This window comes from Notolepis coatsorum (genome assembly GCF_963971535.1).
Source record: "Notolepis coatsorum genome assembly, chromosome: 5".
Taxonomy (NCBI): Eukaryota; Metazoa; Chordata; class Actinopteri; order Aulopiformes; family Paralepididae; genus Notolepis; species Notolepis coatsorum.
In genome coordinates this window covers 43,350,164-43,422,252 of record NC_140169.1, presented here as the reverse complement: position 1 = coordinate 43,422,252, position 72,089 = coordinate 43,350,164, and the positions used below count along the sequence as shown (strand labels likewise).

The following is a 72,089-nucleotide window of genomic DNA, read 5'->3' as shown; positions in this document are numbered from 1 at the left end:
ATGGACATGACTTTTCAAGGCTGTCTAGATCTATAATTATTGTCATCTGACTCCACCCACCCATATGAACAAACATTTGATTGGATGTCTATAAGCCAACCACTGTTCTAACATCATCTAAAGTGGACTGCATTAGAGCCTTCTTTCAGCAAGCATGGACGATCGTGATCCTAGGAGAAAGCGTAAAGAACATTTTAATCAATTAATCATGTGTTAACATGTTACTGTGCGGGTTAAGAGGTTAAGCTGTTACTGTGCAGGTTAAGAGGTTATTCAACTTGAACGTAAACACACAGGTGATTTTTTCATCAGCAATGTTAGTGATTATTATTTTTAGTTTTTTTTGTTTCATGTACTGTGGTGAGAGAGACGAGTAGAGTAGATTTAGATCTGGAGTAGCTGAATCAATTTGCATCAGAATGGAGAGCCATACACACAGAGATTCTATGAAACAGTGTATCATACACCAGACAAAGTTAGTCCTCAAGACTATACATCCTGGGAAACATAACTTGAAGCAGCCAAAGTGAGAAAGTATGCCCCTATTTTAGATGTTGCGCAAGAACTTGGAGAAAAAGAAGTCCCAAGAATCTACTATCACGGAAAATGCTGAAGCCTATTCACCATGAAGAGAGACTTAGAGACTCTGAAAAGGAAAGTCAAAGACAGCATTACTGATGAAGCTGGTGATACATCAAAAAGGCCAAGGAGGAGATCTTCATCAGAAGCAAGAGTGTATGATAAAATCTGCATTTTTTGTGATAGGATGAAGAAGGTTCTAAAGGGCTCCCAGGTGCGTGAAAAGCTGTACAAGCTTTACACCTCAGAGCTGACCAAACACTACGAGAATGTGCAACCCAAAATGGAGATGAAAAGATTCTAGCAGTAACAAGCAGAGACATAGTAGCTGCAGAGGCGCACTATCATCGTGCATGCTATAAGGATTACACCAGAATGAAGAAAAAGGCACCTGAGTACAAAGAGAATGATGAAGAAACAGATAGTGATGAACTGTATAAAAGGATTGAAAGGGAAGCCTATAAAGACCTTTTCAATTATATCAGAACTGATATCATACCCAACAAGATGATTGTACAAGTCACTTCTTTGGTCACGAAACTTGAATCTTTCATGCTATCTGGTGGAGTTACACTCAGGCAAGATTCTACAAGGAATCACATTCGTAGGAAACTTGAATCTGAGCTGGGCAATTCAGTAGATATATTTGCAGATGACAAAGGAAAATTGTCGATGGTTCCTAAAAGTGTATCCTTAAGGGACATTGTCTTGGAAAATCAAACTCTACAGAGGGAGCTCAAAGTTTGGAGGGCCAAGTCAACCAATCTCAAGATCATAGATCAAACTTCATCATATATCAGATCAATCATTAGACAGGAGATGACTGTGACTCCCTGGCCCTTCCACCCATCTGATGTGAAAGATAGATATGCTCATATGTCCATACCAGAACAACTAGAACGGCTTCTTGTTGGACTGCTCACTGGAAATCCTGACACCAAAACTCAAACACAGAGTCAATGCTCTGGTTCAGTCATTTAGTCAGGACATAATATATGCTGTGACATGTGGTCAACACAAACCACCAAAGCACCTTCTTCTTCCTTATGCAGTAAAAACATTGACGGGTAACACTGAGCTCATCCAAACACTGAACAGGCTTGGGCATGGAGTCTCTTACTCCCAACTTGAAGAGAATGACACTGCTCTGTGTCTCCAAAAGCTAGCAACAGCCTCAAACCAGAGAGTTGTACTTCCAGCATCCATCAAGCCTCATGTCTTTACCAATCTTGCATGGGACAATATCGATAGACTTGAGGAAACTCACTGGAAAGGGCACATCACATAGAGTCAATGGCATAGTTGTACAGGCCAATGTCTATGGACCACAACTGCCAAGAGCTGAGCTTCCACACATTGAGAAACTGAAGCAGAGATCGGTCACCATTGAGGACCAAGAACTGGGAGTATATGTAGCAGGTGCGCGTGTGGGCCCACAGCCTCTCCCAACCAGGGAACACTGTGTCCAGGAAACCAAGGAAGCTGCTCTTCTTGCCTGCAAGAAGAACCTGGTGTGGGCACTTGCAAGGAAAACAGATAAAGAGAATCAGACAATCCCAAGCTGGACTGGTTTTAATATCAGCACCAGGGACCAAGAACCAATCTCACAAGATATAGTTGGGTATCTGCCAACCATCAATTCACCAGCCACACAGTTGACCACAGTGTTTGAAATCCTGAATCAATCAGAGATAATCAGGAAGGAACTGCATCTAGAAACAATTGTGGTAGTCATGGATCAAGCACTCTAGGCGAAAGCCACTGAAATAGCCTGGAAGCACAAAGAGTGCTTCTCCAACATTCTTCTCAGAATGGGGACATTCCATACCATATGTAATGCCTTAGCCATCCTAGGAAAGCGATTTCGGGATGCTGGTCTAAAAGACATATGCATAGAGGCTGGAATTGTCGCAGAGGGTTCGGTCAATGGAGTCCTTGATGGTAAACACTATAACCTGTCAGGGTCCACAAGTACATCTATGAAGCACTGATGAGACTTGCATGGGCAGAGTTCACACCGTGGGTTGAGGACAGCATTCGAGAGAAGAGTGGGATGATAAAATCACTCTTGGACAATGTGAAAGACATGGCCAGTGACTTGAACCAACAGACGGCGAACAATCTGCTGCAAAGTCCTCTCTTAGCTGAGCTGATAACCCTGTGGACAGACTTTCTGGAACACCTCCGTCACAACAATGGAGAGCTTTCTGCATTCTGGATGTCATACATTGACATGGTAGAGGACGTAAGACTTGGCCTTCTGCGTGCCTCTCGGGAGAGGGACTGGGAGTTGCACCTCCATGCTATAAGAAGCATGATCCGATGTTGCTTTGCCTATAAGATAAATTATGCCAGGTACCTGTCCCCTTACTTTGCTCAGATGACAAACCTCCCAGAGAAGCATCCTTCTGTGTATGAGGCCTTCAAGGCAGGCCAATTCTCAGTGCAGCTGTCAAGTAACAACCCCTTTGGACAGATCCCTGTGGACCAGGCTACTGAAGTCACAGTTAACAAAGACACACAGACTCCTGGAGGCACAACACGGTTCAACCTGAATGCCGGAGCTGTCAAGCGCCACTACATAACAGCTGAGCACCGCAGTGAATTCCTGGGACAGTTAAGGGAGATGGTGCAAGGTAACAAATCAGAGGTTTGTCATGCGGAGCTACAGCGGCCAAGAATCCAGAAAGATGAGGAAGCAGTTTCAGCAGTGGTTAGCCTCATACAGGAATGGGTCAACCCATTTGCAGAGAAGCGGGACCTCATTAGAATCTCTACAGCAAAGACAGCCCCCAAGGAGATTGCCTCCGACCTGATGAATGCATATGAGATTGGTGAGCAATGCTATGCAATCTTCAAGGATGAGAGACTGGAGAAAGACCCACCAGCAAATAAATTCCATGACCCAATGAAAACGAACAGGCTGAAAACATTCAGTGATATGTGCAAGAAGAAATAAGTTAAATCAAGTGGGAGGGCAATCATCTTAAAAGCAGACAGGTCTTTGTTTGGACGCATCATAGTGATGGCACAAGGGCACAGTCTACAGAGGATATCCTTTCTCATCCCCTTGGGCCATTGCCCTGGGCCCTGTCCACGCCAGACGGATTGCTGAGAAAGACCAATAAAGCGACTTTGGCCACGACTTTGCAGCAAAATGTAGCAGTAGCAGAGCAACTCGCAGGGAACTCTGCTACAGTGGTTGATGGAATGAACTTGGTCCAAAGAGTGAAAGGTGATCAAGTTACTTTCAGAGATGTTGCCACAACAGTTCTGGGTATGGCTCTGAGGGAAGGCAGTCAGAGTAGCAGAATAGATGTTGTGTTTGACACATACAAGGAGAACTCTATCAAGAACAGTGAAAGATCTCTACGGGGTGAAGATACTGGTCATGAGTTGCAAGGTATCACAGGCAGTGGAGGAGCTTCCTGACCAAAGTCAGTAACAAAACTAGTCTCATTAGCTTTATAGTCGATGAATGGAGGAAGGCAGAGTACAGAGCAAAGCTACAAGACAAGATTCTGTATGCAACTGTGAATGACAAATGTTACAGAATCACATCTCAGGACAGTGAGGAGGTGTCAGCTCTTCAATGCCAACAAGAAGAAGCAGATGGCCGCCTACTTCTCCATACTGCCCATGCCACAAGAGAGGGATACCCATCTGTAGTTATCTGCTCAGAAGACACAGATGTCTTTATCATGTCTTTAGCATTCTGTGACAAGATTGAGGCCCCATTGTTCCAGCTGTGTGGCAGTAAATCCTGTGCACGGCTTGTGGACATCAGGAAGGTTGCTGCCACTGTTGGCGTAGAGGTGTGTAGGGCTCTCATCGGGTTGCATGCAGGATGTGACACTGTAAGTGCTTTTGCAGGCAAAGGGAAGACAATTAAGTGCCCTAAAAATTCTGACCAGCAACAGGCAAAATCAGGACATATTCTCAGAGTTCGGTCAGGAATGGGATCTCTCCCCAGAGCTGATGGACAAACTAGAAGCATTTACATGTCTCCTGTATGCCCCAAAAGCATCAACCACCAACGTCAATGAGCTCAGATATCACCTTTTCTGTGCCAAAAAAGGTGAACTTGAAAGTCATCAACTCCCACCATGCAAGGACTGCTTAACAAAACATGCACAGAGAGCCAACTACCAGGCTGGTATATGGAGAAGATGTTTGGAGAAGGACCCACAAGTGCCACGCCCTGTTGGCAGAGGCTGGAAAATGGAGAGAGAAGAGGAAGCTGAACAGTTGGTGGTGGACTGGATGGAAGGCCAGCCAGCACCCGATGCCGTCCTGGATCTACTGGCCTGTAACTGTCCAAAGAAATGTTCACTCCCAAAATGTATGTGTTGCAAATGGCCTCAGGTGCACTGACATGTGTAGACTGGCAGACTGTGAGAACCAGGCATCCACCTCAGATAGTGTGGAAAGTTCTGATGAAGATGTGGAAGACATGGAAGACTTGGACAATTATTATGATTACTAGGTTATTAACAGTAAACCAATTGAGCCACCAACAGCGCCACGGATAGAGACTAAGAACTGTCTGTACTTTCCAAAATAAACTAATATTTTTCTGAAAACCAATAAGCATTATATCATTGTATAGGTCTAACTGGGCTGAAAACATTGATAGGTCACATGGCATAACACTATGTGGCCCTATATGAATGTTGAATATGCATATTGATCAATAGTCATTGTTTTTTATTACGATTTCAATGTTTTGGGGAGATTTATGTTTTTGTAACATGGCAGTATTGAAATAAATAGTGTTTTGGAGTAAAATTACCAGCAAACAGTCAACATGTAAACGGTAACCATGGCCAAAACATTTACATCATCTGAGTATACCTTTTTAAACGGTATCATAAATGTTGTATTTTTAGTGTATTTTCATCACATCCAGAGTTAGATTTGTAGTCAAGGAGTAGGAGAACACATTCAGTTGCATTATTATCCATGGGTTATTGGTTATAATGGTCATATTGCCTTTTAAATTAAGATTATGTACCAGGCGAGGGTAAAAATATGATGTTTTCCTTCATTGTATCTCCATTTACTCTGGAATGGTAATAGATGTGGGTTTACTTACACTGGATTCATATGTCCTAGCTTTTTACCTATCAAAGGAGACCAGAAACATGCTTATAGGCCTTATGGTTCAGGAGCTATCATGATTAATTTGGGGCATGTAATTTCGGACAGGAGGCCTGAAAGATATGCTTGGTAGTGTTATAAAAGCTGTGATAGCACACATTTGGAGGCAACTGCTGCATTGCTATCACATATCTTCTAGCAGCAGGGGTGTATACCTTCCCAAAAATCACTATGAAAGTTAGTCCCCCAAGATGGTAACGACCAACCCTACTGGCTCACGGCCTATTAGGCAGTACACACATTGTCCTGCAATACATGTACAGTGAATGCACAGCCATTTCGCCCTATATTTCTATCACTGCTGCGGTCTACAGTGAAATGCAATTCATGCCATGAAACTGCCTAAAATATATTATATACAATATATAATTGTATCAACACAGATGCACTGCATTGGCACATTGTCCTGCAATAAATGTACAGTTGATGCAGCAGCTAATCACTCGTGTTTGACCTACATGAAAATACCGAATTGAAAAAGACAAATAGATGTTTATATATATTTTGTTTTATTTTGTGCACGTTGTGCAAATGGAGAGGCTGTGCTCTTTTGCACACAACCCGTGTGCACTTGTAACATTGCCTCTCCAGGCGGCTCCGTTTCAGGACACAGATGTGGCATTGCCTCTTCTTTTGGGGCGAGCGTGCGGGGCAAGCGTTCCCGGAGGGCGACAAGTGGCATCACCAGCTTATTGCCTAGCTCCTCCAGGAACAGCCTCCTCTTATATTTCTTTGTGCCATTCCAGGCAGGGTTTATAGATGGCCACAACACAAATCCATTGTATGCCGACACGTCCAACATATTGGCAAACATGGTAACGGGGTCAGCGTCGTGTGTGTGTCCCCCTCCTACAGCTGTAGGTCCCCACCAGCTGAGAGGAAAAAAGAGAAGCCAAATAAAATTAGATAAAGCCTTAATAAGTGTATGAACTCACACACACACACATTTAGACGGCACCCGTCGTACATGGAGAAATTACGCAATAGTCTAAATTTTCACATCATATCGATAAATAAATGCACAAAATAATTACACCAGGCATGCACTATAAAATAAGAATACATACCTTATCAAGGTTGTCCACCGCCCCCTTGCAGCGGTTGTAATCCAGTATGACCTGGGGCTTCCTGTGGGCCTCCTCCACGGACACCTGTTTAGAGAGGCCTTTTATTAGTTTTTGCTGTGTTATTATTATTTTTATATATCTATTTTTATTGTATTCTTTTGAACTCTGTAGAACTGAGATTCTCAGGAATGTAGGGTGCGTTACAAATTAAATGTATTATTATTATTATTACCTCCTCCTCCCGGTGCTTGGTGCTCAACATCAGCACGTTCTTCCCCCGCTTCGGGACATAGCTCACGACCGCGCCAGTGGACCCGGAGTGGGAGTCGAGGACAGGCCTATCCCTCAGGGAGAGCAGCTTAGCCGGCCGCTCTGGCTTGTTCCGCCTTACGGTCCCCACCTATAATATCAAATGTAATGATTGTGGAATATTACTGACTAATGAGTGGTATATGAACCAAGCATCCTTGACTCTGTATATGATTATTGTCTAAATAAAATCACTCTCACCCACCAGACTCGGTAGTACCGACGTGTTTCGGTAGGTACCTTTAAAAGTACAGAATTCGGTACCCATCCCTATATATGACTCCTTCTGGACCTACAGTAGATCCTGACCTGCCTCTCACCACCGCTTCGAATGAGGACAATTACGTCACTTTGAAGCATAAATAATTAATTACAAATCAGGGCGTTGGACCACACGATTAATTAACACAGAGGAAGTACATGGCATTGAATAATTGAGTTACTTACTGATAAGGCATATTCTTTTATTGACCTTGAAAGATGAGGAGAGGGTGTTAGCAATCACATATTTATTACAGAGTGAATATTCAATATTACAGAGTATTTACACAAACAGCTGAGAGTGGACAGTTCTACTTAGCTTGGTGAGGGCTGAGCAGAAATCTGTCCCCGGTCCGAATCACATCTCATTTTTATAGTCAGCTGGTTGGTGTTCTGAGCGAATGAGGTGGCTTTCTTCCAAATTAGCATGAAGAAAGGTTCAGGGCTTTAAACAATGTCTATATAAGGTAAACAGTTGAAATGACAAGGGTCTAGAATTACATCTGTCTCCTGGTAGTTTCAGACAGCTGGGGTCATGGTGACACATAGGCCTGTTTTAATACCATATCATAATAACACATTTTAATGGTACACACATTTGTAGATATCTTATGGTTCTTACAATAGATAAATGGATTGATTCATAGGTATTATACATTATTCTAGATCCTGACAATGCTCCCTGTCAGTGGTCAGCCAAAACCGTCACCTCATCAGTTCTTGGGCCTGTGGGGCTGTGTGGCTTTTTACCAACAGCTGCAGTGACCCTTCCGGTAACAAATAGATTGTGACACCTCAGTCAGGCCACAGACATGCTCAAATAAATACAGGCTGAGACCTGATAATAGGAAGATATGAATACATGTATTTAGGGACATAAATAAATTGATTTTACCCCACATTACTTACCTAGGACAGGAGAATTATGAGAGAGACACATAATATAATACAGTTTTAATTCTAATTGACAGACAGAAAACGAGTTTGGATTCATCAACCAAGCTGCCGGGCCCTATAGAGAGCGTCTAGGTTGCAGTATATATACACGTACAGATATATGGGTATATACTGTCCGGCGAAACGCATTTAAGACATAGGGTACTCTACTGAGGACGTATTTCTGAAATTAAGACGCCAAGGCGCAAAAACAAACAGAGTTACACATTTAAATGCTGCATCTAAGATTCGCCCCCAATCGCCTCATTTTCACGATTCGCCACAGTTGGGCTGTCAATCAAATGGAGTCATGCCTGGGCGTGTCCGGCCCCTGTATATAAGGACGCACAGTTTGAGCCTGGCTCATTTGCACAAATAACAGAGAGACAGACACATGTTCGGATGCATGGAGATTATTTTGCGCGTTTCACGATTCGACCCCAATCGCCTCATTTTCACGATTCGCAATCTACAGACCGGCTGGCTGTAGCGTTACCAGAGAGAGAGCTGTAGTATTGGCAAAGGCCAAGGATTGTGTAGGCTGAATCATAAATTATTCGCTGGCCCTGCTGCTGCTGAGTAATAAAAAATACACACGTATACATGTGGAGGCATAAACCATCACTGGAAACATAAAAAAATTCAGTGGCCAGCTGCACGGTTGTTGGAAAAGTGCTAAGTGTATTGTGTTATATTATGGATGACTGTGGGCACCCGGTTGGCAGTGGAATTTACACCAGACTTAGGGCCCAGTCAAGGGAGGAATTGCGATGGTGAAAGGTGGTTCCACACCACCCACTCCACCTGCCTCTCACCATTGTTGGGCTCCTGAACCTCGCCCGTGTCAGTGGCTGACAGCCTCGTCTGGTTCTTCTATGCCCTCTACATGCGCTCTGCCCTAGCTAAACAGGTGGTGACAATCCACCCCTCACCTCCTGTGCTTGACGCCAACAGCACCATGTCTGGGAAAATGTATGCCGCAATTCATATCTTACAAGAGATGCATTGATGTATGTGCAGGCTATTCTGCCTCCGTCTGATCAGTATGTAAAAATCACAAAGTTAGGGATATGGATGGGAATATATTTCACTGATTAAAAGAAAAACCAAAAAAAGAAGCAAAACTCATTGTCTCTAGTATTATTTGTTCACGCCAACTGTTTTGGAGATGAGGGTGGAAGGAAAGAAAAACAAAAAATGGTAAAGAGCAAGAATAGTTTGGTTTTCCATTATTGTTGATTATTACATGGCGTTTTCACAATCGCCGAAATGCTTGCTTGTGATTGGTCAATAGCGCGCGTCAGAGGTCCGTTATCACACGATAACGGACCTCTGCCAAGCAATAATGGCCGCTGTGCGCAGCTGTTCGCAATCAAGCCCACTACAACACTGTATCAGTGCTGCTCAGCATATGCGCAGCTGCACTCAGTCATCAGTGCAATCAGACCACAGACCTGCCGACTGCCGATAATAATAATCACTTTATTTGGGCTGACGAGCCACAGAACAACTGCGTTTGCATTTGATCTCGTCTTGTCGATGGTGTACAATGAATTAGGTATATTTGTTAGTAAGTTAGCCATGTAATAAGCGGGATAATGTATAGCTATACTCGATCATTGTCGCAAAATAATTGACCTTCACTGACGTTTAAAACACCTCAGCGCTGCGCCTCGGTATTTTAAACTGTGTCGGTCAATTATTTTGCGACAATGACCTCGTAGCTATACATTATCCCTTACTTAATCATCAATTGTAATGCATAATCTTAATTTCTCCATTCAATCCCCAAGTTCCCCCTTTCTGTAGTGTTCGCTGTCTTTCTCAACACCTTTTTTGTTTGTTCATGGTCCGAGTGGATGTAAGAATATTACAATATCACGATGCTGGAAGAAAGTTGGAGCAGTGTGAGGCTGAAGTTGCATTTTCTTTTTCTCAATTCCTGACTATTGTGGTGGTACAGTGTCTTCAACACCCATGGGGGTAATTTGGCAGTCTGTTTTTATTCATTCTGTGTTTATTGTGTCATACTGGGGAATAATATTAATATTATTATGTCCTATTTAAAATTCTGAGCAATTCAATAATTTTTTTTTATGGAGAGGACGTCTGACATTAATTGAAAACTGTATTAACAGATTGCAGAATAGGTTTCAAATAAACGCTAGATGATCAATATTATACGTGCACGCAAGCACATTCGGGCCGCGCACGAATAATCGCCGCGTTGATTTCCTCTCGGACTTTTACAGTAAAACCGAAAGAGTCCATTTCACAAAACAGCCTATATCTTCATCAAAATTAGTCTGATTATCCTAACACTGATAACATAGAGTCCTTACCTGACATCAGATGGTATCCAACTGGTATATTCCAATTCCTGATCACCATTCGAAAAATTGATAAGTGTATGGATCCAACGCGATACAGTAGAACTCCATGATCAGCGGGGCTCAGACGCTCCAGAATGAACTGTGGTAACCCCGGCTGGATCAGTGGACTGAAAAATGTGGAGTACCGGATTTTTTCCCCCATCCATTTTCATTTGAGTCCATTCCAAAATCCCTTATGTCATCTGAAAGACGATAGGGGACGCTTTCTTCCACATATAATCTCCGGCGGAGCTCGTGTATACTCGGGTAGGCTCGCGTGATGCAATATGATTTCAGATCGCTAAAAAAAAAAATCAGAGAAATCTCGTGAGTGGCTTTCAACCACATAAAAATAAACCCGAGATATCTCGTGTGTGGCAGTTAAAGTGTTAACACTTTCCGTGCCACTCACGAGATTTCTCTTTTTTTTATAGGTGGTTGCTAGCCACCTATAAAAAGATTTCTCTGATCTTTTTTTTTTTTTTTTTGCGATCTGAAAAATGATTGCATCACCCGAGCCTACCCGAGTATAGCCGAGGGGCGCCGGCGATCACTGTGGAAAAAAGCGCCCCCTGTCGTCTCCCAGATGACATAAGTGATTTTGGAATGGACTCAATGAAAATGAATGGGGAAAAAAATCCGGTACTCCACATTTTCCAGTTCACTGATCCAGCCGGGGTTACCACAGTTCATTCTGGAACCTCAGATCCCCGCTGATCATGGAGTTCTACAGTATCGCGTTGGATCCATACACGTATCGATTTTTTTCGAATGGTGATCAGGAATTGGAATATACCAGTTGGATACCATCTGATGTCAGGTAAGGACTCTATGTTATCAGTGTTAGGATAATCAGAGTAAGTTTGATGAAGTTATAAGCTGTTTTGTGAAATGTCTTCTTTCGGTTTCACTGTAAAAGTCTGTGAGGAAATCAACGGAACGATTATCCGCGCGCGGCTGTAATGTGCTTGCATGCATGTATAATATTGATCATCTAGCGTTTATTTGAAAACGATTCATAAAAAGGCAGACGAATATCAACGTTGTGGAATATTCCACTAAAATACGATTTTCATAGAATGCTCCAGAATGAGCTGTTTTTTATATCAAAACGGGGGCTTTTCTAAATGCTCTAAAACGGAAACGATGCGATAAAAAAATAATCTGCCTTCACAGCACTGACTGGAAAATAGTCTTTGATAATGCGATGGGCAGATTAGACACATAGCCATAATTTAAAACATAGATTAGGCGATATTAACGTTAACATTGGCGCCGATGGTGGCATTCAGCCGGTAAAACGGAAAACCAGGCGTGGCGCTCAAAGTGTTAAGGGGATGCAGTCCAGAGAAAGACTTTCGTGAGAGACCAACAAAGTGAGGTATGTAAAAACTTGGAATCAAATTGTGGTCGGATAGATCTAACGTTAATATCACGTTAACCATCTAATGGCTAGCAAGCTCATCTGTGACGTTGGTATGGCTTAATACAGTGCGAAATACAATCTTATAGTAACAAAACAATACACTTATAGTAACAAAACAATACACAAGTTGAACATAGTTTTGAACGTTTTATTAGAATAGTATTTAGGTCGGATAGATCTAATGTTAATATCACGTTAACCATCTAATGGCTAGCAAGCTCATCTGTGACGTCGGTATGGCTTAATACAGTGCGAACTACAATCTTATAGTAACAAAACAATACACAAGTTGAACATAGTTTTGAAAGTTTTATTAGAATAGTATTTACTGTTTCTGTATCCTTATTGGTTTATCAGCTAGGTGTCCAAAGATATGCATGAGCAAACATTTAATTTAAATGTAAGATTACGAAAAACGATGACCACAAAACGGCTGCCCAACAAACGTATTTTGACTCAACATAATGACTAGATATCACACACAAAGAATTGTGTAGTCTCTCAAACGCAGATCAATCAAGTTCACTTTAGACACACTCGGCCTGCCATCTAACTGTGTCGGAAACAATGCAGCAAGGCTAGACTGCCCCCTGGTGCTACATTGTAGAATGACAGGATGCCCTGGTCAAAGTCCAGGACCACTCCCACTTTCTCCAGCCCCTCCGTAGCCACAGGGACGGCCACTTTATCGTGCAGGGCCTCCACTTTCCCCCTCTCGCCGCCCAGGCACCAGGAGTGTGGGTTGAAGCCCAGATGACAGCTGTCCTTCTGGCCCTCCCAGTACCATCGGCCGCACCCCAGGGCACGGGAGGCCAGCACCTGGGGGAAGGCGCTGAATCGAGCCCCGTGCTCCGGGTAGGCCTGCTGGACCTCACTGTAGACCGCTCTCCTGTTGTCCTCAGACAGCACCAGCTTGGGGTGGGCCGTGTCTGCGTCCAAGGAGGGGATGGTCCCATCTGTAAAAAATAAAAGAAATAATAAAAAGAAATACATAAACAGAGATCCAATTACATTAGTTTGTGGGAAAACAGATGCCTAGTTTGTGGGAAAACAGATGCCTAGAGATTAGAGAATGCTTTTAGTTCCAACTAGAAATGACCAAACAGCAAGTATATAGTTATTTGGTATAACATTAATCCATAAAGGAATATCTCATCTTATATATAAATGATTCGCTGATATCGTTTTTTTTTCTCTTTCCCGGATCACTGTCTGTAAATAAAATTAAAATCGCAGATATCAGCCAATACTGATATGGTTACCGATATATCATGCATCCCTAATTCATACCAGTTGATGATCCCTACTTTAAACCATCTCATTCATCCCTAATTCACCTCAGTCCTCTGTGATTTATTCAGTTTGGCCCTTTAAAAAAAACAACACTGTCCTAATACATTTTTTTGTCCACTTTTTCTCCCCATTTTCTATTTTTCTCCCATCCCAATTTCGTGTTTCCAATTCTTCCCTCCCCTGTCTTGAACGTTGCTAGACTATGCTAGACTATGGGAGCTCTTTGAGCATGGCATATGCCTGGGTGGCGTTCATGGTCAATACTAGTCTATGTGTATGTATGTAAACTAATACTATGGAGACTACTATAGAGTTATGTTCACGCTCACGTTCCTATAACTATCTTGCGTGTGGCTTGCGCTATTGCGTGCTTTCAATATTGTGAGGCTTGCGGTCAAAAGAAATTATGCGCTCCTACTCTCACCCCCTCTCTCCGTGAACTGTCAACAACGTGAAAAGGTGAATGAAACTCCATAAGAACACTCCCATTAGCGCCACACCCCCGTGAGCACGCCCACCACCTAAAGTGACAGTACAACTAATAATACAACATAAATATAATACTGAATGAGAATACTGAGACCTCAATTACGGCGCCTACATGTACATTGAGTGAACAACTATATCCGCCATTTTTGTCCGTTTACTTTGCAAGGTGACATTTATTTTGCCGGACACTAGGAGACCAGCCTAGAAGAGTGAATATCCCTCACTTACTGACTCCGGCCTATCCACATTGTTGAAAATGCATGCAGTTTCGGTCTTTGGCCACCAGGGGCAAATCAATTGCTCAACCTGGTGCTCAAATGTGGATCAGATTTGGTCTGGCTTGCCTAGTCCTTGTTTTTATCAAATGTAAAAAAAAAAAAAAAAAAAACGTACCATCCACTATGCATGAAGCATGTTGGAAATAACGTTTAGTAAAATTCTTCACACTCTCACTGAAAAAAGGCAGATTACGATTTTGGGATTTTAAATTGACCAGGAAGTTACAGGGTGAAAAATGGCTAGGTACCAGAAATTTGTAGATCATCCTCCATACACTGCCTCTTCTGCCTCTTCTAGTAGTACCATGGACCGCGGAACCCGTAGAGCGTGTAGGGCCTACCAAAAAAAAATGGGTTGTACTGGGTAGTACATACGCACCACTGCTTTGCGGATCCGGAGGAACTGGAGGAGAGGGTGTGAAGGGTAATTTCACATCCTCCTCCTCCTCCTCCTCCTCCTCCTCCTCCTCCTCCTCCTCCTCCTCCTCCTCCTCCTCCTCCTCCCCCCCCCTCCACCTCCTCCTCCCCCTTCTCTCTTTGTGAAGTCATGATTTCTGTTTAAAGACAGGGCACCCATTCATCTGGCCTGATAAGTTTGTCAAGGTCAGCGCCGGCTAGAAGCCCTTTTTTGGAGCCTCCCAAGAATGCATCGAAGGAGGCGTCTCTATCTCACTGTGTTAAGCCATTACAATATTGCTTTGTCTTCACTTTCACTCTGACAGACCTGTGAATATACACTCTGACAGACTGAAAGTCCGTCCGTATGGGCGTACTGTATATATTTTCTTTTCCAATAAACCTGTATTGTATTCATTTAACGTGAGTCTCTTTCTGCTCCTGTTTTATTATTTCAGAATATCTAATTCGCAGTGTGACACTGTTTTAGGCTGCTGGATGTCCGTGGAGAACCTGGTGGTTTGCACTCTGATTTAAGGCCAATCTCTTGTCTCTGTATTTCATTTAACCATCCCTAGAGACGTCAAAAATCCACCACATTCTTGGTGTCTGAAGTGGTGATGCCAACCGATCCTGCCGGTGCAGACGGGCTCTTCATCGCTCTACAACACAGCCACGTCTGGGACAGTGAGGAATTGTCTGTCTGCATCGGCTGGTCGGGACGGCATTCCACGGGCATTACATGCAGCGTCGCGGCGAGTTAGGTAAGCAGGAGTGGGGGGGCCGTCTGAATATTGTAATCTATCTGTGTTATTGATTATGTATGTGACACTGCGAGAAGTCAACCCTGGTTAGGCTTTGGTCACTATATGTATGTGACACTGCGAGAAGTCAACCCTGGTTAGGCTTTGGTCACTATCTGTGTTATGTGACACTGCGAGAAGTCAACCCTGGTTAGGCTTTGGTCACTATTGATTATGTATGTGACACTGCGAGAAGTCAACCCTGGTTAGGCTTTGGTCACTATATGTATGTGACACTGCGAGAAGTCAACCCTGGTTAGGCTTTGGTCACTATATGTATGTGACACTGCGAGAAGTCAACCCTGGTTAGGCTTTGGTCACTATATGTATGTGACAATGCGAGAAGTCAAACCTGGTTAGGCTTTGGTCACTATCTGTGTTATGTGACACTGCGAGAAGTCAACCCTGGTTAGGCTTTGGTCACTATTGATTATGTATGTGACACTGCGAGAAGTCAACCCTGGTTAGGCTTTGGTCACTATATGTATGTGACACTGCGAGAAGTCAACCCTGGTTAGGCTTTGGTCACTATATGTATGTGACAATGCGATTATGTATGTGACAATGCGAGAAGTCAACCCTGGTTAGGCTTTGGTCACTATATGTATGTGACACTGCGAGAAGTCAACCCTGGTTAGGCTTTGGTCACTATATGTATGTGACACTGCGAGAAGTCAACCCTAGTTACTTTGGTCACTATCTGTGTTATTGATTATGTATGTGACAATGCGATAAGTTCAAGGCTTTGGTCACTATCTGTGTTTATCTCTATCATGCTTTTCCAATGTTATACCTGCTCTGCCACTGCACAGCAGTTAGGCATTTTTTTATTTATTTTTTGGCCTCTATTCCAAGCACTTTTGAATATAAGTGCTATTCAAATGTTCTAAATTCCATAGACACTGTCTTATACAGCTTATTGAGGCACTTGTCTTTCCGCCATCACAGCGTTTGTAATACCAGTGTCCTAAAGTTGGATTTGTCATTCCTTTTGATATTTGATTGCATGTTACAACTTGTAACCCCTGGTGGTCACTATTTCCACATGTTTCAACTTGGGCGACAGCTAACTGTAAACAGTTTTTTTCCCCTTTGTTTCCAGCCAGTACAACTATGAGGGATATCCAGACATGTAACACACTGACCATGTTTGAAATTGTTGTTGTTTTTTTTGTGTTTGATTTCTTTTCCTTTGGCCGGCGCAATCTCATTAACGCGACGCATGACATCCAAGATGCAGTATTAATCAATGCTGTCGAACTCAGATCTATGGAATGTGAGGGGGAGGATGGTGCGTTTCTCTCAGCGCAGGAGAAAGAAGATAACGAATATGCACCAGGGCCGTACTTCCCACTGCAGGGCCACGCTGTCCCTGGGCAACCACACCACCTAGGGGCCCCATCTCCACCGGCACACCAGCCACCATACCCATATGAACCCGCGGAGGACGACGACAACCTAATCAGGTTCAGTCCCAAGTCCAACAGGAACCGCCTGCTCAACATCTCGCATGATATGGCAACACCACAGCAGGGCCGGTGCTACGGAAGCGGGGCCCAGGGATCAGTGGAGGCCCTGGGAGGGCAACTGGGACAGGAACTCCAGCTAAGCTCCCTGTGCAATAGCCCCGCCCTGCCACGAAGATAAGAACGCATCGCTGCTGGGATCCACAGGAACCCCTACCACGCACCCCAGTCGGCAATACAAGCCCTTTTGCACCTGGTATGCTGCTGTATTCAACTATGGGGAGATGACTGCTACTGTACTCAACGGCATCCAGCCTCCTTACAACAGATATATCGTTCTGTGTGTGAAGGAGTGGGAAGACACCTGACTGCTACTGTACTCAACGGCATCCAGCCTCCTTGCAACAGATATATCGTTCTGTGTGTGAAGGAGTGGGGAAGACACCTGACTGCTACTGTAGTCCACTGTGACTGCTACTGAGAATGACAACAAGGGAAGCCAGTGTGCATATTAAAAAGTCAAATTTCTGATTTAGATATGGGTACATATTCAGAGTTTGAAAATACTACTTATATTAAGACTGCCATTTTATTTTATTTGTTCTTTGTTTCCTATTAACTGCTGTCGGCGCTTCGGGTCACTGAGAAGCGCTTTATAAGGCGCCAGCGACCAATCTGTCCCCGGCCTGGGACTCCTCCCCTTTTCAATTTGCACCTGAACTTTTTTCCCCCTCTTCTTTCTTTCTCAAGAGTTATTGTTCTACCTTATTATGTTTTAAAAAAAAAAATTTTTATTGTACCTAAGGATGCAACATTTTGCAATTACCTGCTTGGAATTATCGTCCTACTTAGCCAAGTATGACATTATGATGTATTAATGTTGATTGATTTGATGTTCTGCATGGTGTCTTGAGACTGTGGTTTAGTGATATTGATGGTTGAAATTACCAGGATGTGCCAAAAATGGCACAAAGTGGGGAATGTGAAGGGTAATTTCACATCCTCCTCCTCCTCCTCCTCCTCCTCCTCCCCCCCCCTCCACCTCCTCCTCCCCCTTCTCTCTTTGTGAAGTCATGATTTCTGTTTAAAGACAGGGCACCCATTCATCTGGCCTGATAAGTTTGTCAAGGTCAGCGCCGGCTAGAAGCCCTTTTTTGGAGCCTCCCAAGAATGCATCGAAGGAGGCGTCTCTATCTCACTGTGTTAAGCCATTACAATATTGCTTTGTCTTCACTTTCACTCTGACAGACCTGTGAATATACACTCTGACAGACTGAAAGTCCGTCCGTATGGGCGTACTGTATATATTTTCTTTTCCAATAAACCTGTATTGTATTCATTTAACGTGAGTCTCTTTCTGCTCCTGTTTTATTATTTCAGAATATCTAATTCGCAGTGTGACACTGTTTTAGGCTGCTGGATGTCCGTGGAGAACCTGGTGGTTTGCACTCTGATTTAAGGCCAATCTCTTGTCTCTGTATTTCATTTAACCATCCCTAGAGACGTCAAAAATCCACCACAAGGGGGGGGGGGGGGGGGGGGTTATTACCTGCATTGCTTTTTCCATTTTCTTGCTCTCTGCATTGATTTTATGTATTTAAATATTTTCTTTCGCCATTTTACTGCAGAGCATGACTATACACTAGCACCACCACTGTACTAAGAATATATTGACTCATGGTACTAAAGGTGCTCTGGATAAACATATCTTCCTCTCACCTCATCGAAGGTGAAGAATCCATGATTTACTGTGATGCCGATATTGTACATGAGTTGCATTTGGTCCCGTGGCATTAGAATGTCCCCGAACATCTGCTCCAGATCACCCAATGAAGCCAACATGGGGTCATACTAAAGGTGCTCTGGATAAACATATCTTCCTCTCAGCTCCATGAAGGAGATCATGTTCACATGTTGTAATGGACGGATAAACATTGTAATCATGAGTTGTAGGCGGGTCACTGGAATTCCAAGGTGCTGCAACATCAGCATCACTTCATCCATTGAAGCCATATTGATGTTAATAACATCACGGAGGGTTGATCTGTGGAATTGATCATAGATATTCAACTTTATAAAATGTGTATTCATATCTCTGATTGATTGAAAACTTTATTAACAGATTGCAGAATGGATATAGTACAGTACAGTTCCACACCAGTTCCACACCACCCGCTCCACCTGGCCACTATAATTCCAGGTGCAAGTGCTGCGGACGGTAGGATCACAGTAGTCAACCAGGTGCGTTGTCCTGTGGGAGACAATACATGATCAGTAGTGGTCAGGTCAGAGACGTGACTTAGAGAGATGCTACACAACAACCCGTGAAGCCTCCAGCCAGGGATATTCAGGAGGATCAATATCAAGTAGACTATGGAGACTAGAGTGTGGAGAGGCCACCTGAAACGCACATCACGCTATATTATCACATTTACCTTGGTAACGATGAATGAAACGATATTTAATTCAACAGAATCGCCTGAATTGAATCATAGAATTATAGGAACTTTAAGGGCAGAAGAGGGTAATTTAGGGGCTGGATCCAACCCACAGAAACAAACGCTAGGTTCAAACATGGCTTCAACACATTTTCATATTCCAAACAAATAAATTATACCTACCCATCACGTGATCCTGATATTAGCATCTGCTCATAGGGGTGGGGCGCTATTGTTTGGACCTGAAAGAGACAAGAATGTAACACCCAACAAAAAAGTGCTGTAATCTCCATAGCAACAACATTGTATCTATAGCAATGACATTCGGTATAATCCAATATTACAGACTGAATCCATTTAGTCATGAAATACCCAATCGGTGTGTGTGCAGCGTTCTGTTTATTCGTTGTCTATTCAGATCCCACTGGATCACTGTTCCATCCACTGATGCGCTGTACAGGGAGTTCCTGATCACAAAAAAACATAGAGCGCCAGCTATCCTGAGGGAAACTTCGGAAGGAACCAGCTACTAGATGGTTTGATTAGTCTTTCGCCCCTATACCCAGGTCGGACGACCGATTTGCACGTCGGGACCGCTATGGACCTCCACCAGAGTTTCCTCTGGCTTCGCCCTGCCCAGGCATAGTTCACCATCTTTCGGGTAACATCGCATGCGCTCATGCTCCACCTCCCCAACGGAGCGGGCGAGACGGGCCCCTTGTCAGTCACTGCGTGTGGGGAGGCGGGCCACTGGCGTTACTAGAGCACAGCACGGGAGCTCCTGTGAGCACATAGCTTAACTACATTTCTCAATAGTGTTGCTAACCAAGTAGCATTCTTTGTAGTGTAGCTATTTTTAGACCCAAGTAGTTACTCGCTACTGCCCGGATAAACTGGACTGCTAAATAAAGATTAAAGATCTAGCGTTGATGCTATTCAATGCTATCAACATTAGCTAAATAGCTAACAAACGAAATACAATGTATAGCATAGCTACAACACACAATAACGTTAATACAATTACATGCATCATTGTTTACAATGAACGGGTGGGGCTAGTCAAAGGACTGGACACAGGACCAACATACTGACTGAACTGTCCTGGAGCACAGGAAGAACATACTGACTGAACTGTCCTGGAGCACAGGAAGAACATACTGACTGAACTGTCCTGGGGCACAGGAAGAACATACTGACTGAACTGTCCTGGAGCACAGGAAGAACATACTGACTGAACTGTCGGGGAGCACAGGAAGAATATACTGACTGAACTGTCCTGGAGCACAGGACCAACATACTGACTGAACTGTCCTGGGGCACAGGACCAACATACTGACTGAACTGTCCTGGAGCACAGGAAGAACATACTGACTGAACTGTCCTGGGGCACAGGAAGAACATACTGACTGAACTGTCCTGGGGCACAGGAAGAACATACTGACTGAACTGTCCCGGGGCACAGGAAGAACATACTGACTGAACTGTCCTGGGGCACAGGAAGAACATACTGACTGAACTGTCCTGAGACACAGGAAGAACATACTGACTGAACTGTCCTGGAGCACAGGAAGAACATACTGACTGAACTGTCCTGGGGCACAGGACCAACATACTGACTGAACTGTCCTGGAGCACAGGAAGAACATACTGACTGAACTGTCCTGGAGCACAGGAAGAACATACTGACTGAACTGTCCTGGGGCACAGGAAGAACATACTGACTGAACTGTCCTGGGGCACAGGACCAACATACTGACTGAACTGTCCTGGAGCACAGGAAGAACATACTGACTGAACTGTCCTGGAGCACAGGAACAACATACTGACTGAACTGTCCTGGGACCAGTGCATGCGAGCGGATCGGAGCGTGAGCGGCGCGGGGAGCGACTTGGGGGCGGGGTCAACATGAGCGATTAGCGGAGCGGACCAAGCTTTAAAGAGCGAAGAGCAGATTTCTCGCCCGCGCCGATCCGCTCACGTGGCCTGCCTGGGACACAGGAACAACATACTTGAATTCTTAAAACAGGCGGCCTTACTCTTAATTAAAAGGGTTCTTATTTCCAGACAGTCAAAGATGAAGCAACTGAAAACAGACGCTGCATTAGAAAGTAATAAAACTGCTCTGACCCAGAGAGAGCAGATGGGTTGTAGTCCCATGCGGTAGTCCAGGCTCCATATGGGTTGAGCCACGTAGTCCAGGCTCCATATATCTATGTCTGATGAAGTCCTGTTGCCACAGCAGCGTCGTTCTACAAACACACACAAGAGGGAGCAGGTCAGGTGGACTCGCAGTTAGTTCACAGCATTTACATTTAGAAGTTATATAATTAAACAGGACTTTCTATTCTAATTTTAGGCCAATGGGGTTCAGTTTACACATTCATATCGATGCATCACAGCATGTTGTTTTGTTAAACCACTAGTCCTTAATGAGTTAACCTATGAAATATTGAGAATACATCTGGAAATGGTCCTGTTTTTGTAAATGTTTGCTACCGTTAGGATCAAACATGGCTGCATGTTGTTGCTCATTAATCGTTCAAGACAAGTTGGTCAAATCCATGCAGGGAAAACAGCACAGGCAGCAGGCAATCAATGTAAGGAAGCAGCTAACATTGAGCTTGCTAGCTGCCATATCCCTTTGACATCCCAACGGAAGTAGGAAGTAGGAAAAACGATGTTGGTTTCTGGCAGACAAAACGATTGTCCGACACATTTGTATCACATAATGTATGTAATGTATTCATGTCATGGCTTGATACTCGGCAGCTCAAATATGGTTTGGAGGTCTTATGTGAAAATATCACAACCGTCATGGGAGAAAAAATGCAGGCCTTTTTAGCAGTTTTAGTGATTTCTCAATACAAATTGATCTAAGTGATTCTCACAGTGATTGATCCCTCCCACTTCACCAGCCCAAAAGGCTTTAAGACATTTCAAACCTTACTTGTGCCGCCTTCTTCTGGCATGAGGGCAAAACATGAAGGTGAAAAACATGGTAGAACCAAGTTTGCTATGGGATATGGGCCGCCGCGTTGATACACTAAAAAAATAATAATATGAGTTATACACTAGAAAGATAATATGATCAGTTAGAAAGACAATAATATGAGTTATACCAGAAAGATAATAATAATATGATGAGTTATACACTAGAAAGAAAGAGTATATTAACACTTTGAGTGCCACGCCGGGTTTTCCTTTTTACCCCCTGAATGCCACCATCGGCGCCAATGTTAACCTTAATATCGCCTAATCTATGTTTTAAATTATGGCTATGTGTCTAATCTGCCCATCGCATTATCAAAGACTATTTTTCAGTCAGTGCTGTCAAGGCAGATTGGTTTTTTATCGCGTCATTTCCGTTTCAGAGCATTTAGAAAAGCACCCGTTTTGAAATAAAAAACAGCCCATTCTGGACCATTCTATGAAAATCGTCTTTTACTGGAATATTCCACAACGTTGATATTCGTCTGCCTTTTTATGAATCGTTTTCAAATAAACGCTAGATGATCAATATTATACGTGCACGCAAGCACATTCGGGCCGCGCACGGATAATCGCCGCGTTGATTTCCTCTCGGACTTTTACAGTGAAACCGAAAGAGCCCATTTCACAAAACAGCTTATAACTTCATCAAAATTAGTCTGATTATCCTAACACTGATAACATAGAGTCCTTACCTGACATCAGATGGTATCCAACTGGTATATTCCAATTCCTGATCACCATTCGAAAAAATCGATAAGTGTATGGATCCAACGCGATACAGTAGAACTCCATGATCAGCGGGGCTCAGACGCTCCAGAATGAACAGACTGTGGTAACCCCGGCTGGATCAGTGGACTGGAAAATGTGGAGTACCGGATTTTTTTCCCCATCCATTTTCATTGAGTCCATTCCAAAATCCCTTATGTCATCTGAAAGACGATAGGGGGCGCTTTTTTCCACATATGATCTTCGGCGGTGCTCGTGTATACTCGGGTAGGCTCGCGTGATGCAATATGATTTCAGATCGCTAAAAAAAATAAAAATTCAGAGAAATCTCGTGAGTGGCTTTCAACCACATACAAATAAACCCGAGATATCTCGTGTGTGGCAGTTCAAGTGTTAAGTGATTTACCTTGAAGCTCCAGCCACAAGCCCACTCCGCCTGTGATGATCACATACTCGCGCTGCCTCCCCTGGTAAAGAGAGCAGGAGAAGAAGAAAATGTTTTATTTTAATTTTAGACCCCTAAAAATGAAATAAACATGTTTAAAATTAATAATATTTACTCATTTTAAGTATGTTTGTGTTTCAAATGCACAATAACGTTAATATATCAAATATAAATCATTGTTTTGTGATTCACATGACGTCACTGTCTGATATGATATAGAGTACCTCTAAAGCTGGGCGAGACGTAGCGCACACACAGTGGGCGTGCACTGGTATCATCGCTGTATCATCGCAGCCAATTAAATAGGTCAAGCAAATACATTCCGCCTATCAGTGCATTCAAATATGATGTAATCAGAGCGCGCTCCAAGCAAGCAGGGTCCTTCCTGCTGTATTGTCACTCCCCCAGTCCGGAGAGTTTGCTAGCTTACTAGTAGCTACCATGGATCATGAAGGCAGGACATTACAACCTCGAATGCAGGTAAATCCCTCAAAACAATACCTTTTGAGAGATGAACACTGGAGTGAAAGAGTTTCGACCTCATCAGCCAGATATCTCCTCAATTCAGAAACAATCAACAAACCGTTTTAGAAATGGGCAATGGGGAAATACATTCAGTGGAACAGAGGTTGGAACAGGAAAAAACTAAAATTACGTAACCACTACACCTCCCTATTGCATCCGTGCAATTGCCGTATATTTAAATGAGGTAATATGGGCTGAACATGTCCCCTTTCTATGTAAATGAGCCTCTTCACAGGTGATCATGGCAGCAGTAATTGTGCAGACAGGCATGACTGTGAAAGAATATCTCGAAGGACAACATCAAATAAAAGATATTGAGCAGCTACCCAGAGATCCCATGCAATTGTACTTATTATTTAAATATTGATATATAACGTTGTGGGCTTTGGCATTATGCTCTTATAAACAGAATCTAATTTGTTCCGACAAATATAAAGCCACATGCGGAGATATATCGCTATAGTGGCGCGATGGCACCTTACATTTCGTCTACAGAAGCCAGATTCTATGGACGGATTTCGTTCATTGACATTTCGTGGAACACCAGACAATAGATCTAATCTGTTCCACTTCAGTTTGAAAGTTGTGTCTGCTTGTTATTTTTATCTGTTCCCCTTTTTAACAATTAAATGGGATATAAACTAAATTAAATATAGCAAAATAGAATATAGCACAATTATAAGTGACATGTAATTGGAATAGGACATTACACAACATAATGCAATGAAGATATGCGACCACAGGTTCTATTATCCTAACTAAACATGAAATACAACTTGCTCCCTCAAAATATTCGGTAATTAGAAAATATCTTCACTGGTACTATATAATACAATACGGAATATACAAAATAAATACATTTGGCATCTGGAGCACGACTCTGAGGTCCTGACGGATGAGGTCCAAACACATGCCCCACTGAACAAGAACACGACACCTGTAGCCAAACAAGACATTCGCCATCTCCTATCAGTCTTTTTATTTTTTTTTAACATTATTATTAATTTATTAATTAAACTTCTCAAATAGAAATTTAAGACACACAAATTGACCGTTTGTAAAATTGGTAAACTCATGTCAAAGGGAAAAAAAAAATCTTTACAAACATATTCCAGAAATTGTTACCAAAAATACAAAAACAATCTGGGGACCAGAAGACAAAGTACTATGAAAATGCTATCCCATAATAGCTACCAGTGACCTATGATTACTTCCTGTAGCACTGCTGTATGCCCCATCAATGTGGTCTCGTCAGAAAACGTAAATAAAGTACTGATCAACCACAGGAAAAAAGGTACATAATGTACGTTATGTTATAACCATAAGTCATATATTGATGTATTGTATTGGATAATGTTCAAATCAATTCATACAGGTCAGCCGACTGTGGTAGCAAGCTAGCTCCTGTCATTTGGTCAGACAAAAATATCGTGTGCTTTTGGTCACCCTACACATCGGTGAAGGTGTGGCTTGGGCCACGTGGCTCTGGAACAACGTGATCTGGTCCAGGAGGGGGAGGGGTATGCCTCTGATGACCAGAGGTAGGCCTGCATACTGTAAGGGCTGGATGACCACGCTCAAGGCTGGTCTCTTCGCCGAGAACCTGCCCAGTAGCTTTCCTTGCAACTCATTACAATCGGCCAGGTTCTCGCCCATAAACATGTGGCACATGACAACTTCTTCGTAACACGCCATGAAGTCCTCCACGCCATGAAGTCCTCCACAGCCTCGGGGTCAAAGGTCCCTTTGTCCAAGATGAGGCAGACACGGCGTATATGAGAAGAGGACGACAGAGCCTCGAAGAAGCGTTTGTTGGCTTCCAGGCAGGGCTGCTCTAACCTGAGCTCCTGTAGCTCTGTGCAGTGCCTCAGCGTCTCCAGCAGGGCGGGGGCGTAGGTCATGGTCTTCAGGGACCCCAGGTTGGCCAGGGACAATGCCCGCAGGTCCTGGCAGAGCCTGGTCAACCGCGCCAGCCCCATGCCGTTGCGGACCCCCGGCAGGCCGGCCAGGGTCAGGCGGCGTAATTTGCGGCAACACCTCCAGCGCCGCCAGGTGTGCGTCGTTGACCCGCTGCGTGCACATGCACTTGGACTCGGGCTTCAAGTCGGCGTGCGTGCACGGCTCCAGACGGGGCAGGGCGGAGATGAACCCGGGACCCATCAGCTCCAGCTCCTCCAGGTAGGGGCAGCCGGTCAACAGCCCCGCGGTGCCGCCCCTGCCGGGGGGGGGGGGGGGGACCTCATCTCCAGGAGCCCCACACGCGGACCCTTCTTCAGGCCCAACAGCGGGGAGGTGGTGTTCGCGGGGGCGACGTGCGCAATGGAACCCTCCAACAGGGCGCAAGCGGGCAGCGCCAGGGAGCGCAGGTCTCTTAGTTTGGACAGACTGACACACGGGTGCGTCTCCGTACTGTCATGGTGATAGTGCGTGTGCGTCAGGTTTAGGTGCCTCAGGTTGGGACAGCTGGTCACCAGCTGACTCATCGTGTCGGCGCTCAGCTTGTCTTCCTCGCTCACAGTGCTGCACTCTGGGTCGCTTATCCCGCTGAGGTTGAGGCTGATGAGTTTTGTGGCGTCTTTGACCACGCCCTCTATCAGTGATTGGAGGACCTGCGCCAGCATTGCAGGGCAACGGTTGAAGTAGAGGTGCTTGGGGGCGTTGCCCTGTAGGGCCTCCTTGATTGAATCCACCGGGGAGCGATGAACCTGCAAGGCCACAAGGTCACCGTTGCTCTGTCTAGATGTGACGGCAGGCAAGTCGTCGGGGTCTGGGCCGGGGGCCGACACCAGGAGGACTCGGAGACGCAGGACACGAATGCAACGTATGTAGCGAGAAAGCAGAATGTGGTTCATCTCTCCTGGGGCCACTCTAGCACTGAACTCCTGCAGCTTACTGTAATGAGGCCCGCTGCCACGCCGTAACTGGTCGTCAGGAGTGTCTGCTTCAGCGCCGAGAGGCGGCGCAGCGATTCGACCACCCTCACGCTCAGCTGGCCGGAGCTGAAGCCCGGCGCCACGTCGAACGCCAGCGACCTGACTCGGGAGAGTTTGGAGAGGAGGTGGAACAGGCGGTGCGACGTGAGAGGACAGCCGCTGAAGTCCAGGTGCCTCACCTCCCGGCAATGGACCAGCTGCTTTATGGTGGAGTCGGAGAGCCAATAGCAGCCGCTCAGGCTCAGGGACTTAACGTGACATCCTAGATCCTGCAGGGTCATCTTCATAGACAGCTTACTGGCCTGAGCACCCGTCATCTTCAGTATCGACAACCAAGGTCCCCACCCCGTGAGGACCCCAAATCCGGCGCCCCAGCGAACCAGAGCATCATGCCTCTTTAACACTCCGACTCACCATGACCTCGAATCAGGGGCCCCCACCAGTCCGAGACCGCGTCTTGTTTGCTTTTCTCATATTTTTATATTCAGAGTTAATGATATTGTTTACACTGTTAATTTTTTCTCATACGTATTTTTAAATAAACAATAATAAATAGTAACAACAATGACAACAACAACATCATTGTTATACAACAGACAGGCCTCTTACGCGTCTGTTGTACAACTTCTTCCACTAGGGAAATCCACCTCCAAAAAACACAACCGGGGATAGACATCCCAAGACCCCCGGCCCCCACCCCTCCCCCAACCAAACAGCAAAACCACCAATCGACACGTCCAGCGACAGCATGCGGATATATTCACATACCGCCACTAGCCGTATCAATCAACAGCCCCCCTGCTCAATCGAGAAAACAGCGGAGACCAAAGGTCCCGGAACATCCACCCCCGGCCGCGCTCCTCCAAGGTCAATCTCTCCAATGGAAGAAGCTGGGATATCTGATCTTGAAACATCTCAAAAGTGGGCGAAGAGTCATTTTTCCAAAACAGGAGAATACATTTCTTGGCAAAGTATGTTATAACAATCAGCAGTCTATATTTTTGTGGATCCATCTGGATCTCTGGTAATTCATTTAGTAAGTAGGCACATGGAGACAAGTCAAATTCCGTTTCTAATACAGATTTTGTAAATGAATGAATACAATTCCAGAATCGTTTTAGTTTATCACAGTGCCAAAACATGTGTAGAAATGTTCCTTCGTTAGTTTTACATCTAGGACAGTTTATTGAATTATCTCTAGACATTTTATGCATTTTTATTGGAGTTAGATACAATTTATGGATACATTTAAAATTAGCTTCTTTGATTTTGTTACTTGTAAATGGAAAGTGTATTCTATCACAAATATTTAGCCATGTATTTTCTTCAAATTTCATGGTTAGGTCTGTCTCCCAGATCCTCAACAAAGGCAAAAAAGATGAGTGACATTCTTTGGAGAAGATGTCATAAAATTCACTAATTTTACCTTTAATTGTGGTCGATGACATTAGTATTTCTTCTATTTCATGTAATTCTAGTCTTAGTTTATTTTCTCTTCTCAGTATGTGTATAATGTTTCTCATTTGTAAATATTTAAAGAAATCAGTATTTGGGATGGCATATTCTGTTCTTAAATCCATAAATGATTTTAACTGCATATTTGTATGAAACAGGTCTTTGAATTGACTTATCCCCAACTGAGCCCATTTGAGTATATTAATTGATCTTAGATGTTTATCTAGATCAAGTCAAGTCAAGAGTTTTAATTGTCACGGCATACAGGTATACAATGAAATGCGGCTGGTCTTGCCCGCGACGATGTGCAATACAGTGGTACAACATATAATAGAATCCAATAAAAATACAGTGGTACAACATATAATAGAATCCAATAAAAAACAACAGTGCAATAAACAGGTACATGGTGTGCCATCTCGGTATCTGTACATAGTATTTACAGAGCATATAGGACATGCTAGGTAGCTTTAGTAGTGCAATACACTGTTCCTGATGTTATACTAATTTAAGTGGCCTTTCCTCTGGCCATAAGTGTGCGTGTGTGCGGCATGAGTGTTAAAGTGGCTGCTAGTGTGTGAGCGTGCTCAGCGTGCGTGTTGTGTATGTGCTAGTGTGTGCTTGTGTGTGGATAGTTCAGTTTCTGTGTCTCTCAATGTTCATTGTTCAAGGCTCTGATGGCCTGGGGGAAGAAGCTTAGCCTTTGATTGATTGATTGATTGATTGATTGATTGATTGAAAAGTTTATTAACAGATTGCAGAATGGGTACAGTACAGTACAGCTCAATACATACAATTGTTAAGGGGATGCAGACCAGAGAAAGACTTTCGTCTTGTTTACACCAGGGTCCCCCATTTTCAATTCATCATAACATATATGACATACATGACATACAGATAGACAGTACTGCTACATCTATACATTTATGACATATCAGATTTGCAAATACAGTACTGTTTGTGATACAAAAGTGTCCAGAAAAGGAGTGTATATACATTTGGCATAGAAACTGTACATTGGAGGAGGTTGGTTGGGTGGGGTGGGGTGGGTTGGGTGAGGGCTGTACATTGGAGGTGGGGGGGGGGGGGGGGGGGTTGGGAAGGGGACACACACACGCCTAAGCCTCTCCGTCCTAGTAGCTGGGGTTCGCAGGCGTCTGCCTGACCTCAGCAGCTGGAACAGGCTGTTATTGGGGTGGTGGGGGTCTGGATTTGCACCTCTTGTTGTATAGTGCCTGCAGGGGAGGTAGCGCAATACCCGTGGTACGCTCAGCTGAGCGCACCACTCTCTGTAGGGCCTTCTTGTCCTGTGCCGTGCTGTTCCCATACCAGGCAGTGATGTTTCCGGTCAAGATGCTCTCTACAGCTCCTGAGTAGAAGGACTGGAGTATCTTCCCCGATACTCTGAACTTCCTTAACTGTCTCAGGTGGTAGAGGCGCTGCTTCGCTTTCTTTACTACTGTGTCTATGTCCATGTCAGATCCTCTGAGATGTGGACCCCCAGGTACTTGAAGCTGCTCACCCTGTCCACGGTAGCCCTGTTAATCATCAGTGGTGTGTGTGTCTCCTGCTGTCCTCTCCTATAATCCACGATCAGCTCCTTGGTTTTACCAATGTTCAGGAGCAGGCTGTTGTCCTGGCACCAACGTTCCAGTACCTCAACCTCCTCTCGGTAGGACTTCTCGTCGTTGTCCGAGATCAGCCCCACCACCACTGTGTCGTCTGCGAACTTCACTATGGAGTTGGAGCTGAACTTGGCCACACAATCGTGTGTGTAGAGTGAGTACAGCAGGGGGCTTAGAACACAGCCCTGGGGGGACCCGATGCTCAGGGTGATGGTGTTGGAGGTCTGACCCCCCACCCTGACCGCCTGGGGTCTTTCACTCAGAAAGTCCAGTACCCAGGCGCTCAGGGCGGAGCTCAGACCTAGCTCGATCAGCTTGTCCACCAGTCTGGTGGGGACTATGGTGTTGAACGCTGAGCTGTAGTCAATGAACAACAGTCTCACATAGCCCCCCTTCTGACGGTCAAGGTGGGAGAGAGTGCTGTGCAGTACCTGGGAGACCTCGTCGTCAGTGGACCTGTTTATCCTGTATGCAAATTGCATAGGGTCCATATCACTGGGGAGAGAGGCACAAATGTGGTCCTTGACCAGCCTCTCGAAACATTTCATGACCACAGAGGTGAGTGCCACCGGTCTGTAGTCATTTGGACATGTTGGGGAGGGTTTCTTCGGTACAGGGATGATGGTAGACATCTTGAAGCAGGCAGGGACTACTGACTCCGCCAGGGATTGATTAAATATGGCGGTGAACACCGGGGCAAGCTGGTTTGCACAGGACTTAAGTATGCGTCCTGTTATACCATCTGGGCCCGCAGCCTTCCTGGTGTTCACCTGCATAAATGCTCTTCTCACACTGTGTTCCGACAACGAGAGAGCGCCCCCGCCCCCCCGCGGTTGCCCCCCCCCCCCCTCCACAACAGCCGGTGTGCCAGTGACGTCGCTAGCCAGAGGGCTAGCGGCGACACTGTCTACACCGAACCGAGCGTAGAAGGAGTTGAGTTTGTCCGCGAGAGAGGCGTCGTCGCTCCCCATTGAGGGGGCGCTGACTTTGTAGTCAGTTATTGTCTTCAGTCCCCTCCACAAGCCTCTTATGTCGTTTTGTGCCATTTGTGTCTCCAGTTTCTCAGCATATGTCCTCTTAGCAAGTTTAACAGCCTTGCGCAGAGTGTAGACTGAAGCCTTGTACTCTTCCATATTTCCTGACTCTGCCCAGGTTATAAGCCGTGGTGCGTGAGTTCAGGGCTGCTCTTATAGTGCTGTCCACCCAAGGCTTCTGGTTTGGGAAAACCCGCGCCTTCTTTGTGAGGACAATACCGTCTGCCACTGTTGTTATGTAACTCACAACGGTATCAGCGTACTCGCTGACGTCACTGGCGCTTCCTTTAAACACGTCCCAGTCTGTGTCCTCGAACGCATCACGGAGCGCGGCCTCTGATTCGTCAGACCACTTTTTTGTCTCACGTGACACGACGACGTCACGCGATCTTTGTTTGTATGCAGGAATGTAAAAAAATGGAGTCGTGATCGCTCGCGCTTGCAGCGCCCATCAGTGGCGGAGCCGCTACAGCCTTGTAGCCGGCTTTGAACGGGGTGTAACAGTGGTCGAGTGTGTTTCCCCCTCTTGTGGAGCAGGCGATGTGCTGAAAAAAGGTCGGCATCACTTTTTTCAGATTTGCCTGGTTGAAGTCACCAGTCACTATTGTTGCGGCTTCCGGGTGCTTGATTTGTTGTTTGTTGAGGTGGTCGTGTAATTCCACCAGCGCTTTGCCAGTATTTGCCTGTGGGTGGATATACACGACGGATATAATGACCGCGGTAAACTCACGGGGTAGGTGGTACGGGCGGCACAGGATTTGGAGATGTTCCATATCTGGGGAGCATGAACTTGAGAGGACATGTACTTCCTTGGGATTAACCCAGAGATTGTTCGTGAGGATGCAGACCCCACCTCCGATGCTCTTCCCAGAGGCTGCCGTGCGATCTGCTCTCAGGACGGTGAAATTGTCCGATGGAGAGACGCTGTTGTCCGGCGTCGCTGGCTTGAGCCATGTCTCCGTGAAACACATGACGTTAACGTCTCTCATCTCCCGTTGGAATCGGACCCTCGCTCTCAAGTCGTCCATCCTTCCCTCCAGCGAACGTGCATTCGCCAGAAAGATGGATGGAATTGCTGGACGGTAAGCAGATCTTTTTAATCTGAGTCTGATACCGCCTCGTCTTCCTCTATGCCTCTTTCTGCCGTTTCCTTTGTTGTTCTCCCGCTTGATTTCTGTTAGCCATTCTGGGCATAAAGTGTCTCCCAACTCCTCTTTGAGTCCGGAGTTTAGGTCCATAAGTGTCTGGCGGTCGTATGACATAACGGGTCAACAAATTTAGCTTCTAACTGAAACCACTGTGAGTCCCGTCTTCCCAACGACCATGACAGTACATTTCTTAATTGGGCTGACCAAAAATAATGTTGGAGGTTGGGGAGACTGAGACCTCCCATGGATTCTGGTTTCATAAGTGTCAATAACTTTATCCTAGGCATTTTGTTGCACCAAATACATTTTGAGATGGGTCTATTCATAGATTTGAAAAATTCTGTAGATAAGTAACATGGTAACATTTGAAAAAGGAAATTTAGTCTTGGAAGGACGTTCATTCTTATTACATTTATTCTTCCCAGCAGAGATAATGGGAGCGTGGACCATTTACACAAATAATTTTTTATCTTTTCTATAAGAGGACAATAGTTTTCCCTGTACAAGTTCTCTAGTTGCGGTGTAATGTTTATTCCCAAATATTTAAACCCTTCTGGAGACCAATTAAAAGGATATGTTTTATACATCGTTTCGGTTGGGGTCATATGCAGGAGACAAGCATTTGATTTATTAAAGTTTAACTTATATCCAGAGTATTTTCCAAATTGTTCTATTTCGTTATATAAGTGTGATAAGGACTGTTCTGGGTCTTTTATGTATAAAATAATGTCATCTGCGTATAAGGATATTTTATGTTCCTCCTTATTCATCTTCAGTCCTTTAATGTTAATATTGTCTCGTACACATGACGCCAGCAATTCAATCACCATCGCGAAGAGTGAACTCGACAGTGGGCATCCTTGTCTTGTCCCTCTCGTTAGTGCAAAAAAATCAGAGGAAGCTCCATTGGTAATGACAGCTGCTTTAGGATTTTTATAGATTGCTATAATCCAAGCGATAAAGTTTGGTCCCATATTAAGCTTGTCAAGTATAGAAAAAAGAAAGTTCCATTCAACCCTATCGAAGGCCTTCTCTGCGTCCAGTGATAGGAGCAGAGAAGGGCTCCGACTGGTGTCCAAATGATTTATTACATTTAAAAGTCTCCTTATATTGTCAGCAGAATATCTCCCTTTTATAAAACCTGATTTGTCTGGATTAATCAATTTAGGCAAAATATCTTCTAGTCTTTTTGCTAATAATTTGGTTATAATCTTGTAATCGTGATCTAAAAGACTAATAGGTCTATATAATGAACAATTTAACGGATCTTTGCCACTTTTGTGCAATACTGTGATATGTGCTAGGTTCATTGATTGAGGGAGTATTCTGTTGTGACAGAAATTATACATCATTGCCATAAAAATGGGATGAAGTTCAGTCCAAAATTCTTTATAAAATTCAGCAGAAAAACCATCTGGTCCTGGGCTTTTATTTATGGGCATTAACTTAATTGTGGCCAGAACCTCTTCTTTTGTAAATGATGAGTTAAGGTATTGCTGGTCTAATTCAGACAATTTTGACAATTTCTTATTTTGTAAGTACTGGTCCAGTTGTTCTTGTGAATGAGAACTTTGAGATTTGTAAAGTGTATTGTAGAATTCAAAGAAAGCTTGATTAATCTCTTTAGGTTGATATGTTATATTATCATTGAGATTAATTGCTTTAATAGTTCTTTCAGTTTGTTCTTTCTTTAATTGATGGGCCAGTAATTTACTTGGTTTATTGCCAAATTCGTAATGCTTTTGTCTAACGTAATTCATTTTTGTTGTAATTTCGTTTGAAATATTAAGGTTTAATTTGGCCCTGGCCACAATTAATTGTCTCCAATTGTCCTCTGTTGACGCTGTCTTATGAAGTGCTTCACATCTTATTACTTCTCTCTCAAGTTCTTGTGCTTGTGCTCTCCTATCAGTCTGAGCACATGTGGCAGTTTGGATTGGCAACAGGAGGTGGAACGGCCTCAAGAGGACCAAGGCGAAAGTCTCATTCAAATGCCTCCCGCTAAATGGCTACGAGCAGACCGTGGAGCAGACGTGTATTTCCTCACCCCCCTCTCCCTGGTTCCTCGGAGAGTGCTTTGGCGTGGCAGTGGCACACTGGCCAGCCTCTCCTGACGACGCATCTGGTGCAGGCCTCTCACACCTGACCACATTGGCCTGCTCCAGCGCAGCGGCGATCCTGCCCATTACCCCCACCATAGCGCTATGGCTGGCTGCATATAGCGCTATGCTTGGCCTGCATCTCAGGCCGGTATTGTTCTCGTTTAGACTTGCCATGATACTGACAAGCTGGACTTGGGCGGAGGTCTGCCTACTTTGCGCGTCATATAAAAGTTGGTCGATGACCTCACAGTTGCCGGGCACCGAGGTGGGTGGTTGGAGGTGGGATGGCCCTGGGGGGGGTGTCCTCCAGGGGTGAGGTCCAAACCATCACCATCGGCTGATCTAGAAAGTCGTGGCACATTTATATCAGACAAACTACCCAGTTTAAAAGTAAAATGAAACGTGTTGCTCATACAAGACATTTAGTTGTGGAAATGGTAGGCTAATAATGATAATAAATAATGATATTACCACTTTGAGCGCCACTCACGGCTAATCTCGGGTTTACGATTGTGACGTTGAAAGCCACGTCACGGCTTTTCTCAGGATTTATTTAATTTCTTTTAGCGATCTGAAATCATATTGCATCACGCGAGCCTACCGTTGGAGATCCAGGGGCCGCTGGCGATCAGATGTGAAAAAAGCGCCACCTATCGTCTCCCAGATGGTAAATCACCCTTTTGGAATGGACTCAATGAAAATGGATGGGGGAAAAAATATTCCAGTCCACATTTTCCAGTCCACTGATGCAGCCGGAGTTACCAGAGTTCATTCTGGAGCATCTGAGCCGCGGCGATCATGGGTTATACTGTACACACATTGGATCAATATACTTATCGATTTTTTCGAATGGTGATCAGGAATTGGAATATACCATTTGGATACCATCTGATGTCAGGTAAGGAATCTATGTTATCAGTGTTAGGATAATCAGACTCGTTTTCATGGAGATATAAGCGTTTCTACTATATGTGATATGGCTGTTTCACTGTAAAAGCCATGAGGAAATAATAGCAGCGATTATCAGCGTACGGCACAAGCGTGCGTGCGCACACATATACTATCGATCATCTAGCGTTTATTTGAAAACGATTCATAAATAGACCGACAAATGATAACGTTCTGGAATATTCCAGTAAAAGGCGATTATCATGGGATGTGTTGTTTTTTCTTCGAAACCGAGTGGTTTTCAAAATGCTATAAAAAGGAAATGAAGCGATAAAAACACAATCTGCTTTGCCAATGTTGACTGGAAAATGATTCTTTGATAAGCGATGGGCAGATTAGACACATAGCATAATTTAAAACATAGATTAGGCGATATTAACGTTACATGGGCCGTGGACCGTGGCATCAACCGGGTAAAAAGGAAAACACGGCCTGGCAATGAAAGTGTTAATAACATATGATAATAAAAATAAGAAATACCTTCACAGTCCTGAAGGCACTCGCTTATGTCTATTCCTCCCTCTATCCCAGTGACCTGTTCGCTCACAAGCGTCTGCTCGTAGCTGTTTAGCGGCTCCTCTTGGGAAGGACCTCTAGCCTGTTCTTCTTGCCTAGGAGGCATTGAACGAGACCTTCGCCTTGTAGGAAGTAGGAAAAACTATCTTGGTTTCTGGCAGACAAAACGATTGTCCGACACATTTGTATCACATAGATTTCCATGAATGTATGGTTTGGAGGTCTTATGTGAAAATATCACAACCATCATGGGAGACAAAATGCAGACCTTTTTAGCAGTTTTAGTGATTTCTCAATACAAATTGATCTAAGTGATTCTCACAGTGATTGATCCCTCCCACTTCACCAGCCCAAAAGGCTTTAAGATATTTCAAACTGTGAGTTAACCCTTACCTGTGCCGCCTTCTTCTGGCATGAGGGCAAAACATGAAGGTGAAAAACATGGTAGAATCAAGTTTGCTATGGGATATGGGCCGCCGCGTTGATACACTAGAAAGATAATAATATGAGTTATACACTAGAAAGATAATATGATCAGTTAGAAAGACAATAATATGAGTTATACTGTACCAGAAAGATAATAATAATATGATGAGTTATACACTAGAGCGCCACTAGGGGGAGCCGTTAAATCCCCCACTATGCCACACTCTTAAGAGGCTGATTTAGCGAATTTCCGCGGATAGATTTCTATATTATATATTTTAGCTATGTGGAAATGGTTTGGCTCATTTGACAACATGCTAGTTGATGTACAATACGCCAAAAGCCGTTTGTTGATCCATGCCGTCGTTCGTTCACAATTCCACGCCAAAAAAGGTAAACACAAGCCCAAATCCAGCCGCATTTCCTCAAAGCCGAGATATGATCGTTTTGCTGCAGCAGCGCAAAATCATATTTCCTCGTCTGAAACACATTGTCCAAGTGCAATAATGTCATGCACTGTACACACAACACTTAGTGGTGTTTATCATTCATGAAATGCAATGCATATATTATATAGAGATATTTGTATCGATCACGTTGTATGCCTATATGCATTTTTATAATAATGTGTAGCTATATCGCTTCAATTTCACACAATTACCGTATACATCTCTCGGCATACTAATATTACATATAGACATTTTCAAGGTAAATCAAAAATATGTATAGAAAACGCAGCAATTTAGCAAAACTGTGCATACGCTTCACATTCGATAAATGGGGGGGGGGGGGGGGGGGAGATCATGATTGCATTTATTCCAAGTGCATAATGTCACACATTGTACACTAAACCACTTGGTGTTTTAGCATTCATGAAATGCAATGCATATAGGGATATTTTTATATAGAGTACATTGCATGCCATATGTATTTTTATACTAATGTATATATATATCTTCAATTTCACACAATTACTGTATACATCTCTCGGCATACTAATATGTCTTCACAGCTGTTCGTGATGAATTTACCTGCATATCATGGTGTAGTCGTCCACAGGTATTCTGACGCATGTAACCCCCCCCTTCCCATGCTGCTATGATGCCTGAATTTTCCCCAAGGGGATCAATAAAGGAATATCTTATCTTATTTTTGCATTGCATTGTATTCTGTATATTATAATCTAAGACACACAAGTTATAAAAATCATTGCATTATAATGTATTATGTATATAATAAACACTTGATGGAGTGGAAGAAATGTCTTTACTTCAGATAAGTAGTGATTGCATTAGCAAGTGCACCATGTGTTCAACAGATACTCGACACACATGTTGTAAAAAACACATTGCATAATAATGTTCTGTATATACACACTTGACACTTGAAGTGTACAAGATTTATTCACCATTGGGTACGCCATGTAAAGTGCATTCATTTTGACCCGAAAATATATAAATTAGCAAAAACAACATAAAATATATAACCATTAGATTGTGTGCACCATGTGTTCACACATGCTATAAAAATCATTGCATACTAATGTCTTCTGTATGAAGTGGACATATATATATCTTCACTTCAGATGAAGCACACATGTAAAGTGCATTCACATGCTATAAAAAAAAGCATAATGAACTGTGTATAACACTTGAAGTGGACAATATGTGTTCACTTCAGGTAAGGCACAACATGTACAGTGCATTGTTTTGACCTGGACATATCTATAAAGTAGCAAAAACAACATACAATGTGTATATATTCAAGTCCATTCATTTTCGACCTGGCAAAATGGCCGATGCACATATAAAATATGTTTAGTGTTGACCTGACAAAATGGCAGATAACCATTATGTTTGTGCATCAGAACACATAAGTACATAGTGTGTTAGTTAGTAAAGTGAGCCATATGTACTCTGTGAAACTCTGTGAAAATGATCAGCAGCTAACACCAGGACACTGATGAACGGCATTGACAAGATAGACCAACATTGCTACTCTGAAAGTGGACCAAGAATAGTGTTTAAAATATATCCATGTGCACAGTAAATTTTGCAGAGTAAATTTTACTCAAACTGAGTCCATTTGAGCCCAAATGGACTCAGTCTATGCTAATATTCCGGTCTGGCTGAAATAGCTCCTGGAATCGGTTGACAAGGTAATCTAGGACCGGGCGTACTTTGTACAGTTTATCAGCCTTGTCTGCTGTCTCGTTGTTGCTAAAATGTAGGAACCTCCAAATGATCTGGGCCCCGTTCCATGTACCGGGATAACCGAGTTAGCCGGATAACTTTAGCTGGATAACTGTGTTAGCCTGACTTTCCGATTTCATGTACGTGGATTTCCCAAATCACCATGACAACATATCCAAAAGTTTGAGCCTGCTCGAAAGCAGAGTTCAAGTTCAAGTTAGCCCGATCACGCAGAGCCACGCCCCCGCAAAGAAGTGACAGCTCGTTTCCTGAAACTATTCCCACAGTCTACGATCTGCATTATACCATTCTGAATTACGTTTTTGTGCTCCATTCTTCCAGAGGGGGCTTTTGAAATGTAAAATAGACCCAAAATGCTGATATTAAATTCACTTTGTCCTAAATAATGCACGTTATATATACCGTGGCGACGGTGGCGCTCGCTCGTGCGATGTACACAAAAATGTGGTTATTTTAATTGTAACTGGGATTAAGATGTCTGATGAGATGCGCTGTTTGACGGATTTGAGAAATTGAATGAGCCGTTGACGTCACATGAATGAATGAGGATAAAGAAATAAAACGTCATTCAAAATAAGGAATATTCTAAACACGGGTCTCTCGTTCATTAATGTATAAACAATGAATTTATCCCATCTGGCACAGTGGCTCAGCGGTAGTGCTCAAGACTCCCAATCTTGCGACCCGGGTTCTAATCCCGGAGTTTCCAATATGATTTTTTTGAATATAATATTAATGATTATACGCCAAAGTAGCCTGGTTTTAAGTTAAAATATTATAAATCTACATGCATTGAGGATGTCATTCTTTATATAGCTCTCAACGTGCACCAAATTGAATTATTCCTATATTGCAAAAAGAAGGACCCCGGTCTTGAACCCGGGTCGTCCGTGTGGAAGTCAAAAGAACAACCCGTTACACCACAGAGTAGATAAGTAAAAGATTGACTATACATCAATCAATGGGCAAGAAAGCCGTCTCGTAATTCTGTATAACAGTTAACTAGTTATTTTCGCTAGCAAGATCTCATTTGATTATTCAATCCAGCAGGCAAGTTTAAAGAAATATAATCTGATTGATTGAGGTAATGATGGACTTAGAATTAGCCTATAGATAACGCATTTAACTTGTCGGCGAGGCGATTGAGCCTATTGCAATCTGTCAATAAAGTCTTAAATCAATTAATCAATCAATGCCGTTGAGAATCAGGGTCTCTGCCATCGATACGTGCTGGCTTTCCACCTAAAACGGGAGCGCGCATCTAGCCTGACTCTCAAGTCTGGCTTGAGTTAACGAGACTGAATCCAGGTTTGTGAAACAGGAAAATCCCGGCTTCGAACATCGGGTTAACTGAAGCTGGATAATGGACATGTTGATCGACTTAGTTGAACCACGTACATGGAACGGGGCCCTGGTCTCTATTGCGTGACATTGTGTTGGAGAAATGGGCGCAATGGAAACATTTTAGAGTTGCCCAGTACAATAATGTAAAGGCTTGTATTTTTTGTGGTTGTTGTTGCTTTTTAAGAAAAATGGCAGCAAACCTTAGCATGTTGAACAGAGCGTTGACATAGGATTTATCTATCAGATTCCAGCCCGGATTGCTTTTATGTTAGACAGTCATACTGGACTCTGCCAAATAGCAGAGCCTCTCCAAAAATACTCTGAACTCATAAGTGTTCCTCTCCACCGAAGTCTTTAGTAAAAGGCGAAAGGCTTATACGTATTGAAGAGAAACCAGAGTCAATACAGCCCCCACTCCCTACGAGGCCTTGAGCATCCTCAGCTGCCTCTGGCAACAGCCAAACGGTGCATTGCCCATCAACCATCGACTGTCTGTCTTCCAAGTTGACTCACGAGTGGCCCCACCCACTGACCAATCAGCTCAATCGTCACAAGCACAGGCTCTACATTATATACATAATCCAAAGTGTTACAAAGGATCAGATTAAACCGAATATATATATTTATTGATTGATATATATTGCATAATATTTGTATATCGTTTGATATCCCTTGTATATTCCTTGTACATATACACGGAATATCCCTTTAGCCTAGTACAGACCATAATATTTCATTCTCCTATTGGACAGCGGTCCACAGGCGCCAAGGCCATGCCTCCAGAGTCAGGTTCAAAGCCACCGTCAAGACATGTCTGTGCATGCCCGGCCTTGCCCAAGAATACGAGACAGAAATGAGGTTGGCACTAGATTGTTCGCCGTGCATATAAATATGGCGCAGGTGAATACAGAAGTATGTTACCCAATAAGTTGAAGCCTCACCCACGATACTCCGTGCGGTGAAGTATGGCCTGTTTGGCCCCAAATAAGAGCATTGAGACCGCGTGCGAATTAATAACTGAATTGTCAGAGTTTGGCGCTATACCGTCGAGTGCGACATATTTCTATTAAGTCAGTAATAGTCTATTTGTGTATAGTGTATCGTGCGGCTAAAGTTCTACAGTGACCACCTCGTATCAGCTAGAGAGCTTATCCAGGCTGGGCTGCTTTCATGGCGCTTTCACCCGAGGAGCCCTAGACGAGAACCGTGTGGACATGTACACTGGATTAATCTACCCGACGACTACATAGCCCTTTGCGGCTGGATTATATTTGCTTTTGGTCCTGTGATTAATGGAGCGGAGAATCGCCGACGCCTACACGTGTGTGGGATTTACCCTGTGAGGAGCCACGTCGAGTCTGCGCCTCAGAGAGCCTGAGGCAGGCTAGCTTTCTTCCCTGTGGATCTACAGGCTACGGAGAACAGCTGTATTCGTCTGTGGATCAAGATCTTATTGCACCGTCTCCCGTACTCGGAGTCTCCTTATCATCGTTGACCCAGGCTCTACTACCGACAGATCCTCTACCCCTGCTGGCTTACAACCGGGGGGACCCTTCCAGTATCTCCCGCTATATATTACTAGTGTACCATAGATATAATTCCCTAAGATTCAGGTTGTATAATTACCTCCTGCGTAACCAGAGAATGGACATTCATTATTGATTTGCCTACGCACATTCCTTTGCCTTATAAGCGCATCCAAAGTAAAATAGAGAAGTATATTATGTACCTTTTGCTGCAATAAATACTTAATTACAATTTTGTGTGGAACCGATTCATTGTGGGAAGTGTTCATCATATTTATATATCATGTACTGTATGGCCAGTAATTAAAGTACATAAGACGGTAGTGGTTTAATGATACCATACTTATCAATACAGTCAGGGAATTGTACCCCTCAGTTACACAAAGGATTGTATTTGTTGTTGTTGTTGGTTTTTAAGAAAAATCGCAGCAAACCTAAGCATGTTGAACAGAGCGTTAGTTGGATACAGAACGTTCAAGTGATTTAGAGAGGTTATCTTCAGTGAGTTAGTTGGATACAGAATGTTCAAGTGATTTAGAGAGGAGGTTATCTTCAGTGAGTTAGTTGGATACAGAACGTTCAAGTGATTTAGAGAGGAAGTTATCTTCAGTGAGTTAGTTGTATACAGAACGTTCAAGTGATTTAGAGAGGCAGTTATCTTCAGTGAGTTAGTTGGATACAGAACGTTCAAGTGATTTAGAGAGGAAGTTATCTTCAGTGAGTTAGTTGGATACAGAACGTTCAAGTGATTTAGAGATGAAGTTATCTTCAGTGAGTTAGTTGGATACAGAACGTTCAAGTGATTTAGAGAGGAGGTTATCTTCAGTGAGTTAGTTGGATACAGAACGTTCAAGTGATTTAGAGAGGAAGTAATCTTCAGTGAGTTAGTTGGATACAGAACGTTCAAGTGATTTAGAGAGGAAGTTATCTTCAGTGAGTTAGTTGGATACAGAACGTTCAAGTGATTTAGAGAGGAGGTTATCTTCAGTGAGTTAGTTGGATACAGAACGTTCAAGTGATTTAGAGAGGCAGTTATCTTCAGTGAGTTAGTTGGATACAGAACGTTCAAGTGATTTAGAGAGGAAGTTATCTTCAATGAGTTAGTTGGATACAGAACGTTCAAGTGATTTAGAGATGAAGTTATCTTCAGTGAGTTAGTTGGATACAGAACGTTCAAGTGATTTAGAGAGGAGGTTATCTTCAGTGAGTTAGTTGGATACAGAACGTTCAAGTGATTTAGAGAGGAAGTAATCTTCAGTGAGTTAGTTGGATACAGAACGTTCAAGTGATTTAGAGAGGAAGTTATCTTCAGTGAGTTAGTTGGATACAGAACGTTCAAGTGATTTAGAGAGGAGGTTATCTTCAGTGAGTTAGTTGGATACAGAACGTTCAAGTGATTTAGAGAGGAAGTAATCTTCAGTGAGTTAGTTGGATACAGAACGTTCAAGTGATTTAGAGAGGAAGTTATCTTCAGTGAGTTAGTTGGATACAGAACGTTCAAGTGATTTAGAGAGGAAGTTATCTTCAGTGAGTTAGTTGGATACAGAACGTTCAAGTGATTTAGAGAGGAGGTTATCTTCAGTGAGTTAGTTGGATACAGAACGTTCAAGTGATTTAGAGAGGAGGTTATCTTCAGTGAGTTAGTTGGATACAGAACGTTCAAGTGATTTAGAGATGAAGTTATCTTCAGTGAGTTAGTTGGATACAGAACGTTCAAGTGATTTAGAGAGGAGGTTATCTTCAGTGAGTTAGTTGGATACAGAACGTTCAACTGATTTAGAGAGGAAGTTATCTTCAGTGAGTCAGTTTGATACAGAACGTTCAAGTGATTTAGAGAGGAGGTTATCTTCAGTGAGTTAGTTGGATACAGAACGTTCAAGTGATTTAGAGAGGAAGTAATCTTCAGTGAGTTAGTTGGATACAGAACGTTCAAGTGATTTAGAGAGGAAGTTATCTTCAGTGAGTTAGTTGGATACAGAACGTTCAAGTGATTTAGAGATGAGGTTATCTTCAGTGAGTTAGTTGGATACAGAACGTTCAAGTGATTTAGAGAGGCAGTTATCTTCAGTGAGTTAGTTGGATACAGAACGTTCAAGTGATTTAGAGAGGAAGTTATCTTCAGTGAGTTAGTTGGATACAGAACGTTCAAGTGATTTAGAGATGAAGTTATCTTCAGTGAGTTAGTTGGATACAGAATGTTCAAGTGATTTAGAGAGGAGGTTATCTTCAGTGAGTTAGTTGGATACAGAACGTTCAAGTGATTTAGAGAGGAAGTAATCTTCAGTGAGTTAGTTGGATACAGAACGTTCAAGTGATTTAGAGAGGAAGTTATCTTCAGTGAGTTAGTTGGATACAGAACGTTCAAGTGATTTAGAGAGGAGGTTATCTTCAGTGAGTTAGTTGGATACAGAACGTTCAAGTGATTTAGAGAGGAAGTAATCTTCAGTGAGTTAGTTGGATACAGAACGTTCAAGTGATTTAGAGAGGAAGTTATCTTCAGTGAGTTAGTTGGATACAGAACGTTCAAGTGATTTAGAGAGGAAGTTATCTTCAGTGAGTTAGTTGGATACAGAACGTTCAAGTGATTTAGAGAGGCAGTTATCTTCAGTGAGTTAGTTGGATACAGAACGTTCAAGTGATTTAGAGAGGAAGTTATCTTCAGTGAGTTAGTTGGATATAGAACGTTCAAGTGATTTAGAGAGGAAGTTATCTTCAGTGAGTTAGTTGGATACAGAACGTTCAAGTGATTTAGAGAGGAAGTTATCTTCAGTGAGTTAGTTGGATACAGAACGTTCAAGTGATTTAGAGAGGAAGTTATCTTCAGTGAGTTAGTTGGATACAGAACGTTCAAGTGATTTAGAGAGGAGGTTATCTTCAGTGAGTTAGTTGGATACAGAACGTTCAACTGATTTAGAGAGGAAGTTATCTTCAGTGAGTTAGTTGGATACAGAACGTTCAAGTGATTTAGAGAGGAGGTTATCTTCAGTGAGTTAGTTGGATACAGAACGTTCAAGTGATTTAGAGAGGAAGTTATCTTCAGTGAGTTAGTTGGATACAGAACGTTCAAGTGATTTAGAGAGGTTATCTTCAGTGAGTTAGTTGGATACAGAATGTTCAAGTGATTTAGAGAGGAGGTTATCTTCAGTGAGTTAGTTGGATACAGAACGTTCAAGTGATTTAGAGAGGAAGTTATCTTCAGTGAGTTAGTTGTATACAGAACGTTCAAGTGATTTAGAGAGGCAGTTATCTTCAGTGAGTTAGTTGGATACAGAACGTTCAAGTGATTTAGAGAGGAAGTTATCTTCAGTGAGTTAGTTGGATACAGAACGTTCAAGTGATTTAGAGATGAAGTTATCTTCAGTGAGTTAGTTGGATACAGAACGTTCAAGTGATTTAGAGAGGAGGTTATCTTCAGTGAGTTAGTTGGATACAGAACGTTCAAGTGATTTAGAGAGGAAGTAATCTTCAGTGAGTTAGTTGGATACAGAACGTTCAAGTGATTTAGAGAGGAAGTTATCTTCAGTGAGTTAGTTGGATACAGAACGTTCAAGTGATTTAGAGAGGAAGTTATCTTCAGTGAGTTAGTTGGATACAGAACGTTCAAGTGATTTAGAGAGGAAGTTATCTTCAGTGAGTTAGTTGGATACAGAACGTTCAAGTGATTTAGAGAGGAAGTTATCTTCAGTGAGTTAGTTGGATACAGAACGTTCAAGTGATTTAGAGAGGAGGTTATCTTCAGTGAGTTAGTTGGATACAGAACGTTCAAGTGATTTAGAGAGGAAGTAATCTTCAGTGAGTTAGTTGGATACAGAACGTTCAAGTGATTTAGAGAGGAAGTTATCTTCAGTGAGTTAGTTGGATACAGAACGTTCAAGTGATTTAGAGAGGAAGTTATCTTCAGTGAGTTAGTTGGATACAGAACGTTCAAGTGATTTAGAGAGGAGGTTATCTTCAGTGAGTTAGTTGGATACAGAACGTTCAAGTGATTTAGAGAGGAGGTTATCTTCAGTGAGTTAGTTGGATACAGAACGTTCAAGTGATTTAGAGAGGAAGTAATCTTCAGTGAGTTAGTTGGATACAGAACGTTCAAGTGATTTAGAGAGGAAGTTATCTTCAGTGAGTTAGTTGGATACAGAACGTTCAAGTGATTTAGAGATGAGGTTATCTTCAGTGAGTTAGTTGGATACAGAACGTTCAAGTGATTTAGAGAGGCAGTTATCTTCAGTGAGTTAGTTGGATACAGAACGTTCAAGTGATTTAGAGAGGAAGTTATCTTCAGTGAGTTAGTTGGATACAGAACGTTCAAGTGATTTAGAGATGAAGTTATCTTCAGTGAGTTAGTTGGATACAGAATGTTCAAGTGATTTAGAGAGGAGGTTATCTTCAGTGAGTTAGTTGGATACAGAACGTTCAAGTGATTTAGAGAGGAAGTAATCTTCAGTGAGTTAGTTGGATACAGAACGTTCAAGTGATTTAGAGAGGAAGTTATCTTCAGTGAGTTAGTTGGATACAGAACGTTCAAGTGATTTAGAGAGGAGGTTATCTTCAGTGAGTTAGTTGGATACAGAACGTTCAAGTGATTTAGAGAGGAAGTAATCTTCAGTGAGTTAGTTGGATACAGAACGTTCAAGTGATTTAGAGAGGAAGTTATCTTCAGTGAGTTAGTTGGATACAGAACGTTCAAGTGATTTAGAGAGGAAGTTATCTTCAGTGAGTTAGTTGGATACAGAACGTTCAAGTGATTTAGAGAGGCAGTTATCTTCAGTGAGTTAGTTGGATACAGAACGTTCAAGTGATTTAGAGAGGAAGTTATCTTCAGTGAGTTAGTTGGATATAGAACGTTCAAGTGATTTAGAGAGGAAGTTATCTTCAGTGAGTTAGTTGGATACAGAACGTTCAAGTGATTTAGAGAGGAAGTTATCTTCAGTGAGTTAGTTGGATACAGAACGTTCAAGTGATTTAGAGAGGAAGTTATCTTCAGTGAGTTAGTTGGATACAGAACGTTCAAGTGATTTAGAGAGGAGGTTATCTTCAGTGAGTTAGTTGGATACAGAACGTTCAACTGATTTAGAGAGGAAGTTATCTTCAGTGAGTTAGTTGGATACAGAACGTTCAAGTGATTTAGAGAGGAGGTTATCTTCAGTGAGTTAGTTGGATACAGAACGTTCAAGTGATTTAGAGAGGAAGTTATCTTCAGTGAGTTAGTTGGATACAGAACGTTCAAGTGATTTAGAGAGGTTATCTTCAGTGAGTTAGTTGGATACAGAATGTTCAAGTGATTTAGAGAGGAGGTTATCTTCAGTGAGTTAGTTGGATACAGAACGTTCAAGTGATTTAGAGAGGAAGTTATCTTCAGTGAGTTAGTTGTATACAGAACGTTCAAGTGATTTAGAGAGGCAGTTATCTTCAGTGAGTTAGTTGGATACAGAACGTTCAAGTGATTTAGAGAGGAAGTTATCTTCAGTGAGTTAGTTGGATACAGAACGTTCAAGTGATTTAGAGATGAAGTTATCTTCAGTGAGTTAGTTGGATACAGAACGTTCAAGTGATTTAGAGAGGAGGTTATCTTCAGTGAGTTAGTTGGATACAGAACGTTCAAGTGATTTAGAGAGGAAGTAATCTTCAGTGAGTTAGTTGGATACAGAACGTTCAAGTGATTTAGAGAGGAAGTTATCTTCAGTGAGTTAGTTGGATACAGAACGTTCAAGTGATTTAGAGAGGAAGTTATCTTCAGTGAGTTAGTTGGATACAGAACGTTCAAGTGATTTAGAGAGGAAGTTATCTTCAGTGAGTTAGTTGGATACAGAACGTTCAAGTGATTTAGAGAGGAAGTTATCTTCAGTGAGTTAGTTGGATACAGAACGTTCAAGTGATTTAGAGAGGAGGTTATCTTCAGTGAGTTAGTTGGATACAGAACGTTCAAGTGATTTAGAGAGGAAGTAATCTTCAGTGAGTTAGTTGGATACAGAACGTTCAAGTGATTTAGAGAGGAAGTTATCTTCAGTGAGTTAGTTGGATACAGAACGTTCAAGTGATTTAGAGAGGAAGTTATCTTCAGTGAGTTAGTTGGATACAGAACGTTCAAGTGATTTAGAGAGGAGGTTATCTTCAGTGAGTTAGTTGGATACAGAACGTTCAAGTGATTTAGAGAGGAGGTTATCTTCAGTGAGTTAGTTGGATACAGAACGTTCAAGTGATTTAGAGATGAAGTTATCTTCAGTGAGTTAGTTGGATACAGAACGTTCAAGTGATTTAGAGAGGAGGTTATCTTCAGTGAGTTAGTTGGATACAGAACGTTCAACTGATTTAGAGAGGAAGTTATCTTCAGTGAGTCAGTTTGATACAGAACGTTCAAGTGATTTAGAGAGGAGGTTATCTTCAGTGAGTTAGTTGGATACAGAACGTTCAAGTGATTTAGAGAGGAAGTAATCTTCAGTGAGTTAGTTGGATACAGAACGTTCAAGTGATTTAGAGAGGAAGTTATCTTCAGTGAGTTAGTTGGATACAGAACGTTCAAGTGATTTAGAGATGAGGTTATCTTCAGTGAGTTAGTTGGATACAGAACGTTCAAGTGATTTAGAGAGGCAGTTATCTTCAGTGAGTTAGTTGGATACAGAACGTTCAAGTGATTTAGAGAGGAAGTTATCTTCAGTGAGTTAGTTGGATACAGAACGTTCAAGTGATTTAGAGATGAAGTTATCTTCAGTGAGTTAGTTGGATACAGAACGTTCAAGTGATTTAGAGAGGAGGTTATCTTCAGTGAGTTAGTTGGATACAGAACGTTCAAGTGATTTAGAGAGGAAGTAATCTTCAGTGAGTTAGTTGGATACAGAACGTTCAAGTGATTTAGAGAGGAAGTTATCTTCAGTGAGTTAGTTGGATACAGAACGTTCAAGTGATTTAGAGAGGAGGTTATCTTCAGTGAGTTAGTTGGATACAGAACGTTCAAGTGATTTAGAGAGGAAGTAATCTTCAGTGAGTTAGTTGGATACAGAACGTTCAAGTGATTTAGAGAGGAAGTTATCTTCAGTGAGTTAGTTGGATACAGAACGTTCAAGTGATTTAGAGAGGAAGTTATCTTCAGTGAGTTAGTTGGATACAGAACGTTCAAGTGATTTAGAGAGGCAGTTATCTTCAGTGAGTTAGTTGGATACAGAACGTTCAAGTGATTTAGAGAGGAAGTTATCTTCAGTGAGTTAGTTGGATATAGAACGTTCAAGTGATTTAGAGAGGAAGTTATCTTCAGTGAGTTAGTTGGATACAGAACGTTCAAGTGATTTAGAGAGGAAGTTATCTTCAGTGAGTTAGTTGGATACAGAACGTTCAAGTGATTTAGAGAGGAAGTTATCTTCAGTGAGTTAGTTGGATACAGAACGTTCAAGTGATTTAGAGAGGAGGTTATCTTCAGTGAGTTAGTTGGATACAGAACGTTCAACTGATTTAGAGAGGAAGTTATCTTCAGTGAGTTAGTTGGATACAGAACGTTCAAGTGATTTAGAGAGGAGGTTATCTTCAGTGAGTTAGTTGGATACAGAACGTTCAAGTGATTTAGAGAGGAAGTTATCTTCAGTGAGTTAGTTGGATACAGAACGTTCAAGTGATTTAGAGAGGTTATCTTCAGTGAGTTAGTTGGATACAGAATGTTCAAGTGATTTAGAGAGGAGGTTATCTTCAGTGAGTTAGTTGGATACAGAACGTTCAAGTGATTTAGAGAGGAAGTTATCTTCAGTGAGTTAGTTGTATACAGAACGTTCAAGTGATTTAGAGAGGCAGTTATCTTCAGTGAGTTAGTTGGATACAGAACGTTCAAGTGATTTAGAGAGGAAGTTATCTTCAGTGAGTTAGTTGGATACAGAACGTTCAAGTGATTTAGAGATGAAGTTATCTTCAGTGAGTTAGTTGGATACAGAACGTTCAAGTGATTTAGAGAGGAGGTTATCTTCAGTGAGTTAGTTGGATACAGAACGTTCAAGTGATTTAGAGAGGAAGTTATCTTCAGTGAGTTAGTTGGATACAGAACGTTCAAGTGATTTAGAGAGGAGGTTATCTTCAGTGAGTTAGTTGGATACAGAACGTTCAAGTGATTTAGAGAGGAAGTAATCTTCAGTGAGTTAGTTGGATACAGAACGTTCAAGTGATTTAGAGAGGAAGTTATCTTCAGTGAGTTAGTTGGATACAGAACGTTCAAGTGATTTAGAGAGGAAGTTATCTTCAGTGAGTTAGTTGGATACAGAACGTTCAAGTGATTTAGAGAGGAAGTTATCTTCAGTGAGTTAGTTGGATACAGAACGTTCAAGTGATTTAGAGAGGAGGTTATCTTCAGTGAGTTAGTTGGATACAGAACGTTCAAGTGATTTAGAGAGGAGGTTATCTTCAGTGAGTTAGTTGGATACAGAACGTTCAAGTGATTTAGAGAGGAAGTTATCTTCAGTGAGTTAGTTGGATACAGAACGTAGGGCTGGGCGATATGGAAAAAAATCATATCGCGATAACGATATGATAATGTTATCTTATTTCTCAATATCGATAATTATCGAATTGTTATAAGTATATAATTTTTTTTTTTTTTTTAACAACAGATGTATGTTTATTTTGCAGTAATTCTTTGTCATTGCCGCCATCTTTAGTGTTACATCCCCTCACACTCCAGTTCTCAGGCTGCAGCCTGTTTAAAAGCGAAAGTAAACCGGCTTCTCTGCTGGCTGTGGCTCCAGGGGAGTTGAACAGTTCTGGCTCTGCTAGTTTATTTTCTATCTTTTGGTGCTTTTTTGGTGGACAAACCACCGCACATGTGCACCGTGACTCGTGTCTAGTTCTGCTAGCACACATAGCCTACTGTGTACAGACGGTTTCAAACTGTATTTTAAATTAGAAAGCAAACAAAATAAATGGACAAGAGAAAAATAAATCTCTTGTCATTTGGACAAGCAAAGCCATTACTTTAAGTTGCAGGCAAGAAAGACAAGTCTGTCCACTGTCTCTGGTTTTAAAACTGCCCTGTTGCAGGTCACAAAAAAAAAAAAAAATTATTTCGATATTCGATATCGATTATTAAAATATATCGCGATATTTATCGTTATATCGCCCAGCCCTAACAGAACGTTCAAGTGATTTAGAGAGGAAGTTATCTTCAGTGAGTTAGTTGGATACAGAACCTTCAAGTGATTTAGAGAGGAGGTTATCTTCAGTGAGTTAGTTGGATACAGAACGTTCAAGTGATTTAGAGAGGAGGTTATATTATCATACTGGCAATCGCGTCTCTGCCATATTGAGATAACTCTTATCTCCTAGCACTTAATGTGCTCACGAAACAAACAAATGCACTCACATGCACGTGACCAGGCCACGCCCCTGCGTCCCCCTATATGACGCTGGACATGGTCACACTCCACCTTCCTCTTTTTGTTTCCAACACGGAAGTAGCAGTGCACTCTGTGAACTAGTTGTTATGAAACGCAGGGAGAAATTACAATGTTGGGTATTCGCCAGAAGTTCACCAGCCCCTGGAATCTTCTCGGCACATCCTAAACAGCGCAACGGGCCTGTCCTGGGTTTTCCTCGTCTTGTGACAGCGGACCGAGGGACGTTGCGCAACAGTTAGCAGTCGCGCTAAGTCGTGCACAGGTAAGGCCTGCGCTATCAGGCATTGATACTAGCATGAGTAATAATGCTCATTGTCCCGTGAGACAACCGAGTGATGTATTGGTGCGAGGGGCAGGATATTTGGGGAAACATGGTCGTCATGACTCTTTTTTGGGTGTTTTTCCAACTATCCGGCTAATGCTAATGCTACAATGCTGGGACTCCGTTCCCTTGTTCCCCGCCGAGGGCTGTCTTACTAAAAGGTCTTCCCTCCTCTTAACCATTCATGCTGACGGTCAATCTGTGTCTAATGTTGGGGGTTTTAACGGGGGCTTGTTTACCATTTACATGGGTGGATGGGCTGAGGCTCAGGGCAGGTGTGCTTTTTGTGAATCTATGAATTGAAAATGGGGGTCCCTGGTGTGGACAGGACTGGCGTTTTTTCTCTGGTCTGCATCCCCTTAACAATTGTGTGTATTGGGCTAGCCCATTCTGCAATATGTTAATAGAGTTTTCATTCATTTATTCATTATCCCTTCATGGGTGCACACCACAGTGGAGGTTGTTGTATGCCTACTAGTGAGGCAGTGCTTCACTAGTAGTAGACTTTTGGTTTGCAGCCACCACTGGTGTTCCGTGCTTAGTGAAGCAGGTGGCATCAGCCATGAGGCAAGTCGGCCCGGCAGGTGGCTGGTGGGCTGATGAAGCCTATACCGCCGCGGTATAGGATTAGCAGCGACTGGCAACATTGTTCAATTTGCCAAAAATGGTGTCGGGTGGTGGGCCCTTAGGGCCAGCCGACGTCAAAACATTGCGCGAGGTTTTGAGGTTATTCAGCTTTTGACCTAGCCGCAAGCTATAACCGCAGGGAGGGCTAGGATGCTGTCTACGCTTGTTCACAGACATCTTTGGTTGGAACAGTCTCCCCTTGAGGAGGATAGAAGGTTTCCCCTCCTCAGGGCTCCCCTCTCCGCAGAGGGACTTTTTGGTCTTTCCGCAGGAGCGCGGGCGGAAGGCCCCACACCGCCTCACACCGCGCAGCCAGAGGTGAGGGCGCGGCCTCGCCAGCGGCTGTGGCGAGGCCCCCGACCAGCGGCCATGTTTCCCCCACCTGAGGTACCCTGGGCACAAAGACAACAGGTGATCACAAGGCCGACAGCCTTGGCGGTCGAGGGATCGGCTACATTAGATGAGCACGCCCTAAAAATGTTGCCGTCTAGCTGTGTCTAGCACGCTCTCCAGTCACTCCTCCCCCAACACCAGCGGGATACGGGCTCTGATTTGTTCCCTTTGGCTGCGGGCCGCATGCCTTCAGTGAAGCGCAAGCGGCCCCACGTTTCGCTTCTCATGGGGACAGGGGCTGACACCCAGTTGCTAGCTAGGCCTGGGTCTGCCTGTGAGAATGCTGTGCTGTCAAGTGGCTCCCACGCCACACGTTCTGCATCTGTGTTTGGTGAGCCTGGTGTTGTGTCTGTCGACGGAAAAGGTTGTCAGCGGGGGAACTCGAGGCCCAGGAGGTCGCTGCGTGAGTTCCCCCAGCCCCGCCCTCGCCAGGCCAGGTATCACGTTAGTGCCTCCCCTGACCGGAAGACCGGCGGTGGTCAGTCAGGCACGCATGGGTTGGGTGGTAGTAATATCACTGCAGGGCTACGGTGTGTAGGAACCCACCCTATCGGGCAGTGTGGGGACCACATGCCTTGCATGTCCAGCTGCAGAGCAGGCTATCCTCAGCAGTCCATGCCGGGAAGATGTTCAGTGGGGGAGCTTATGTCACCAAGTGTGATGGCCGCAGTCCCCATATCAGACCGGCCCTTTCTGTCGGGGTCCCCCCTGTTAAATATATTATTATTATGTGCGCCCTTGCTCATTTGTGTTCTACAGAGGGCGATGTAGTAAATCCAGTACGTGACGTCACTGACGTTTCCTTTCCATTCCTGTTCCGGTCTATTATTTGTCAATGATTGTTGTTGATATATATAGCAGCACTACGACCGCATCTCGCCCCGCCTGAGAAATAAATATGCCTACGAGGCTAAAGATGATCAATGAGTCAATTGAGTTCCATTCAATCGCCACCGCAACGCACTCCGTTTAACAGGTTATGGGCCCAGGAATGCCAGTCTAGAGCGACAAGGTGAATAGAATAATATACTAACTAAACCGGGAATGAAGACGGTACCGGGAGATTTCCGTGAACAGTGAAGACACGTCACAGAGTTTCTACAAGCCGCAACCGAACGTTTGGATATAGTAAACTCTGAAGAAACAAGAAAATGGCTGTAGCAGGAACAATACACCAGCAGATTATATTCGATGGAAAAGAAGATAGATATGATCTGTGGGAGACGAGATTCCTTAGCCGTTTACACATTCTGAAGCTAAAAGACACGATTTTGCGAGCGCCCATTGGTGAAGCTGCATTAGCTGCAGACGCAGCGAGGAATGCAGACTGTTACGCCCAATTAGTGAATGCGCTAGACGATAAGAGCCTTTCATTGATAAGACATGATGTGGCCGATGATGGGAGGAAAGCCCTGCAATTATTGAGGGAGCATTATTCGGGAAAAAGCAAGCCCAGGATTCTAAACCTGTACACATCATTGACCACCATACAAATGGAAGACAATGAGACTGTGACTGATTACATGATAAGGGCTGAGAATATAATTTCAGCTCTTCGTGATGCAGGAGAGAACATGAGTGATGGGCTGCTTGTAGCCACTATTCTGAATGGATTACCAGACTCATTTAGGCCACTAGCTGTCCATGTAACACAGAATGAGGACAATGTTACATTCAAAGACTTCAAGAGAAGACTAAGAGTCTATGAAGAGTCTGATAAAATGAGGACAACTGGCACTGCATATACGGACATTGTGATGAAGACTAGCACAAGGCAAAGCAAACAAGGCACCAAGACATATAGGAAGGATGGGGAAGCCACTCTGACATGTTACAGGTGTGGAGAAAGAGGACACCCCCGAAACAGGTGCACCCGAAAAGTGTGGTGCAGTCACTGCAAGAGCAACACACACACAGAGTCCCTGTGCAGGAAAAAGGGAAAAGAAGGAGCAAGAAAGGTCGCAGAGGTGGACACCGATGACGACGATCAATGCTTCATGGCCAAGCATGCAAACAACGAGAGGCCGTCAGCCAACGTGAAGAAAAAGGGGATCATGGTGGACGCCGGAGCGACATCCCACATCGTGAATGATATTGCCAAGTTCAAGAGCTTTGACAACACATTCCAGCCTGACACCCACTCAATGGAGCTGGCAGATGGGACCAAGTGCAGTGGGTTGGCACAACGCAGAGGAACGGCGCTGATCTACCTACTAGACAACGAGGGACGGCAACAAAGAGCACAGCTACAGGATGCACTGTATATGCCGACGTATCCACATGACATATTCTCAGTGGCAAGAGCAACCAATGCAGGAGCAACGGTGACTTTCAAAAAGGGGGACAGCCACATGATTGCCAAGAAGGGCAACAGGTTTGACCTCCATGAAAGTGGTAATCTGTTTTATTTGCCAACTGTTCAGAAAAAATTTGATACATGCAATATATGTCATGACATGCAAACTTGGCATGAAATATTGGGTCATTGCAATTATGAGGATGTACAAAAGTTACTGGGTGTGGTAAAAGGTATGGAAATAAGAGGCAGTGCAGTCAGGCCAGCACAGCTGTGTGAAATATGTACAAAAGGTAAATTCACCCAGACAAGGAATAGGGAGCCGGACAGAAAGGCTACAGAACCTTTACAGATGGTCCACACTGATTTAGCCGGTCCCATGAGAACCCCAAGCTTAGAAGGTCATAAGTATGCAGTCTTTTACAGACGACTACTCGGGTGCCATGACTGTGTATTTTCTCAAATCCAAAAGTGATGCAGTACACGCCACAGAGAAGTACTTGGCAGACTCAGCCCCTTATGGAAAAGTAAAATGTTTACAATCTGATAATGGAGGTGAATTTACAAGCAAGGAATTCAAAGCACTGTTAACCAAAAATAGGATTAAGCATGAGACATCTGCACCCTATTCACCTCACCAAAATGGCACAGCAGAGAGAGGTTGGCGAACCCTCTATGAAATGGGCAGGTGTATGCTGTTAGACAGTAAGTTGCCAGACAAGCTGTGGAGTTATGCTGTACAGACGGCAGCCTATGTGAGAAACAGGTGCTACGGTAGACGCACAAAGAAAACACCATATGAGATGCTCACAGGCAAGAAACCAAACATGTCCAAACTTCAGAAATTCGGATCTGTATGTTTTGCCTACACACAAGAGAAAGGAAAGTTAGATCCCAGGTGTGAGCAGGGTCTTTTTATTGGCTATGACAAAAACAGCCCAGCTTATCTTGTGTACTATCCAGACACAGAGAAGGTCAGAAAACACAGGTTAGTGAAGTTCACAAATGAGACAGCCAAAGAAAAAGAAACACAGACACATGGATCACACATTGAATATCAGGACAGAGATGCACAGTTACACCCCAGGATCCTTGAAAATGAGGGAAATGATGATGAAAAAATGGAAAATGCATCAGGTCAAAGTGTTCAAAGTGATGTTTCTGAGGCTAAATGTGAACAACCTAGCACTGAGTGTCAGGGTAGAAGGTACCCACCTAGAGTTAGGAGAAAGCCAGTGTACCTTCAGGATTATGTGACTGAGGATACAGCAGACAGACTGGTAACATGTGTAGACTCTTGTTATAGAGCAGTTTGTGACATACCACAAAATTACCAGGATGCCATAAGCTCAACCAAGTCACATCTGTGGGTAGACGCAATGAATGATGAAATACAGTCACTGAAAGAGAATGACACATTCAAGATCACCCAGTTGCCACCAGGCAAAAAGGCAGTGGGGGCGAGGTGGGTCTATGCTCTCAAGAGTGATACTGATGGATCAGACAAATGTAAAGCAAGATTTGTGGCAAAAGGTTACAGCCAAAAGCAAGGTATTGACTACAGGGAAACATTCTCACCTACAGTTGACATGACAACGGTTAGAGTGGTCATGCAAAAGGCAGTGCAGCAAGATTTATTTTTACATCAATTGGATGTCAAAACTGCATACCTGCATGCACCAATTGATCGTGAGGTCTATGTGGAACAACCTGAAGGTTATGAGATAGAGTCAGAAACAGGAGAAAAGCTAGTATGCAAATTACAAAAATCCCTATACGGTCTAAAGCAGTCAGGCAGAAACTGGAATGCTCTGTTACATGCATATCTCACTGAGAATGGTTTTGAACAAAATCCTGCTGATAACTGCCAATACACAAGGGAAAAACAAAATGAAAAAGTGATTCTAATTGTATTTGTTGATGATTTAATCATTGCTGGTAACAATGAGGAGGTTGTGAAAGGTGTCAAAATGATGCTTGCTGAGAGGTTTAAAATGAAGGATCTGGGAAAATTAAAACATTTTCTAGGGATAGATTTTAACCAGTCAGAGGGTCAAGTCACAATGTCACAACAGAGGTATGTGAACAAAATCCTCTCCAGATTTGGAATGCAAGAGTGTAGGTCCAGAGATGTGAATCAAAACTTGAATACACAGAAAATGCAGAAAATGTTGGAGACCCGAGGATGTATAGAGAGGCAGTGGGAAGTTTGATCTATTTGGCTACATGCACTAGACCAGATTTAAGTTTTGTAGTCAGTAAACTTTCCCAGCATCTTTCTGAACCAAGTGAAGAGCATTGGAACACTGTAAAACATGTGTTCAGGTATCTTAAGGGTACAACAGACCGTGGCTTATGTTTTAAAAAGAATGATACAGGTGAACTAGGCCTAATAGTCCACAGTGATGCTGACTGGGCATCAGACGTTGTAGACAGACGTAGTACCACAGGGTACTGTGCCAGTCTAAGTGAGAGAAGCTCTCTCATTTCATGGAAGAGTAGAAGACAACCAACAGTTGCACTTTCTACCTGCGAGGCAGAATACATGGCCTTAGCATCAGCCATACAGGAGTGTATGTATTTGCAACAGCTACTCAAGGGTATTGATGGATGTCAGTATGCACAAACCAAGGTTTATGATGATAACCAAGGAGTTATTGCACTAGCCAGGAATCCTGTAAACAGGCAAAGATGTAAACATATTGATATAAAATATCACTTCATAAGAGAAACTGTGAATAGTGGGAGGATATGTTTGGAATATTGTCCTACTGACAACATGATTGCTGATGTGATGACAAAACCAGCCACTAAGCTACAACTGAAGAAGTTTGCTCAGTATTTGTTTGGCACTTAGTTAGAGTGAAAGAAAAGCATGGATGTGCCAATATGTTTTTTTTTTGTTGTTGTTGTTTATTTTGTATTGAAGGCCAAAGAGGGAGAATATATATATATATATTTTCTTTTTGTTTTGTACCACAATAAGCTAAGTTTGTGTGGGGGTGTTAAATATATTATTAATATGTGCGCCCTTGCTCATTTGTGTTCTACAGAGGGCGATGTAGTAAATCCAGTATGTGACGTCACTGACGTTTCTTTTCCATTCCTGTTCCGGTCTATTATTTGTCAATGATTGTTGTTGCTATATATAGCGGCACTACGACCGCATCTCGCCCCGCCTGAGAAATAAATATGCCTACGAGGCTAAAGATGATCAATGAGTCAATTGAGTTCCATTCAATCGCCACCGCAACGCACTCCGTTTAACACCCCCTTGGGTGCAATTGCCTTGTTGGTAGTGTCAGGGTGCGATATCCCGGCTCCGCGAGACGCCCTGCTCGTGCGGTTGGCGAGTCCAGGGTTGGCAACGCACAGCAGGTGGGACCGGGCCTCCTATCTACAGTTCCTGGCGGACCAGCGCCAGTTGGAGGCGGGTGCGCTTTGGGATTATCATCACGTATGGCTACAGCAGTGCCATATGTCGAGGTGGATGGGGAGAACGCTGAGGCGGGGGCTTGTGTTGCAGTTTGCACAACCCCACCCTCCGTTTTTGGGTGTGGTACAGACCCTTTTTGTCAGGGTCCGCAGCAGTGACAGCTCTGGCCGACGAAGCAGGCCGTCGTCGTGGTCCCATGAGAGGACGCGGTGAGCGGCGTTTCCTCCCGGTATTCTCTGGTGCCCGAGAAATCGGGGGGGGGGGGGGGGAGGGTGTCAGACCCATACTGGACCTGTCCCATGGAAGGTTCAGAATGTTGACCGTCTCCCACCTGTTAGGCACTGTCAGGTGGGGGACTGGTTCACCTCCATAGACCTGTAGGATGCGTATTCACATCCCGATCTTCCATCCTAGGGCTTACCTACGCTTCCTTTGCGGGGCTTAGCGTACGGCTACTCTCTGGCTCCCCGCATCTTCACCAAGTGCTGGGGCCTCTGCGTCGTGGGGGGTTACGAATTTCATTCTACCCTGGACGACGTTCTGGTCCTCGGCCGGTCAGGGAAGGTCGCCAGGTCTCATACCAGGCAGGTGGTGGAATTCCTCACCAGCCTGGGTTTTGCTGTAGACTGGAAGTGGAGTGCTCCTCTTCCCAGTCAACGGGTGGAGTACTTGGGCTTATTTCTAAGCTCAAGGTCTATATGGGCATCCCTCTCAGAGCGGCGGCGAGCTCAGGAGGTTCCGTCCTAGGATGGTTACGGCGCTGTCCATGATGCGCCTGCTCTGTATGATGGCATCTGCTCACTCTGTGGTCCCTCTTGGCCTCCTCTTCATGAGGAGGATACAGAGGTGGTTTTTTTCCAGTATGGAAATGGACCCGGTGTGAGACAAGTGGAAGCGGCTGAAGGTTCCCATGTCAGTACTGGGGGACCTCGTCCTCTGGGGAGGGCCTGGTGCCCTCACCAGCGGGGTCCCCGTGGGCAGCAGGCTGTCACACGTCACGGTCTTCACTGACGCCTCCCTCATGGGATGGGGGGGGACGTGTCGGACCAACGCAGTAGGGGGCAGCTGGCAAGACCATGCTGCCCGGTCTGCGCTACATTCAATGTGTTGGAATTGAAGGCAGTCCTTCTGGTCCTCAAATGGCTCGGCCACCTTGTGGTGGGCAAGCATGTTTTGGTCAGGATGGACAACATGACGTCAGCGTCGTATATTGACAGACAGGGAAGAGTGCGCTCCCCCCGTCCGCACCGGGCGGCGGTCGGGCTCTGGCTATGAGCGTTCTCCATCTGCGCAGCCTGAGGGCTCTCCACATCCCCGGCAGGGAGAATGTGGGTGCAGATGTGACGAGTGGGGACTACGTCCAGACATAGTCGGACAGGTCTGGGACCGTTTCCGTGGCCGCCCGGGATTCTGTACGCATTCCCCCCCATACACCTGATAGCTCAGCTGTTGGGGCGGGTACATCGGTCGCGCCGGGCCGGGGCTCAGCTGTGTGGTCCCCGGCGCTGATTCAGCTCTTGGTGGCCCCGCCGTGGCCTGTTCCGTGGTCACCGCGGGCCCTCTCTCAGGCACGCGGAACTCTGTTCTGCCTCCTGTTCTGGGGCAGCCTCTAGGCTTGGCTGCTGAAAGTGTGAATCTGGTGGGGATGCGTCTTGACTCTTCTGTGGTTAACGCTATCCGGAACACGCACGCTCCGTCCACTACCGCGGCTTACGCTGGGGAGTGGTGTATGGTCGAGTGTGGGGAAAGAACATTGTTCAGCCACCCTCTCGTGAAACATTTCCTGCTTGGCACTCGGCGTCTCAAGCCTGTGGAACGTTCTCTGTCTCCGAGTAGGACCTCCAACTGGTCCTGGGCCGGTTGTCAGAGGCCTGTTTGAGCATCTTGAGCAGGCGCCATTGGATCAGCTGTCTTTAAGACCGTGTCATTTTTGGCCATCACCTCTGCTAAGCGCGTGGGTGAGCTGTGTGCTCTCTCGGTGCGGCCTGAGTGCCTGTCTATTCGGCCGATAGCGTTGCGACTCTGAGGCCTAATCCGGTCTTTGTGCCAAAGAATATCCGGAGCTCTTTTCGCTCCAGGGATATTGTGGTTCAGGCGTTCATCCGCCTCTTCACGCTAGTGAGTTAGATGCGGGCCTTCACCTGTCGTGTCCTGTCCGTGCACTGGGAGTTTACCTCAGTCGGACTCGGGCTCTCAGGGCTTCCGTTCAACTGTTTGTTTGTTACGGTGGCCCTCGCGCGGGTGAGGCGCTGTCCAAGCAGCACCTGTCACATTGGTTGTGCGGGGGCGTTGCCCTTTGCTACATGTTGGCTGGACAGGTCCCCCCTCGGGCTGCTGCCCTGTTAGGGGGGGCCTCGGTGGAGGACATCTGTGCTGCGGCCTCCTGGTCCTCCCCGGGTCCCTTCGTTAAGTTTTACCTCGTGGACATGACTGGGGTTTCTGTCTCCCAGGCGGTTCTGAGGTCTGGGACCTCTCCTGCGTCCCACCATTGGTGGGCTAGCAGGGGTGTGTGCCACGGGGTGCTGTGTCACACGTGGTCCCGCCTGTGCTGTGCATTTTCAGGGGTGCCTGGTTCCCCCTTTTTTCGCACTTTGGTGGAGTTGACTGCCTCCCCCCCTTCGTTAGGATGGGCGGGTGGACGGGACTCCCCTCCTCCCTGGCTGGGGCTTACGGGCCCTCAGGGGGTACACTTGTCGGGCCACGCGTCCGCTCTGCCCCTTATCTCAATATGGCAGAGCGACACGCGATTGCCAGTATTATAATATAACGAAAGGTTATCCTATAACCTAGTTATATGAATACTGGCTGAGCGTCTCGCTCTTAGCGCCCTGAGGTCCCTTGGATGGTTTTTCCATGTATGGAAATTATTCTGAGGAAGGTGGAGTGTGACCATGTCCGGCGTCATATAGGGGGACGCAGGGGCGTGGCCTGGTCACGTGCATGTCAGTGCATTTGTTTGTTTTGTGAGCACATTAAGTGCTAGGAGATAAGAGTTATCTCAATATGGCAGAGCGAGACGCTCAGCCAGTATTCATATAACTAGGTTATAGGATAACCTTTCGTTATCTTCAGTGAGCTGGTTGGATACAGAACGTTCAAGTGATTTAGAGAGGTTATCTTCAGTGAGCTGGTTGGATACAGCATTTAGAGAGAAAATAATGGTAAATGGCTGCATTTATATAACGCTTTTATCCAAAGCGCTTTACAATTTGTTCCTCACATTTTACCCACTCACACACCGACGGCTGAGGCAACCATGCAAGGTGCCAACCTGCTCATCAGTAGCAATTAGGGGTTAAGCGTCTTGCTCAAGGACACTTCGACATGCTGCCCCGGAGGAGCAGGAATCTAACCGGGAACCTCCGGATTACCAGACGACTGCTCTACCTCCCGAGCCACTGTCGCCCCCGAAGGAGGAGAGAAGGAGAGAAGAGAGACAGGGCGATAGTTTTCTATGATGGTGGGGTTCACGGTTGTTGTTTTTATGAGCGGTGTGACTCTGGCTTGTTTTAGGGAGGTGGGGACCACCCTGGAGTTGAGTGAGGAGTTGATGGTTGCAGTTAGGAATGGGAGGATGTCTGGTGCTATGGTCTGGAGGAGTGGGGAGGGTAGCTGGTCCAGCTTTTTCTCCTGTTTTTCTCAGATTTTTCTCCCATCCCAATTTCGTCGTTAGGCCAATTCCCCCCCTCCCCTTCCTGGTCGTTGCTCGCATGTGCAACTGGTCGGTCTAGGGAGTCCTGAAGTCTATCAGATGCTTCCTCCGTCACATAGGAGACAGCCAGCAACCTCTTTTCACCTGCCAGCGCGGACTCTCATTGGTGAAGTGTAACGTGTGGGAGGTCACACTACCTTCAACATATCCCTTCCTCGCTGTGCAGGCGCCCTGACCGACCTGTAGGAGTCGCTGTTTACAACGACCAGATTACCACCCATCAGCTTCCCTCCCGCTGACTCTGGCAATTGAGCCAGTATGACGGCCGGCCAAGCCGGAGGCAACGCTGACAGCCAGATTCGATACCGGTGTCTCTTGCGTTGGTGACGAGCGCTTAGACCGCTGCGCTACCCAGCCGCTCCTGAGGCGTGTATTTTTATACTTCCTCTCGGCCGCTCTCAGGACTCAGGTCTTTCTTCTCTCACTGCATCCGACAGCCATGGTCTGGGTGTGGAACGGCAAGCATTTTTTTAGCGACGTGACAGAGCTTGTTGAAGGAGGTTGAGAGGGCTGGTAGGAGGGTGGAGGTTGCCATATCTGGGGGGTCTGAATGAGACAGTTGAGTTGGAGTGGGTGGTTTGAGATTTAGCACAAGAGTTAGTGAGAAGGATATAATTCATCAAATGAATTAATCATAATTCATTCATTTAAATGGCTACTTCCCATAACCTCTTAAGCCATTTTTTGTGTGCCTAAAAGTAAATGGAAGATTGCTCCATTTGCATGTTCTTGGTATCTATAGGGACATCTATGGACCTCGGGGAATGTATTTCCAGTGTCAGAAATATTGTGTCTGTTACTATGCTTGAGTAAATTTGTAATGAACCAAAAATAACACCATGCTAACATTGACCACACGTGAAAGATTGCCACTGTGCTCATTCAGCAGCTTCTTGAGATCAAGATAAAGATCTAAGCAAATTAATAAAGGGCATATGATTTACAGGGTTTTTTGTAGATACAGTAGCTACTGAATTTTTCCATCGGGACACATGCAATTTGAAATATTAATATAGAATATAGAATATCAGGCCTATAATTTACCTTATTATGGCCAAGTCAAATCTCAGCTTTCCAATAGCAGAGTTAAATCTTGATTAAGTACCACCAGGAGCCCGTTACAGAGCAGCAAAGACTGTGAATGAAATCTACTGTAAGTACAGTTACTTTTGTATAATGTCCATATGCGTAGATGTCCAAAGGGACATGCACCTTCTTCTTCTAACTTAAATTACAGCAATGGCTATATCTGAACTTTGCCACTAGATGGCACCAAAATCAAATCAAATCAAATCAATGACATCAGCAGCACGAGACACTGCAACTGAGGCTAAACTCAATGGTTGATGAGGGAGGGATAAAGTTGTTGGAATTTGTATAACATTATCTTGACTATTATTGAGTTTTCTTGACTATTATAAGAATTCCGGTGGTTGAAACTTAAAATTAATTAATTTGAAAATGTGCCCCTCCCGAAGGACCAGCCTATTGGAAGCGCGCATGCATGCACACGCACACACAAAGGTAACTTTAAAAAACAACCGTATGTTTTTGTATAGTATAGTTATATAGATAACTATATATTGTATAATAGTGTATATAGGACTCATTATTTGTATTTTTTGCACAATCAAGGCGGGCATGGCCATCTTCATTTCACCACATGTCTCGTGTCTGTCTGTATATGACCAATAAATCTCTTGAATACTAGTTTTGTGTCCTACAGGTGGGAATCAAACTACCAACCACTGTGGTGCCAGGTGGAGAGACCGGCCAAGGTTCAGAGGGACTGGATCACTAGATCACCTGATGTACAGAGGGCACCACTGGATCACTAGATCACCTGATGTACAGAGGCACCACTGGATCACTAGATCACCTGATGTACAGAGGGCACCACTGGATCACTAGATCACCTGATGTACAGAGGGCACCACTGGATCACTAGATCACCTGATGTACAGAGGGCACCACTGGATCACTAGATCACCTGATGTACAGAGGGCACCACTGGATCACTAGATCACCTGATGTACAGAGGGCACCACTGGATCACTAGATCACCTGATGTACAGAGGGCACCACTGGATCACTAGATCACATGATGTACAGAGGCACCACTGGATCACTAGATCACCTGATGTACAGAGGGCACCACTGGATCACTAGATCACCTGATGTACAGAGGGCACCACTGGATCACTAGATCACCTGATGTACAGGCACCACTGGATCACTAGATCACCTGATGTACAGAGGGCACCACTGGATCACTAGATCACCTGATGTACAGAGGCACCACTGGATCACTAGATCACCTGATGTACAGAGGGCACCACTGGATCACTAGATCACCTGATGTACAGAGGGCACCACTGGATCACTAGATCACCTGATGTACAGAGGCACCACTGGATCACTAGATCACCTGATGTACAGAGGGCACCACTGGATCACTAGATCACCTGATGTACAGAGGGCACCACTGGATCACTAGATCACCTGATGTACAGAGGGAACCACTGGATCACTAGATCACCTGATGTACAGAGGGCACCACTGGATCACTAGATCACCTGATGTACAGAGGGCACCACTGGATCACTAGATCACCTGATGTACAGGCACCACTGGATCACTAGATCACCTGATGTACAGAGGGCACCACTGGATCACTAGATCACCTGATGTACAGGCACCACTGGATCACTAGATCACCTGATGTACAGAGGGCACCACTGGATCACTAGATCACCTGATGTACAGAGGGCACCACTGGATCACTAGATCACCTGATGTACAGGCACCACTGGATCACTAGATCACCTGATGTACAGAGGGCACCACTGGATCACTAGATCACCTGATGTACAGAGGGCACCACTGGATCACTAGATCACCTGATGTACAGGCACCACTGGATCACTAGATCACCTGATGTACAGAGGGCACCACTGGATCACTAGATCACCTGATGTACAGAGGCACCACTGGATCACTAGATCACCTGATGTACAGGCACCACTGGATCACTAGATCACCTGATGTACAGAGGGCACCACTGGATCACTAGATCACCTGATGTACAGAGGGCACCACTGGATCACTAGATCACCTGATGTACAGGCACCACTGGATCACTAGATCACCTGATGTACAGAGGCACCACTGGATCACTAGATCACCTGATGTACAGAGGGCACCACTGGATCACTAGATCACCTGATGTACAGAGGGCACCACTGGATCACTAGATCACCTGATGTACAGAGGCACCACTGGATCACTAGATCACCTGATGTACAGAGGGCACCACTGGATCACTAGATCACCTGATGTACAGAGGGCACCACTGGATCACTAGATCATCTGATGTACAGAGGCACCACTGGATCACTAGATCACCTGATGTACAGGCACCACTGGATCACTAGATCACCTGATGTACAGAGGCACCACTGGATCACTAGATCACCTGATGTACAGAGGGCACCACTGGATCACTAGATCACCTGATGTACAGAGGCACCACTGGATCACTAGATCACCTGATGTACAGAGGGCACCACTGGATCACTAGATCACCTGATGTACAGAGGGCACCACTGGATCACTAGATCACCTGATGTACAGAGGGCACCACTGGATCACTAGATCACCTGATGTACAGAGGCACCACTGGATCACTAGATCACCTGATGTACAGAGGCACCACTGGATCACTAGATCACCTGATGTACAGAGGGCACCACTGGATCACTAGATCACCTGATGTACAGAGGGCACCACTGGATCACTAGATCACCTGATGTACAGAGGGCACCACTGGATCACTAGATCACCTGATGTACAGAGGGCACCACTGGATCACTAGATCACCTGATGTACAGAGGGCACCACTGGATCACTAGATCACCTGATGTACAGAGGGCACCACTGGATCACTAGATCACCTGATGTACAGAGGGCACCACTGGATCACTAGATCACCTGATGTACAGAGGCACCACTGGATCACTAGATCACCTGATGTACAGAGGGAACCACTGGATCACTAGATCACATGATGTACAGAGGCACCACTGGATCACTAGATCACCTGATGTACAGAGGGCACCACTGGATCACTAGATCACCTGATGTACAAATATCCCGTCATTTGGACAAATTGAATTGACTGGTGTGAAAATAATTAGATTGCATTCTATGTGAAGGAATGTAATCAAACCATGACGTTATACATACTTTAGGTTTCACTCCAGGATGTTGTGACAAATGGCAGGTGGTGCTGGGTATCATATCAAATCATATCCTACTGAAGTGATGGATAGAAGCCTTGCACAGAATGTTGAGGTAGTTCTATTTCTTCCAGTGTGGCTGCCTGTAACCGATGTCATGGCTGTGCAGTGGTAGAGTAGGTACATTTTACATTAAACTGACACTTTTATCCAAAGGCACTTACAAATTGTGTAAGTCAGCAGGAGGGGTACACCGCTGGTGGCAAAGGGTACGTGGTATTGTGTTGGTATGTCTCATTTCTGAGCAGAAGCTAAAACACTGGAAAAGCAAGTTCTACTGGGACTCATTTACAAGATCCAGTAATAAGACACAAAGTTATGTTTTTGTGCATATTTTTCTCATCAACACATTTTACACATGGCAACTGTGTCTTTCATTGGCGAAATGATGGTTGGTATGTTACAGGCAGCCATGTTGGAAGACGGAAAACTACACAAACCCTGGATAAATGGCCCCTGTAATGGCCCCCTGTAAATGTCCTAACCCAACCCCCTCCAATGTACAGTAAATGACCAAGTATGGTTGTCAATATTCCAATGTAGTTTTGCTTGTACAGTTGTAGTGTTCCCCACCCACCCCTCCTTGGCCTGCAACTTGGGATCCCACCAAGTAGACAAATAATTATACAATTTATAGTTTGTAACATAGGCCCTTCTCACAGCCACCATGTTGATGTTTTAGCAGAGTAAACACAGTTGTGACAGAGCCAGTGAGCCAGCAGACACAATACCAGGGCCTTGGCTCTGACACACCAACATCATTTACCCTATGATCAAAAAGGCCTGTAATGCTAGATATGTACACACCCTTAGTCCACTTGTTGTACCCACTCAAGTATCAGAAAATCACATTTGGATGATGTCACAGCTCAGGAGGTTGACAGGTGTTTTCAGATGATGTCATTGGCTGACAGTAAATACCGGTAATTTAAGCAACAGATAAAACATAGACCATATTTTAAAGGGATATCCAGTAGCGATACAGTAATAGCCCATGTTGACGACAGACCTAAAGTACATTATACTTGTGATTGAAACCACAGAATATTGCTTTAACCATAGACACGGAATGTAATCGAAAATACAACGTTTACAAAATACATTATAAAGAGTTTTATTTGACAATGAATCCATGATATGCAACATGTGCAGTGAACAATATCCATGTTCTCTCATCTTGCTCGAGACATACGGGGAAGAACCAGGCTAGTGACGTGCGAGGAGGTACACAGCACAGAGGGCAGTTATGTGCTTCTTGGGGGAAAATGGAGGGAAGCTAAATGGAGGGATTGCAACACATTAAAGTCACTGACATTATAGTCCCATAGAAATTGGAAACAGAATATTGATTACCAATATTCCATCTCTGTTTAGTCCATCCTGATGGCTATAAAGATCCACAGAGGGACAGAGACAATCGGCACATCCAGGATCCAAATCCCACACTCTGCCTTCACAGAGGCCAGACTGACATTCTTGGGACCTGGGAAATAATCAAGACATGAATGGTCAGACATGGCTCATACAGTAAATGGTAGGCCAATAGCTAATACACACATAGAACTGCAAATTATACTTCCACATCCAGGAGCCACCAGTGTGTGGGAGCAGCTTTACAACACAGTAGCAGGTAGCTAGTTTCAGGACCATCGTTTTTCGTGACAATTGCAGTTGCATGATGTCATGTATGTCGTGTATGTCATAAATGTCACTATGAATTGAAAATGGGGGACCCTGATTTTGAGCCGTACTGTAATTGTACCCATTCTGCAATCTGTTAAATAAAGTGTTCATTCATTCACCCATTATAGACATATATGGTGGCACCTACCGTACTGGATAACCAAGGACCGCATTATCATAGAAGACAGTCAGAGTGAGTACTGAATGTGAAAGTTGTATTTGTTTAACGTTAAAAAAAACTATTTCGAGGTGCGTCGAAATTCAGCGAACAGGGCAAACTATTTAAAACGTTAGCTTTGTGTTCGCCACAAACCTTTGGAAACAAAACAGCGAATGGTCAGAAAAGGTCATTTTTTCTATTCTATGATCTTTTATTCTATATATTGTTGTTATATTATATAAATGTTGTATTGTTTTGCTGTGTCTTTTATATTGTTATACACTTTTGTAAATAAATTATACATAAAAGGTCCTATATAAATGTAGTCATCCAAAGAAAATGTAAAAAGAAAACAATCTATTCGCTAGGTACATTGGAATACTGACAAGGCCATACTTGGTCTTTACTGTACAACTGGGTTAGGACATTTGTAGGGGCCAGTTTCAAATTGCAGTCTCCCGTAGGTGTTCTTTGAGAGTGTTTTTGAAAGTGGGTAGTGATTCACATTCCTTTACAGCTTTAGGCAGGGCATTCCACATTGATGTGGCATAATTGCGAAACATATTTAGTCCCTTGTTTGAGACAAATCTGGGTTTTACATGATTTGTGGAGCTCCCTCTGGTGTTGTGATCGTGGTATTCACTGACCTTTGGGAAGTATTTTGACATGTACATGGGTACCTTGGTCGTGTAGTGTATCTTGTAGACCAGGCCCATTGCAAGTTGCTGTACTCTGTCGTCTACTCTAAGCCATCCTAGGTTGGCAAAGTGGGCAGGGGTGAGGTGGGTTCTAGGAGTCAGGTCAAGCAGTAGTCTGACCAGTTTGTTTTGAGATGTTTGTAATTTGGTTTTTAGTGCCTTTGAGGTGCTTTGGTACCATGAGGTGCAAGCATAGTCGTAGTACCCTTGAAGTACGGCTCAATACACACAATTGTTAAGGATATGCAGACCAGAGAAAGACATTTGTCTTGTTTACATCAGGGTCCACCATTTTCAATTCATAGTGACATTTATGACATACTCAACATACATGACATTTATGGCATAGGGACATATAGGTATTTAGTACTGTTACATTTGTGACATATACGATATGCAAATATACAGTACTGTTACTCATAGATCCTGACAGAGTATATACATATGATGGGGAGGGGACTGTACATTAGGAGGGGGTGGGTGGGTGGGAGAGAAATATACATATACGGCGGGGAGAGAATATAATGTATAATATAATAATTTGACATGTCCTCCTGAGGGCACCTTTGCTGTAGTATTCAAATGTACAGTTTCTACGTCAAATGTATATACTCTCTTTTCTGGACTCTTTTTGTATCACAAACAGTACTGTATTTGCAAATCTGGTATGTCATAAATGTATAGATGTAGCAGTACTGTCTATCTGTATGTCATGTCCTGATGAAAATGGGGGACCCTGATGTAAACAAGACGAAAGTCTCTCTGGTCTGGATCCCCTTAACAATTGTATGTATTGAGCCGTACTGTATTGTACCCATTCTGCAATCTGTTAATAAAGTTTTCAATCAATTCAATCAATCAATCAATCAATGCCTGGTTCTGCTTCAGGTAGAGCATTATTTACATGAGTAGCCCATTATTATTAAACTCTGGAGTTATTATGATGTATTTTTCTGTAACCTTGTCAGGTAGCTTTAACAGAACAAAAATAAAGTTTAACCAACGCCATGCCCTTTATAACCATGGAGTATGGACAAGTGTCCTAGGCCTAAAATGGAAATAATGCAAATGAGTCATTCCACCAATCCGGTCCGATTTGAGTCCCTCTGATGTTTTTAAGTGTCTTTTATCTAATCAGTTAGCAAAATGTGCTTTGAAATGCTATTTATTTCAGTTGAGATGTCCTCTTTAATAAAGTGTAAAAACATTGCATGAATGTAATTTCTTTTATTATGCATTATGTTGTTATTTCAGTTGACACCATGTATTTTGACATGTCCCTCGTGGTATTTCATGAAAATGTATTTGGGATATGACCAAGAAAATTTGTAAAAAGTCCATACTTTTTTCCATGAACATACACATCCATCTGTGGTGTTAATGCTGGTAATAATTTATTTCAAAATAAATGAATAATTATTCATTAAAATAACATTATTCAGTCTGTCCCTCAGTAACCCTCAACCCCGTTACACTGAGAATTCCCCCCCCCCCCCCACAAAAATAATGGTTCAATCCATAGAAGCATGTGAAACAGGAAGTGACAACTTTGAAGTCTTTTGGAGAACACAACACCAGAAACAGGCAAGTAGCTACCTCATTGTACTATGTTTTCAGTCATTTATCATGTAATATTATGGTAGTCAAGCATAATTACTCAACACTGTTACTTGAAAAAAATATAGCAAACTTGTGAATATGATCTTTGCTATAAAACATTTTAGATGCTTTCTTAACACTTTAATCGCCATGCTAATTCTGCCAATGACGCCGTAACACGTCATTGAGATCAATATTTCAAAAATCTGTGATCGCAATCATATTTCTCCCGCGGAGACTTGAGATCTACTGTTGATCCCCTCTCAACTCTCCAACGGTTCAAGAGCGCCATCTGGTGGCCATTCGGCGGATCGCCCAAACCGGAAACGGAAACTGGTGCTCATCCAAATTCGGTCCGAGTCCCGGGACTCGAGCTCGACACAATGGATAGTGATCCGTTACCAATAACTCGATAAACAACATGATTTGGACGTATATACTATTATACAACCTGGAGATGGATCGCATATTTCAACATCCCATAATAGGAATCGTTCTGCTCCACGCTCATCGCCCAACGGCCCGAGGAGACTGGGGTAAGTTTCAGCGTTTATTTTTACTGTGTTCGATACAAACTGCTCTAATGATCATATCACCCACACTACATGAATCATCTAACGTTGGCCACGGAATTATAAACGACCCCCCCCCCCCCCCCCCATCCGGTCAACATCAGATGATAAGTAGTAACTTCTAGAAGCACGTCCATTTGAAATTTTTTATCTGGCGCCGATCGCTATCAAAACTGTATTTGATCATCAATATAATGCATTTAGGGCTATAAATCACGTTCTGCAGAATGCTGCAGAAAACGATAAAAACATATTTATACTTTAGACCGTATTTTAGTATGAATATGTGAATGAAAAAGTATAACGTTCCTACATCCTGAACGATAGATAATTGACGTTGAATGGGCCATAGTAATGTCAATTTAGCAATACAATTTAAAAAGTTATAGCCCTGCAAAGAAGGGGAACTTCTCCATAGACAAATAGAGCTGGCAGAGGATGGTATAAGGATGTACATAAGCGTGGCAGAGAAAGTGTTAATATCATGCATGCCATGTGCTCTCCTGGTATTCACCACATGTGGAGTAGCAACCATTTTGTGCAAAAAATCACAACCCTGTTACACTCAACCCTGTTACGTTTGAATGTAATGTTTGAATGTAACGGGGTTGTGAGATTGTAACAGGGTTGTGATTTTAACACTGATTTTGAAGTTATACAATAATAGTTAAATTAATTATTGGGCTTTTTCAACATGCTTATGCCACATTGTTACATCCCAATGTATATATTCCCCAGTGTGTCTCCATGTGTGTGTGTGTGCTCCATTTTTGTTTCCTCCCTCCAGCCATTGTTCCCTCCACCATTGGTCCCTGCCAGGCCTGCCCTTCCATTACCCAGCACAGCACCGATTGGTGGATGGTTTTCCAGACTCCAACACTCAATCAACACCACCCAATCATGGATCACCACACACCTGTTAAAACATGGCTTCTTACTTCAGTCACTCTCTCTCTCTGGCATGAGGCTAGGCCTGGTGATATTTTGTAACCTTGACTTTGATAATATTGCATTTCGCTGCTGTCGGGACAAAACCTCATAACTCCATTTTTTGAATTTTTCTTTTATTATATAAATCAACTCCGTAGATCATCCTCCATATGTGTGTGTGGGTTTTACAAAGTTTAAACAATGGGAAAGCATTAAACCGATCATCTGTCTAAACCTCTTAACTCTATTCACCCTCAAATCTGTGTTAGTTTTTTTCATCTGCTGAAAAGTTGGGTTTTTGGAGTTATGAGGTTTTGTCCCGACAGCAGCGATTTGTTAATTGACCTGTGTTTTGGAAATTGCCTTTGTGTGTGTGTATGGCCACAGAGAGAGCATTGTTAGTTATAGTTTGTTTTTGTATATATTCTGCCTTTGTTGTATGTATCATTACTGTGTTTTTCTCTCTTTTCTCAGGAAGCACAGATGGGGTGAGCTGCCATTTCCTTTGGATATTGTTTTCTCCTGTTTGTTAGGTAAGGGTAGTTTAGGTAATGTAATTTCTTTTACCATAGATTAGATTGGGTTTATTTGGAGTATAGTGGTGTTTGTTTGTTGTTTTGGCCTGGGCTCACCCTTGAGCTACATGTGCTTCCTTTGCATCACAATAAATATCATTGTTGTTTACAAATGTGGTCCATCTTTTCTGTCAACCAACTGTTATGTTACAGCCCTTTACCCTTCTACACACGGCGGGCGACAGACGTCGCCTGG

General features: G+C 43.8%; 1 pseudogene across 1 annotated transcript; it reads right to left on the bottom strand.

Moving 5' to 3' along the window:
• Nucleotides 1-21,247: 21,247 nt before the first annotated feature.
• On the bottom strand, nucleotides 21,248-27,210 carry LOC311228158 (F-box/LRR-repeat protein 18-like; annotated as a pseudogene). The gene is made up of 5 exons: nucleotides 26,854-27,210; nucleotides 25,407-26,665; nucleotides 23,397-23,457; nucleotides 21,401-21,522; nucleotides 21,248-21,256 (listed from the first exon to the last, which is right to left on the bottom strand). The product of its transcript is annotated as an F-box/LRR-repeat protein 18-like (transcript).
• Between the last annotated feature and the right edge of the window lie 44,879 nt (nucleotides 27,211-72,089).